Raw genomic sequence first — 71,625 nt, forward strand, 5'->3', positions numbered from 1 at the left:
AGATATCAACATACTAGGCCTAGAGGTAGCATGTTGTGTGTCAGGATAGCCAGCCTAGTCGATGTTAGGGTAGACGATATGTCTGCGGTAGGTAAATGTTGGATATGAAGCTCAATTCCAAGGTTTTACTAGCATAGCACATGATGCGCTTGAGCATATTGAGATGAGGCTAGTGAGGGTCATGCATGTGAAGACAGACTTGTTGCATGGCATAGGAGATATCTAATCGGGTGAAGGTGAGGTATTAACGAGCTCTAGCAAGGTTGAAAAAAATCCGTCAACTCAAAAACCGGTGGTCCATCGGTCAGAGGAGAGTTTAGCACATGCCAACTAAGGTGTTGCATGCCTTGCAATCAGCCATACATGCACACTCAAGGATGTTAATGTTGTACCGCCACTGACTGAGGAGAAGACCATTGGGAGCATGGTGAGACACGACAAACGCATGAACAAAGGTAGTTAGAACATGATGTGTAACAGAGGTTCATGTCATGGCGATGATGTAGGACACGGTGGTGTCAATGTCGAGGCCGAAAGGAGGTTCGAGCGCACCACGGATGACATCGGTGATGGCTGTCATGGTAGTGTCGATAGCGGCATCCTAGGAGCAGGAGGCCACGGTGGAGGGTGAGGTCGCCGAGGGAGAGAACAGTGACACTGTGGCAGGTATTGGAGGACACCAATAGGGAGTTTAGAGATGTAGGAAGCAGAAGCGTAAGATCGGAAGTGTGATACCATGTTAGGAAATGAGATTCAACAGGATGCTTGATTGATCATGGAGCAATACGTATATAGGTCTCATCCTTCCATACTCACTCAACCGATTTATAGAAATAGGGTCAGGAGGATTACGGAAAGAGAGCCATGATTGGTAACATGCCAAATGTAGTCTAACAGAAGATTGCGTTCTTTCGTGTTTGTTAAAATTTTGAGTAAATTGTGTTGACGGTATATATAAGGTGAGATCTTTTATTAAAAAAATTTATAGTAGTCCCAAGCGTAAAGTGGCACAGCATTAGCCCACGCTCTTTGCATTTCTGCACTGTGTTTTACAAGGGTTTTTCATTTCCTCGTATGTCGAAAGTTTTATGTGTTCGATTTGGATTTTGATTTAGATTTGAAACCAAAGTTTCTTATATACAATGTTTTATCAAAAGTCTGCAACTATGAAATTATGTACAAAATTTATTATTTGTATAAAGTTTATAAGCTTTTTCTTTTGTGGTATAGTACTGTCTCATAATGATTAGACATACGTGATCAGGACCGAAAAGGTTTATGTGCATATAAGCACTCATGAATGTTCACTCATTGGACATATGCCCTTAGAGCATTCTCACAAACTCATCCAAATATCATCATCATATGGTTATTTGGATGGCCATATAAAATATTCCCTAATCATATCATGCATCATTCCAATAGAACCTTCTCTCACATTGATATTGCTCTCTACTTTTGTAATTAGATGTTGAGATATGGATGGAGAAGAGATAACATCCAAATACGGATGTTCTCTTTCCAATACATAGGATGCCCTATTTTTGGATAATGGGATAGATGATCTGTTGAAACTATTTTTTCTCTCAGATCATCTATTTTTAGAATGGATGATAGGATAGATGATCTGTTGGGTTTGCTCTTCCAATGCCATGTGGTGCGCATCAATGAGTGAGAACATAGTTTCTTGCATGGTTGACTTTTTGCATGACTGTATTTATTTCATGTAGCGCTCCACCGTGAATTACAAAAAACCTATGCACTTACTCCTACTCTCTATCCCATAATATAATTGATTATGTCCTTTTTGCAAAATAAAACTAAGAAAAATAGAAAAGGTACAAGTCTTTTCGCAAAAGGTGATAATTGAATGAATAAAATAGTATAAAAGTTGGTAAGTAAGGAATCAAGTAGTCTCTTTGTATCAAAATTCAAACATTTCTGACCGTATTCATAATACTATTTTCTTATTAATAACATATCATTCAAAATTTTTCTCATTTTACCCTCTATTGTCCTTTCACACCTATTCATTTCTTATTTATTAAGAACAACATATTCTTTTCTTCTCAACTATAGTTTATGCTAAACACCCTAGAAATGATTATATGTTAGGACGGATACAATATTACAAAAGTTGATAAATGTGTAATAAAATATTATAAATGCTAATAGATGGGAAATAAAGTGTTGCATTAGGATCACAAAATCCTTTGTATTTTGGGATAAAATTTAGAGGCCAAATCTCTTTTATAGGATCGATGGAATAGAGTTTAAAGTTGACTCCACAATAAATCGATTTCTACCTTTTACCTATCCTATGTACACAAACTAGAAATTTGTCCCTTCAATATATCTTACATATGTAAACATTAATACTATTTTCCTATTAATAAGACATACTCTAAACATTTGTTCTGTTTACTAAGTATGCACTAATATTGTATTCGTGCTAACGCTATAGCTTAATTTAGTAATGCAATAGGTATCGTAATTTTTTTCAAATTCAATCATATAAACCAAACATTTGAAGTCGTTTGTCTATTAAGTATTTGTTAATATAATTATTTAAACTAGCTATGACAAAATGTCAATAAACCACCTGTTAACAATGACTATTATAACTTTATATAATTAATTGTAGTCTGGTACACATTATAATTAAAAGTTTTTAAGTTTGGACGATGATTCTACAACTTGTAAGACCAAGTTTATATAGAAACATTGCAACAAAAATAGATACACTAATTCATAATCACTACAATATCACGTTCGCACGTTGCAAGAATGATTTTAATTAAATAATTTATTTACATTATGTAATATTAATATGAATTTTAAACTCAACAAGGCTAAATTTTATAAAAGCTACTTTATTCAAACAAGGTGCATCTGATGTAACTTTCCGTCTTCGTAAAATAAATGAAATTTTTTTGACGTTTGTATATATATATCAAATGAATAAAAGAACTGTGTAAATAGCATGTAATTCAGAGTCTAAATTGTTTATGAGTTTAAAAATAAATTTCGTTGTGTCTTGTTATATTACATAAAAAATATTTAAATAAAATATTAAGTGATCATATATTATCTAGCAAATATTTATCGCACAAGTTCTTTCTAGTTTTTAACAACGTGAATTACTAACTAGGTTAAAAAAAATACGGCCTATGTGGGCATCCAATGACATTGGTTTAGAACCTTGACCGATCTTATATTTAGCATAACTGTGGCATAGTGTTGGACACAAACTTTTGGTATCATTATTTGTGTTCTCACGGTGTTTTATGTCGGCTTGTGTGATTGCGCATGTCGTGTCGATATTATGATTAGACTTTGATTCTAAAGACATACAATGCATGAAATTTTATATTGAAAAATTTATATATTTATCTTTATATAAAATCTCTAGTATATAAAAAGTGTTTGACTCGTTTCTATACTACTGTAAACATTGCTAGTGGTGGTGGCAGTGAACGACCACCAACTCCTTATTTTTTATCTATATTTTTAAAAGAAAAAAATAATTGTGAATTCCATATATCTACTTATTATGACAAGAAACGAATTGAGATTAATAGACTTATATGTCAATAACAGATATATGTAACAATTACAACATATACAAAAAATAATGTTAATAACATGTTATGATATTTTTTAAATTAAATCATGTTGTAACGTACAGGCAATGTGCTAGTATAATTAGAAAGATAATTTCTAACATATGAAAACTTTATGATTGGTAAGATAATTTCTAATTTAAAAATATTTAATATATAAAAAGTCTATATAAGAAGAGACAGAGTCCAATGTTCGATCTTACAGAGGAGTATGATCTATAGCTGTTGAGTAAGTTTGATCTTGCCCAACCTTGCAGCTTCTGTTTTGTGTTTTTATGTTGCAGCACATTGAATTTAACGGCTGATGTTCGTGTTTTCTGTTACAGCACATTGAATTGAACGGCTGAGATCAAACAACTGAATTAGAGGGGGGGGGGGGGGGGGCAGTCTGAAGGAAACATGTTCTTATAGTATCATCAACAGCTCATCTAAATTTAGTCATCAATATCTTCATTTAGATGATTATTTAAACTAGTTTCACCCTTCAAAGCATACTCCACTAGATCGAAGAGATCATCTAAATATAAAGGTTCTCTCTCATAATATAGATGACATCTAAAAATAAATGATAGGATAGTCATTCTGTTGAAACTCAATTTATAGTCTTCATCCTCTATTTTCAAGATAAAGAATAGGATAGATGAACTACTAGAGATGCTCTTAAGTGGGAATGCGAGATTGTTGGCACCTGCCGTGTACTCAAAATATTCAACACATAAAATGTGCTCAGGCCCCAAGCATCAGAAACGATAGAAATAACCACAGCAATTTTACGGTGCCAAACAAAAGAAGCTAGCTGCGAGGCTCAAAGATTTTCCGGCATAGGTAGTTGTGAATTCAGCAGAATGGTACATACAGGAAACCATGACAAATAAAAAGAAAATACAAGTTGGCTATACCCATTATCGAGCACGGAGTAACTAGAATCCAAAACAACAGACTACAGTGAAGGAAGAAAGAAACGTGTCATTTTTACCTCACAAGGTGCAAATATAAACATGATGGTTGAAACCTACATTATAAATTATTGGAAAGTCAACTAAATGGTTTTAGTATCAGAGCCTCGCAGATCTGAATTCCATTCACCCCCTTAATGCTGTCGAGCTAACCACTTGGCCAGGTCATGAAGAAGATGAACGACTCATGCACAGTTGCACACCTGGCAGAGCATTAATATCTTGTGCGCAGAGGTAGCAGACATTTAAAGGTACTAATTCCCTCTTATCAGCAGCAGGGCCCTGAAACAAGCTAAGGTGTGACATAACATCTTATTCTTTGTAATTGTCAGCAAGGTAGCCATAGGAAGTGCATTATGACTCTTACTCCTAATATACCAACAATAGCTGGGTTCAAGTGAGTTTGCCATATGTAAAGATAATTTATGTTATAGTCAATAGGAAATCTTTGGTGCGACAAAAGCTGTGCAAGCTGAAGCAATGCTGTTTTGTGCGGAGCTCCAAGGTGTAAGATTCACCACGTCGGTGCCTTTGACTTCTCCACAAGAATGATCCTACCGTTCCACTCGGTCTCATCACAAGCACGAATTGCTGCATCAGCATCCTCGTCCTTCTCCAAAGATAAGAATCCAAAACCTCGAGAATCCCCAGACCTATAGAAAATATAAACTGGGTTTAAGAAATATTTCATTTGCAAAATGATCTAATAAAGTACTGACCGAAATGGGTTGCTTCGAAAAGGTAATATTATATGCTGACAAACTGCTTCTATCAAGGTAAGTGCCCGAGCTTTACACTGTGTCACATGTTTGGAACATGTTAACAGTACTCAAGAGGAACTCTATCATAGCACTCTTGGTCAAAAATTTGAAGTTCAAACTTTAATTCCGAGCATGAATAATTTCTCAAATTCCTAAGTTACAAACAAAAAATAGTATGCATAGATTTGCCTTGAAAAGTAGTACCATGGTATCAAAAACTTATTAGTTAGGTTTTATAAAGTTATTTTAGTATAAACTTGATGCTCATAATTTCAAAAGTTTAACAAAATTTTGTCCCAAACATCAATTTTCGTTTTAACTGAAGGGAGTGGATAGTAAGATACATATCAGCCTCATCAATCAAAAAGAAGAGTTATCATTGTTAGTCAGTAGAATGGCAAAATGTTCCTAAATTCAAAATTTGATTGTTTTTACTCGGATCGTCGCAAACTTGGCAGGGTGAAATTTAGTAAGTTCTTTCACACCAGGATACACGACAATCACCAAAGCAAGATGACTATACTAAATATAGCACAATTTTGGATAGGTTATAGCCAGCCAAAATTATCCTTCTCTCATTGATATGACTGTGTACAATGTATCAAATTTAGGTTACATGCACATTGCATTCACGCATGTACTATACTAAATATAGCAACAAAAATATGATGCTATGAACTGTGTGGTAACTGTTAAGCTATATACTCAGGAAAATAAATGTGCTCCTCTCAAGCTTCAGCTTTAAATGTTAGCCAGCAGAATATTAAGTTAACATCAACCAGCTGAACATCAGGCTCTAGACTCCTTTGAATGCAACACAGACAGAACTAAAACTAGAGGAACATAATGTATAAATAATGAAACAATTAAAAAAAGGTTATAGTTTCACAACTTGCATTCTTCTAACATGGCATTGTCCATATTTGGTTGGCTTTGGACAAGGTGCAACAGAAACTTGATAAGAAATGTCATGCAAATGTAGTTGCAGCAGAGAAGAGTATCATCCAATGATAACGAGCTTCAATAGAATGAAAATAATTTAACCTGGCATCGAGCTGTTTGTCAAATGTATGTATTACTCCCTCCAATTCCAATGTAACTGATATAGCATTATCATCTCTTTTCTAGATGCAAGCCATTTAGAAACTTCTAGACACCATTACATCTTTTATTTCCTGTTTGCTGTAGCTAAACAAATGCTGTCCCATTCACAAATAAATATCTATCTTTTCCAATGCAGTATAAATGAAGGGCAACAAGGTCACTTGAGCTATTCTGGCAATTCTTGTGCACAAGTCTAAAAATTATTTATATTTGGAATCAGAGGGAGTATCAGATTAAAATTTATAACAAGAATAACTACCCTCAAATTTAAAAATTGTAAACCTGTAGCACATGTCCAAGGAAGACAACATTTTCAGAAAGATCTTGCAAACCACATGTCAAAAGATATTTTGTGCTTGGGGGATGGACTACCTTTAAAGAATAATAAATATGCACTGAAACCAAAATATAATGCCAAAAAGATGTCTATGCATTTGGAGGGAAAAAAAATAAGTGAGGTATGAATAACTCCATATGGAAGTATTACCTTTTATCCCGAACAACACGTGCACTTGTCACACGGCCATACTTAGAGAATTTCTTTTCCAAATCTCGCTCAGTGGTGGCATAGCTAAAACCTGCAACAAATAGATTCCGTCCAGGCTTACCCAATCCAGTCTTCCTGTTGGCAGGTGGTGACCAAGGCCTTCTAGGTGAATGATGACGATGACTGGATGGAGATGATCTGCGCCGGGGTGAATGCCTTCTACAATGTCAAAACAAACAGAAGATTGAACTAGCAGAGCATAGAAATGAATATCCATGGAAGGAAAATGAGACTATTGGAAGCTGCATCAGTAGCTGATATTACTACTAAAGATCAATGCCTTCAACATTTTAAAACATGTCCATGAAAAAGCTTGGTCTTGGAAGTTACTCATGGAAAGAAAAATTACCTTGGAGATCGTCTATGGTGACTCCTTGAGTGAGGAGACCTTGACCGAGATCTACCATGTTCCCTTCTATGTCTAGAGCCATCAGTTTTCCTCGAGGGTGACCTTGATTTTGACCTATGCCTCCTTCGTGGGGAGTCCCTCCTCCTTGATGGGGAGTCCCTCCTTGGTGAGTCCCTTCTCCTTGATGGGGAGGCCCTCCTTGGTGAGTCCCTTCGCCTTGATGGGGAGTCCCTCCTTGGTGAGTCCCTTCTCCTTGATGGGGAGTCCCTCCTTGGTGAATCCCTTCTCCTTGATGGGGATGCCCTCCTTGGTGAGTCCCTTCTCCTTGATGGTGAGTCTCTTCTCCTTGATGGGGAATCCCTCCTTGGCGAGTCCCTTCTTCTTGATGGGGAGTCTTTCCTCCTTGGTGAGTCCCTTCTCCTTGATGGTGAATCCCTCCTTGGTGAGTCCCTCCTCTTGGGCAAACCCCTTCTAGGGGACACAGATCTTCGCCGTGGTGACCCATCTCCATGTCGATGCTCCCTTCGTGCTTTCTTTTCTGGAGGAGATGGAGAGTTTTGACGAACATGCGGAGATAACTCACGTGAAGAAGTCCTTCTGTGGTTGGAATCATGCTTTTCAAGAGACCGGGAACGGCGTCTAGCTGGTGAGTTTTGAGGACTGGCAAATTTACCAACATCATTTTCAACACGTGGTGACTCCAGTTCCTTAGGTGAATGAGTATGAGACCTCTCAGCTGGAAGCGAAACCATCCTATCTGGTGATGGTGTTCCCTTTTCATGTCTTGCAGAACTTTCAGGAGGAGAATCCCATTGATTGCTTGGTGTTAATATGCCATTTTTGGAACCAGGATTTTCCTTGTCCATTGCTTCCAAATAAGATGGCTCAATCACAGAGTTGCAGTTCTCATCACGTTCATCACTAGGACTAGAATTCCTACCATTCATTTGATCATCCTCTGACTCATACTTTTCACTGCGAGAAGTCTCATGTAACCCTCTGCTGTCCATATTTTCCATTTGAAGCGCAGAAGAATTTGGAATTTCATCATCATCCACACCACTATTGTTAAGTTGGTAATCCCTACTGCTATTTTCATTTAACATAGCGTCACCAAGATAGGTATCACAATGTGTAGTTTCTTCTTGGAAGTTTGATGCATTATTACCACTACTTTCATGAAGTTCTGTCGCCTGCTCAGCATCAACCACTGCTGTGGCCCGATTTGTGTTGTAGCCCAGAGAAGTAGCTTGTTCCTCAGAGTAACTATTGTGCAGATTCTGTTCAGCTGCATCATTTTCCATATCAGAATCTATATGCACATGATGGTCATCTGCTTGCTTCAGGGGAGATGCTGGACTAGTCGAGGCAGACTTCATTGTATTGCATGGGATTTGATCATTCATAAAGGGAAGAGAATCAGCACCCAAATATGAAATTTGGTCAGTTGGATCAACTAAAAGCCCTTCATTTAGCTGTGGAGATACATGCTGTGGATCCCCATGGAAACCCATGTGATCCAATAAGCTCCCATCATGATCTCCAAATAAAGGTCCAGGATCTCCACAAGCCCCTTCCAGACTTCTATCAGGGGAGATGTAATCCATCTGAGTACTAAGAGAAACAGAATAGTATAAGATCAGATAATAAGTAAAAACCCATAGCACATTATACAATAGAGTAGTAGGTAATCTGTTTCCAAACTATTCAGCTGAGCCACTGATAAAACCGTAAATTAACAAGACAAGATAATAGACAGCAAAAAGTTAAGACTTGTGCAGAATAACCTCATATCCACAAAGATAACCAAACTAAGGATTGCTTTCTATTGAAAAGTTTACAAATAAGAAATAACAACTTCAGCAATTACACTATTATATTACACTAATAATAAAGGATAGTGTTCAAGCCACTGAACCATTAGAATGTGTTGTGCAGTAACCTGAAATCTTACTGCCTTCAAAGTAAGTTTTATATCAGCTCCTGGAATAGAAACTTGTGGCTTGCATTAAATTAGAAGGGAAGGGCATGACTTGTATGAAAATCTAAAAAGGATAGCGGTCAGACCCAGCCTTTTGGCTGCATTATAAAGCATTGAGGAAACATTACCAACAGCTAAGTAAACCAAACGGTGAGATGGCATCCAAATTTTGTGCTTTATACAGACAATTGAGCCAAATGTATTTCAGAAAAAAAAAATTGCCTAACTCAGTGAAAACAGCAAAACAGAACCACCATGTCCCACTCTGGCAGTATTATCACATTGGCAGTGATTTTTTTTTTCAATTTGGATTTCCATGGGCACGCTTCGCAAACTCCTAAACAGTGCATAAATTTTCTATATAAAGGCTCCTTGTCTGGTCTTTGTAAAGTAATATTTTCACTTTATAGTAGTTAATTCCATCATTTATACCGTCAAATAGCTGTCACAAATATCAGATAATCACTCAATCCTACTATTGAGCATGCTAGAAGATGCATAATGTGCTTAAGTTGAGTAGATAGCCAGCGTTGCATGCACAGCCATAGGTTGTATGTTCAATTTAGATATCCAATATTCACTTTGTTTTTTGTTTAGTTTGGGGTTTTCTTTTTATTTTAGTTTCTAAGGCTGCATGTAAACAATAGACAATCCCCAAGTCGGTATATTTGCCTATGTGAATAGCCAATTTATTAAAAGTTGAATACACTTTGTCCAAAGCGACATGCATCCTTACGCATGATGTATTAATAAAAGCAATCGCACAACGACGAACAGTTTTAAGCATAGCAATTCTTTCTCTGGAAACATTTGGAGTCAATTACCAATTTGAGTGCCTAGACACAATGTCATTTCCACTACAGTTTCATCGAGCTGGCAAGTTGCCCCGTCTAGATCTTCGACATATGTATGAACAAAACCTTTGGTATTCTTCTCCTTTATCCACACAACGTGGACACATTATCCAAAAAAAAACTGCGGATTCCACGCGCCCACTGACTACTCAATTGGAATTTGCTACAACGAGCCGTATGAATGACACAGTTGGCTCACACACGAGCAAACCTCCCCCAAAAATTCAAGAGCACCACAACCAAAACAGAACCAACCCCAATTCCAGATCCAGAGAGAGAGAGAGAGAGGAAACACACCACCATGATTTCACCTCACCTTATCCTCTCAGTTCAGGTCAGGTCAGGTCGGCGCGGCGGCGGGCCACTGGATCTGGGGCCGGGTCCGGGTCCGGCGGCGTCCGGATCTGGGCCGGGCGCGGCGCCGTCCCTGCCGGCGCGAGCGGGGGGGGGGGAGAACAGAGAGGTGGGAGGCGGAGGCGGAGGAGGCCCGCGGGGGGGTGGAAACCCTAGTCGCCCATGGGAGGCAGGGGGTGGGGGTGGGGATGTGGCGCAGGAAGATGGGAGCCCCGCAAAATCGAGAGAAGCGGCCGGGAGAGGGGGGATGACGGGTTCTTCTCTCTGAGGCGCGCTCTCTCTCTCTCGCTCTCGCCTCTTCTCTTCTCCTTCTCTTCTCTTCGGCACGGATCCAGCCATCCAGGCTTGGCCTTATTCTTTTTGTTGTTTTTTTTTTTGTTTATTGTAGGAAATTCTGCTCAAAAATATCTTTGGAAATATCGGCCTCTCTCACGCTATGATATATCCATGTGAGGAGGATCCATTTCAGCGTGAATATTCAATGTTTACGTTAAATTGACGTCAAGTTTTTTGAAATTTTGATCGTTTGTTAAGGTTTGGGGAGAAAATAGCAGTGGTGTTGAATGTACCACCCTGCTCGGTGAAATTCACACCAAATCTAAATAGCCGCTTACGAAATCAAATTAAGGATAACAGTACGATACGATGCACGAGTATGTTTTCTTTTACGTGTAAAAGTGCATGCTCATTCGACTAGTTATATTAAAATTATATTATGAAGTATAATAAATTTATGATACTAGGATAGTTTATGCATACTTTGTAACAAGTATTCGAAAATTTACGGGTAATTATAGTTTTGAATTTTTTACAAAATATTATCAAATATAAAATATTTTGGAACAGAATAAGCATGTTTTTCATGGGATAATAGATGTTACTAATGTGAATATAACACGGGAATCCTGCCACTTTGCTATACTTTTATTAAACCAACGTGGAATGTGTAGTTAATAGAAGTGTACATTTGATGGAGTTGCAGGTCATTTCTTCCATGCCCATCTAGCTACTGCAACAACGTTGGCCACGGTCTATAGGCAGGGGCAAATTTATCACCGGGGCTAGGGGGCTTCAGCCCCCCACCTGATATGTACCATTAAATCTCCCTTAGCCTCTCGAACAAAATTTGTTGTATTACTAAAGAGAAGGAAGGGCTACAAGTAGTTCTCTTTCGTTCAGCCCCTCATAATATTTTTTCTGGAACTGCCTGTCTATAGAACCGTGTGGTTAACTGGTTACCACAGATACCGTGCTACCGTTAGCGACTAGTAATGGTAAACCGCGGTCCCACTCTAAATTTAAATAAAATGAAATGTTGGTAAAATTTAGTGTGGCTTTTGCATTGTTCAACCACGGTTAACGTGGTAATCACGCGGTTTTCGCCGGCATCATCGGGGCGACAAAGGTTCTCCACGGTTTTATAAACTCTCACGTCATGTAGTTGTGTTTATCTTGTACTAACTGATTGTACTACGTGTCAATCATATATTATGTCATACTACATCCGTCCCGTAATAACCTCATTTTTCGTTTTTCCGTGTCCAACGTTTGACCATTCGTCTTATTTGAATTTTTTTGCGATTAATATTTTTATTGTTACTAGATGATAAAATATAAATAGTACTTTATACGTGACTAATTTTTTTAAGTTTTTATACAAATTTTTCAAATAAGACGAATGGTCAAACGTTGGACACGGAAAAACAAAAAATGAGGTTATTATGGGACGGATGTAGTATATTAATGGGATGGTAGTAGTTAATTCTCAAGGGAAAATACAAATGATGTGGCCAAAAGTTCCACGATTAAAAGCAGTTACATTTTAGGATCAAGATCGTGTGACAAACAATATCATGTTTGAGCTTCATGGAATTAACAACAAAGGCAATATGCCTCGAGATGTACCAGCGAGTGCATACTATTCGGAATACGGAGATTATTAAGAAACCAAGTCATCTAGTAGAAAGTTAGCATTTAGACATTAACACTATATCTAAAATATATTTTACCACTAATTTCTATTGCAATAGCCAGTGATGCAGTGTAGTGTCATGGGGTTCATCGTACGACACATCAGGGTCCAGATCCTAACACCATGAATATTATGTGCATGGCTTTCTTTTAATATGATTTTAAGGAGGTCATGGATTTACCGCTAGTCTTCGCCTCTTTAAGTGTGTGTGAATATTATGCATGCTTTTAATACAATTTTATTAAGGTTAGGAATCTACCACTAGTCTTCATTTTTTTTTCATTGTGTTCTAGGAACATAGCCATAGATACATGTATAGAGTCATGTGTATACGTATATGTCTTCCGTATAATTGAGAAAAGATTTAACATTGTTGTAACCCAAATCCAGACAAATATGCGCCAATGCATGATTTCCATGCGGCCAATCTAAACATTTTCAACCATTTGAAGGTTGACTCAAAGAATGGTACAAAATAGCATATTTTTACCGATTGGACCAGAGGACATGGACTATTTGTATTAAAATTCGTACAAAATTCTTTTTATTTCAAATATGTACTTAGATGTACGTGAGATGCCAAGTTTGTAGTCCTTTTTGCAACTAAAGTTCTCCTAATTAAGATGCCTTATCCTAATCTTTGACTCTGCACCATAAATTCGGTTACCCGTAGTGCTCTCACATGACCACTACTCAGTCACGGTCTTAGCCACTGGCGCCACACTAATACACGTTTCAGTCCGCTTCTCCTTATGCTTATAAGCTAAAATTTAAATTTTTAATTTTTAATTTTGAGTTGGATTTAGGGATTTTTTTATTATAGTTTATTTTCAGTATTTACTTTTAGATCGTCAAGAACGCATATATAAAAAATTATTCACAAATTATTTTTATTTGTAAATATACTATTCCGATAACCTCTTTGCCTTTGAGCTCACTGGTTCACCCATCTCGCTGGTTCACCATAATTGCACACAATTCTAGCTGTGCCAAATATGACTTGATTCTACGTGGAAGGTCTACTTTGACTCATAGTATAAAAAGCTGCAGCGGAGGTGGATCCGCTTCGGTGGTGGTCGGTTCATTGGTTCACCGATTAAATCACGTGTTTTTTATTTATTAATATTTAATTTGATAATATTATTTTTAATATACAACTATCACAAATAGTAAAAGAGGTATAAATAAACAATATATATTTTATTACATGGCCCTAATATTAAAATAATAGTTATAGTACGGTAATCTAATAAATTCATAACACAATAATGCTATAGGACAAATTAAGAAAAACAGTTCAATTCTTAAAAAACTGGCCGGTTCAAAAAAAAGGTCAATTCACATTTTTTTACCGGTTCAATTACAAGGACGGCCTTTAAGCAAAACCAAACCACCGAGGTTGTCGGTTTCGGTTTTTTCCAGTTACACTGTAAGTTCTGGTTTTTTCCGGTTCAACCACCGTTTTGTTTCGGTTCTTTTATTATGTTTCAACTGTGTGAGTAGTTGTCTATATTCCTGCATTTTGTGGAGAATAGATTGTTTGGATTTTTCATGGAAAAAACCAAACGACATATTTATAAATAAAAAATAATTTATGAATAAAACTTTTATATATGTATTCTTAGTGATCCAAAAGTTAAAACTGAAAAATAAATTTAAGGTTTAAATTTCAGATTTTGACATGTAAGCATAAGTATAAGAAAAAAGATAGCGTGTTGAATTCCTTTTGATGCAAATGTCTACTCCCTCCGTCCCAAAATAAACCATTTTTTTCACTTTTTACCTATATTTTTTTTACTATTCGTCTTATCCAAATTTTTTTTGCGATTGATATTTTTGTTTTTGTTAGATGATAATCATAAATAGTACTTTACGTGTGACTAATTTTTTGAAAATTTTTTGAAAATTTTTTAAATAAGACAGATGGTTAAATATTGGACACGAAAACTGAAGAATTGATTTTTTTTTTTGACAGAGTGAGTATAGTTTATCTTAAATGGGTCTAGACATGGTAAATGAACCAAGGCCCCTATGGGCCCCTGTGAGCGGCTAGGTGGTTGCAGCTACAAACCTGCCATGCCGTGACACAAAACACATGATTAGTCCGATGATGACGATGAATTGATGATGATGTGTGCGTGTGTGGTAAATGGATGGGCCAAACCCCAACTCCCTAGGAATATAAGGTCGTTTCCACATTTGCATCGCATTGATGTAATCCTGTCCTCTCCGTGTGAGGCGAAGGCAGATGAATGCATTCAAGGGAACGCCCGATTTGGCAAGACGGTCAGTTCCCTGAGCTAGGATTATGTACATGATTGTAAACAGCTAGATTAATAAAAGAGTAAAGTAAATAGCATGTGCTTAAACTTTGATTAGGGTGTCTTTTAATCATGAATTTGTAACATGCTAATTTTAATCATTATATTGTTTTAGTATCATCTAAGGTCCAAAGTACGTATATGTAGCTAGGGTGTTGGTGTACATGTACATGCTGGCGAGAATTTTACATTTATATACCCTTTTGCTACAATTTATTCTAAAATCTACTCCAAGCACTGCCGAATCACTCCACCACGGCCCTAATCATCTTTGTCTCCAATCTAATTTAAAAGTGGTGGAACTCAATTTAGGGAAATACTTTAGCAGAGAGACCTAATACAAAACTCTTACCATATTAGACAATCATGTCGGTGCCCGAGTTACATCATGTATACTTTAGACTAGATGATATATTAAAGTAAGATTAGAGATCTAGATGTGTATTTTATAAGTTCAAAGACATAAGAGAACATCTCAATCCAACCGACCATGCATTTTACTCATTAATATAGGCATAGCCAAAGATATTCTAGGTAGGCATGTGACTACCCCTATTTTGGCACGATGAACCCTCTATATTATTTTTATATTGTATTATCTTTTAATTAAAATTATACTTGTTTTAATGATTTGTAGTGTACATATTTTTATATGTGACGTTACTTAGAGCATGTTCAACAGTAGAGCCCATTGTGGGTTTTATCTCAAGCCACGTCAGTAATAAGAGTCTATTTTAAAATGATACGTATAAGGGTAGAGTCAGGTGTGATCTCTTCATTAATACAATAAAATATTTTTATTAAGCTAGTTTTCTTTTTATATATTTCCATGCAAGAATGTTTCCTTTAATAAATGCTAACAGTCGACTCTAAGCCGTTGTCATGCATGACAACAGCTTTTCTCTCTCCTTCCTTTTCTTTCCTCTAAATCACCAAATTTGCTTAGGTAACGATTGAGAGAGTCAGCTAATAGACACCTTTATACGTGTCTTTATGGGTTATGGCACAGGACTATGAAAGGAAACATTTTAGCTACAACACTTCTTATTAATGAATATCAATGTATCGTATACATCACAAATCAACACATGCCTCTTTCATATCATACCGGCCGAGAACAGCTGAAAGAACATACAACAGTAAGAGAATCATATTCACATCAATATTGCATTAGTCTGAGTTGTATACTTATACTAATTGCACATTTTCTGTAAGCTTCTACATTAATTGGAAAGATCTGGTCGTTGATTAGGTTGGTCTTATTATCACAATTCGTAGATCGTGCAAAACAATTATATTAAAGAAACTAGGCAGATTTGATCTAGATTTATAAGAGGCCCCTCATTTTTTTTTCGGACCATAACTAGCGGCGTCTATAAAAATCGAGGGTCATTTTCTTATACGGCTGATTAAGTGGCCTGTATGGAATTCTTTTTAGGGCCGCATATAAAAATAAGCTCATTTTTACATGCGGCTCATTTAAGTGTCCGTAAAGGAAAATCGATTTTTTTCATACGGGTCACTTAAGATGCCGTATGCGAAAATAAAATTTAAAAATTTTTAAACTAATGTATCTCACTCATATGAACTCTAAATTGGATGATTTTTTTCTAAAATATTTCTAAAATCATGCTCTATCACGTTGTTGTGTTCTTGCTGGTATTATTTTTGCTATTTTTTCTTGTGACTTTGTTTTTATCAATTAAAAATTTGAATTTCAAAACTTCAAATAATATTTTGAAGTAGTAAATAATTTCATCTGAAAAAGTTATCAATAATAAAATTGTATAACTCATCAAGATTTATAACTTGTTATTTCTTTATCCGACAAAGTGATTTGCAAGATTGTTTACAAAATGTACATCTCTTATATAGTTATATAAAAACTATATAAAAGATATACATTTTATAAACAATATTGCAAATCAGTTTATCGGATGAAGAAATGACTAAAATAGAAGTTATAAATCTTGATGAGTTATACAATTTGTTATTAATGACTTTTTTAGTTGAATCCATTTAGTATTTGAAAATATTGTTTAAAAATTGTCATAATTTGAAATTTATATTCAAACTATTCAAACAAAGTTATATAAAAAATGACCAATACAAAAGTTATACATCTTGATAAGTTATACAACTTTCCTTTTGACAATTTGTTTCATTTCAAATCATTTACTATCCAAAAAATTATTTGAATTTCTTATATTTTAAAATTTAAATTTTGTATAATTCAATCAAACTCGGATAGCAAAATGATAAAAAAAATGGTAGATCTCAATTAGTTCTACAATTTTCTTTTGACAACTTTTTCACATGAGTTCATTTAGCATTTTAAAATTCGACTCAAAGTTTATTTAATACAAAATTAATATTTTAATAATTATTTTTGGATACGATCTTCTTAAATAGCCACACGTAAAAATCTATTTTGACAAACTGTTCGGTGGTCCGCATGTAAACCATCTCAAAATTTTTCAACCCCATTTCTCGCCCATCCTCTCTCACTCTCCTCTCCTCTCCCACGATGTCTCTCTCTCTCCCCGTCTCCCACACCGTCAAACACATCCAGATCTGAACTCCCTGCCTGTTCGGCGACTGGCGGCTCCATCCATCTCGGCGACGCGCGGGCCTCCGGCGGTGGCGCTCCTCCATTCGTCGTCGGGGCACGTGGCAAGGAGGCGGAGTCCCCGGCGGCGCACTCCATCCTCTCGGCGTCCGCACGCGTGGAAAGGAGGCGGGGACCCCGGCGGCAGCGCTCCTCCATTCGTCGTCGGTGCATGTGGAAGGAGGCGGGGTCACCGGCAGCACGCTCCATCCTCTCGGCGTCGGCGTGCGCGGCAAGGAGGCGGGGACCCCGGCAACGGCGCTCAGCAAGGAAGCGGGGTTCCCGGCAGCACTGCTCCGTCCAGTCGTCGTCGGCGCGCACGGCAAGGAGGCGGGGGCCCCGGCGGGAGGCGACGGCGCTCGGCAAGGAGGCGGGGGCCCCGACGGCGCTGCTCCATCCAGTCGTGGACCCGCGCGCCAAAGAAGGCGGGGGCGGCTGTTGAGGGAGCAGTAGGCGGTGGCAACGGCAGGGGAATTTTTGATCCGATGTCACTTAATCGTACGTTGGAAGGGGTTTTAGACACAAATAAAAAAACGAGAAACGAATCTCTTGAGTCTAAATAATCCGTCATTAGTACATATTGGTTACTGTAGCACTTATGGCTAATCATGGGCTAATTAGGCTCAAAAGATTCGTCTCAAGATTTCTACAATTAGTTTTTTTGGTTCATCTATGTTTAATATTTTATTTAGATATCCAAAAATTTGATATAATATTTTTAGAAAAAAATTTTGGAAACTAAACAGGGGCAAAGTCAGTGCACGAATACTCATACGTTGGAAGAAGTTACATGAATATTCATACGTCTTGGAAAATGCATTAAATACATGAATATTCATACGTCTTGAAAAATGCATTAAATACATGAATATAAAGATGCATGCTTGACGAAGGGGAAATAGCCAGAGAACCAGGGATGACAACGGGTAAATACCCATCGGGTATTACTATCCCATACACATATCCACTAGTAAAATTTCGTACTATTAAAATACCTATATCCATCACGGGTAAGAAAAATTCCCCATACCCATACCCGCTTGGGTAAACTTATCCATTGGGTCACCCATATACCCGTAAAAGTTCAAAACAATCTAAATATCACAGTTTCTATTTAGTATATGCATAAATATCACAGTTTCCATATAGTATATGCATAGACGCTAGATACTTAGGACATCACACATTCATATAGTGTAGTAGAAAAGGTATGGATGGATTAAATACCTATGGTTTTGGTTAATTAGGCTAGGCTAATATGATATAAGGTCATGACATGCATTTAAACTTGCGGTTATTTATTACCCATGAGTAAACGGGTATGAGTATCATAAGAACATTTTCATACCCGTGTACCTATCGGGTGGAAGTATTTACCCAATTACTTACCCACAGGTAATATATTTAGCTTATACCCATACTCTAATAGAGTAGATACCCATCGGGTTTCGGATCCCCGTTGCCATCTCTACAGTGAACTAGAGTAGCTCGGTACAGCCGTAGAGGTAGTTTATTACACCCGAAATTGTTAATATGTCGTAACTTATAATCTTATATAGTCTTTTATTTAAACATCTAGGCCTTTGTATGATTTAAAAAATAGCCAACATTTTCAATATATGAATATAATTTGTAATATATAATAACATTAATCCATAATTTGTAATATATAATAACATTAATCCACACAATGCACAGGTTCAACTTAACGGCCAGTATGATCTAATTGCTGAAGGAATTCTGCGAAGCTTGGATAATTGGGTTGCCACCCAATCTGAGCACGAGTTTTGGAGTTTTCCATACTCTTCCCCAATGGACCATAGGTACCTGCATTTACAGGCAGATCACTATCATTTAAATCATTTTCATGAGTCTAATTAACTGAATCTTACTAGAATACTAGCCAAATGTTCTTATAGCTAGCTGGCCAAAGAAATTAACTATCCATATTTCTCATCTACTTCAAGAGGATAGCGAAATCCTACTCTACATGATTTGTATCTTTTGGTGGACCCCAATAACAAATGAGTGAAGGTCGAGAATGGCTAGCTAAAATTGGCAAGGGAATGGCTAACCGAGCCAAAATGCTAGTTTTTTGGAGTGTGTTTTTTTACTCTACTATCTAAAATCTTATGTAGCCGCATGATGATTAGTTTCTTGATAGACAAGAAGTATCCCCACAATATTACATCATAACAGCAGCTAAAGGGACTACCTGTGAAACCTTGAAACTTCGTGTCAAATTTCGCACTTCTGTTAACAAGGTCCATTATTTCTTGCCTGCAAAGCAGAACATCATATAAATGCAAGCTAGGCATAGAAAAACTTTTCTTAAATGAATAGAAAGAAGGTCGCTTCGACAGGATGAAGTTTGGTAGTGACCTAGACAGAGGCTGATTGTCACAGCCAACAAAAACACGAGCACGTGGTCTCTTTTTCATAATGGCAATTGCAAGGGAAGCAGCATCCTGCAAATAATAACAATTGCAAACCACATACTTTCAAATACTTGGAATATGCAGACGCATGCAACAATCTTTAGCCGGACTACAGTACTATATTACAGATCTCCAAGATTTTCTTGTCAATCCTCTCTGTTATTTGCATCATTGACTGTCCACATGGATAGAAATACTGCAACAAGTGGCTTAGTTCTAACTGGATAATGAGACTTTCTTTTGATCCCACAGAATCCAAATTAATTCTAAACTACTGCATCCAGTCACAGAGGTTGTCATTTTAGGATTTGAAGGCAGTAAGACATAACTTTGGCCACTTAAATATTCTCTAAAAATAGCTACACAAGTTTAATATAATGACATATTTGGCTATAACAAACTTTGCTATGTATTTTTTTTCAAATGTCCAGATCCTACATTATAAACAAGTTAGCTGGTGTTGGCTGAACAGATTATAAAACGACATTCTTTTGTGACTCAATTATGCTATTATCCAAACATAGACAAGTAGTCTTACTTCATAGTGTATCAGATTGAGTATGTGATCTGGACGTGAATCAAGAGTTCCCTTCGATAACCAAAAAACATGAGGACCTTTATCCCTCTTGTGTGGTATGTCAAGGAGATATAACAGTCATGTCCGTTCTATTATAGAAATGTATTTGTACATATGCATTTACTAATACGTTTTGTATTAGGTTTTGGAATGAAGTTGCCTCGTAGTAAGGATATATAAAGTCCTACAAGCCGTAGAACACAGCCTCCTGCCTCAAGGACGACATTTTCAGCTTTTAGGAGGACGTCAGTACGAGGGCTCCTACCAATTGGCACACAAGGAGAATCCTACACAACAGAAAAGGAATATTAAGGTTAAACGAAATCAAGAAAGTTGGATGTGATACTAGAACACTGCCACAAAACAAGAGCTTTCGAAACACCAAAATATTTTCTATACGATTTTTTTCTCTGCGTATACAGGCATATTTCTTACAGAATACAAAAGAAACAAATTGTGGGCAGAATTTTGATCTTGTGTGTTGTGCAGTTTAGGTTAACTATACCTCCCTACACAATCCATTGTCACTGCATTCATACACAGCAGTGCTCGATGTAAATAGGAAAGAGCCTTCTCCATTCCAGTTTGATGCTGCCACCCTGCACATGTTTTTTCAATAAGAATTTGGATGTCCTTGATATGCTATACTTGCTTAGAGCATAAAATAGCTACATGAAAATTTTCTTAGCAAAGATACTTGTCTAATTGAAATCTGTATTTTCTTTAATGCAAATAATCTACTTGATTATAGCCCAATCCTCCAAGTGGTGTTCAAACCGTTGTTGTTGGCTCCTGCTTACAATGTTGGTCCCGAAGTTATTTTTTTAATGAAAAAGATTGCCATTTTATTAAATTAGCGAGGAAGTAAACGTTCCAAAATTACAAACAAAACGCCCAGGGGGCTATCTCGTCTCTAAACATGATGGACCAGGCTATGATCCTGGCTTGCACACATTTGTAGTAAATTATGTCTTTTGAGTAGGCAGGGGCGAATCTACATATAACCTATATATGTGATACACAGGACAGGGGGTAATTTTTGAAATCCCACTAGTAGTAACTAGTGCATGATAAGACATAAATGGAGTGATGTATCAAAGAATGATAGGTAGAGGACACAGGGTAATTTTTTTTTCTAGATTCATCCTTGCGAGTAGGATTATACAAATGGAAAAATCCTCATTTTTTATACAAAATACTCAAATGTATATTATCACTAAGAGTTTTTTTACCATCCTTAAGATGATACCTTAAGTTACTACATTTTCTACTTGGTGCCTACAGAAACTAGGTACATTGAGGCACCAAATTTTCACACTAAAAGTTCACGTCTCAAGAAGGGTAAAATTTATAATTCTGTAATGGTGAACTACGTGTACACGTAAATCTGAAATAAACAAAGTACGATGCATCGCCATGCAGTCAACGTCACTAATTCTGACCATGCATGTAGCATATTATATACTGTCCCGAGTCAGAGCTCTATACTTACAATATTGTGAAGATGATGGTCAGCATTTAACCGACGTTTGGTAAGAGGACAAATGGCATTTCTTTTTTTATAGTGGAAATAGTTTTATATGGTTCCCAAGCTTATCAAGAAACTGATGTGTCCACTCCCCAAACAGACATCGTTTTCCCAGGTTACCACAAGACCAAAGTACAATTATATGACTGCTATCAGTAAATATTAACATACCATTAATTGATCTATTTTGATATCAGTTAGTCCATTCTAGAAGTTGAAAGATAACGCCCAGAGATCATTCTTGGATAACTATTGAAAGAACTTGTGGTTTGTTATATAAAATGCAACAGAGTGCTACATACAGGACCTAGGGGATCATCGTTTGAATAGTACAGTTTGTTACCTCAGATCCTCTTGGTAATCATCTGTCCGGTATGGAGGGGCACAGAAAATAACGTATGGAACTTTCTGAACAACTGGCCCCTTCAAGGAGGGAATGATCCCAAGTTGAGTCAATTCACTGTGATGATCTGTAGTTGCAGTATGACCAAAAATTCTGCAACCTGGATGCTCCTGTAAAATATGCACGGTTATCAGACATAATCTACATCTTTACTTGAAAAAGGAACACAGAATACATCATCAGCCCCACGCACATTGGGAGCAAAAGTTAAAAAAGGGAAATTCCATTCAGAAACCATCGTTAAGCAAGGGAAAGAAAGCCATAATTGTAGTTTCTCGTTTACTAATTTGTTCTACACCATGAAGCTTCCATTTCATTAGCTGCATTCCATCATCATCAAGTCAGCGAAGGTACGACTCAAGCTGGTTGACATCCAGAAACACAAGAGAGAAGCAGAGTAAAGGTACGAGTGGTTAATCAAGTACGATCAGCAGTAATTAACCTGTTGCCATCTCTCGGCCACAATCCGGCCAAGCACGCCAGGCCCAACAATCAGCAAATCGCACCGGCCAACGCTCTCCAGCGCCTTCTGAGATGCGCCTGCGCGCAACGGGAAGAAAGAGGAAGTGAACAGAACAGCCAAAGCAGTCGGTTTCAGTCGGACAGGGCCAGATCAACCATGCATCCCCATAGGGCCTCGCTGATCGAGACCTGCGGAATCAATCAACCAGGAGAAAAAAAAAAGGAAATCGAGGCAGGAGTAGAACCAATCGAAACCGGAGGAACTCTCTCTGTCAGTCAGACTGGGCATGTACGGTACGTACCGAGGGGAGAGGAAGAGACGGCGGCCATGGCGGCGGGGGCACGGGAGGGCAGCGCCAGCGAGCGGGAGGCGGCGGGCGAGAATGTGGTGCGGCGCGGCGGCGGCGGCCGGAGCACGGATGAGAGGAGTTGGGGTCGGGTCGCGGCGGAGTGCAGGCGGAAGGAGCGGGTCCGGCACATGAGGATAACGTGGTTGCGCGCCCCTACGGCATGCAACGCGTCGCGGTCGTAGGTCTCCGACTGCACGCCAGAAAGGACGTATGGGCAACTGAAAACGAACACTTGGCTGGCTTGTGCTTGTTAGGTCAACTGGTCTATATCTATCTGGGGCAGGAGGGGTGAAAACGGGATGAATATTATCCGTCCGTCCACTTGACAAAATTAATCCGGGATAAATTCGGGTCACCAAATCGGGTATCCGGAAGATAATACGGATTTCAAGTCGGCTCGGGTTTTTTTCTCTTGGATACAAATACGGGTTTGGGAACGTGGTATCCGACGGATACGAGTTACCCAAAAAAAAATAGATATTACCCGGTTACGTGACCCGGATAGTTATAGCCCATCAAAAAACCATGTTGCATTCACATACTATTAAAACCTAGTAACAAAAAAATATTATTTTAAGTGTTCCATATACATGTACATTGACTTTATGTATACTTCTTGTTTATATATACTAACATACTAATGATATAATTTAATAAATCAATTATGTTTCCTTGCAAGCTTTGCTAATGCTAGCTGTAACTTCCATGACATAGTTGTATTTAAGATTTATGGAATAGTTAAATAGCTATTATATATGTGGTATATATAGTTGTTGTTTTGATTTGATATTCGAATAAGTATTCGTAACCGAGATCATTCGTATCCTTTAACATATATCCGTTCGGTATTTGTGCCCGGTATTATCCGTCTTCGTATTTGTATTCGACAATATCCGTAATCAACCCAATCCTGAAAAGAAAATATGGGTTAGGATACCGGAAGGATGCTATCCGACCGTACCCGACCCGGTTTCACCCCTACTGACCAGCCATGTCGAAGCTCGCTTGCTCAAATATCTCTACTATTGTATATAATAATAATATCTATACCATATATAAAAAAGAACATAGTGGTGGTGGCAGCCACTACCGTGGATGACACGTGGGCCCCGCGTAGGCTCGGAAAAGGCTGGGAGGAGAACTGACTACCGACTACCGTTGGAGAGGGAACGGCGAGGACGCCGTCGCCGCACGGGACGCCCTCGTGCCGCGCCGCTCTGCCGCTGCGTGGGTCTCCGTCGCTGCGCGCCCGACGTGCCGTCGCCACCATAAGCCCACTGCACCGCCGCCGGCCGCCCTCCTCGCCGTCGCCCCCGCATGTGTGCCTGCCGCCGCCGCCGCTGCCAAAACAGAGAGGGAGTGAGTGAGTGAGGGGAGAGAGAGTGAGAATAGGGTTAGGGTTTTTAAATGAGTTTTGTGGGCTTTTATTTTTTACTGGGCTTTTAAAATTTATAATGCCTGCTCTTTTTTATTTGTATTATGTTTGTTAGAAAAAATAACCAAGCATTATATGTGTCAACTACTCTCACTTAATGATATTTTAAAAATATGAAATCTCGTTGCAACGCATGGACAATTTGCTAGTGGTATAAAAAGGAATAGGATTTTTGCCTAGTTTTTCATCAATCGGCCGTGATGGCATGTACAACGGTAGAGATAGTTGTTGTCTGTTTGAAATAGCTAAACAGACAAATTATACAATGGATAGCCTACTTGTTTGTCTGTATAATATTTAATACACTATTTTTTATGTCTTGTATTTGTTGCATGCAACCAAGGTATGAAGTTTTTCTCTAGAAAATAGAGCATGCAACTTGGGAGTAGGGATGAAAGTGGTACGGATAGTTTCCGAGTTCCGGAACTGTTTTCGAATTCAGATGGCTTCGGTTCGGATTTTTTCGGATTCGGATATTTTTGATCGGATACGGTAGCGCTGTTATCCAGCAGATAGCGGAAACGGTTAGAAACTATCCGGAACTTTTTACCGGATATCCGCAGCTCTCATATGCTATAGGCCAGCCCACAGCCCAAAATTCATTAAAGCCCACAGCCCATAACCAGTTAACGCTGTGATGTGCTATTCGTGCGTGCATGCAGCTGTGCTGTGCGGGCTGCTTGCGTGCGGAGAGAACGAGAGACCGAGAGAACGAGAGAACGCGTGAATTGTACGGCTATTGTTTTAGATAAATAATGAGCTTGGTTCGAGGGATTTTTTATATTGTGGTAATTATTCGTTACCGTATTCGTTCCGTTTCGAATTCGCTCCGTATTTGTATTCAACAATATTCGATTCCGTTTTCGTATCCGGAGTTTCCAATTCCGATTCTGATTCCGAAAAAATATGAAAAAGAATATGATAAAGCTCGTTTCCTTCCGTATCCGATCCATTTTTATCCCTACTTGGGAGCATGTGCTCAAACAGTAGGTGAACGAAGAGACAGCATTCAAGTTTTTTGTTAAGTTAATGATGGTACATAGAATAAATCTGACATGGATGTATATATATATACGACCATTGTCTCACTGTTGTACATGCCCTGAGTGGGCTAGGCCCTCCGTAACGTGGATAACGTCGCTTTGGCCGAGTAGGCTACATGTCTGTGCCAGCCATAAGCAGGGTTCCATTACCGCGGTTTCCGCCATGGTAACCGCGATAACCGGGCCGTCCGCCGAGGGGCGGTAACGGCATGGTCACGGTTTCGACTTTAAATTTGAGGGAATTTAACCAAAAAAATATATGTCGTAGATGTTGATATATAGCGCTATTAAAGAAATTCATGAAAAAGTATATTTTCGACGTAATTAAAAATCATAACCGCAAATTTTGGGAAAAATTAAAAAATTGCACTATTCATTCAAAGGCCCATTAGGGCCCAACATGAATGGGGAACTAAAATATCTTTCCTCCACCCACCGGCAGCGGACTAGAATCTTCCAGTCGCTTTGTCCAAGGAGAGGAGGCTGACCGTGCATTGCTGATGGTGACCGGAGCGGGCAGTTACTGCCGACGCAAGGCGGCTCACGGTTCCCACGGTGGGATCAGCGGTAACCGAGGCTTTGGCGGTTCATCCCCCGCAGCTTTGCAAGGTAATCTCTGTTCTCTGTTTTTGCATAACAGTGTTGTATACCACGGTAACTGTGGGTTCTGGCGGGGTTTGTCGACAAAAACTAGGGGGTTTGTATTAGTATGACGTTTGTAAACAAATTTTGTTGGGTTATAGCCTATTGCAAATAATATTTTGTAAGAAGATGGTTAAGAATTTATTTTTGTCGTTAGTCATTATTAATTTGTAGTAGGCAAATGTCGTACATAATATTGAAATACAAATTTACAATGATGAATATAGGGAAGTATGTATGTAGAAAAATTATATGTGCATGTTAGTAAATACGTCATAGTTTTGTTCGTAATAATAGACAGTAAGTATAGTTGTGACGCAATAGTTGGAATAAAGTTGATGTTGCTTGTTAGTGATGTGAATTATTTTGGTGAATGATGATGTGAAGGTTTATGTTTATATGTTACAATGTCAAGAATTCAGAATAGGTCATACCAAAATTTTCTTTTTTTCTGTGGGGATGTACCTGAAATAAACAGGAATCCCACACGCGCAACTGTCCATGATTCAGTTGCGCACAGAAAAGGTATAAAAGCACAAACTCAGCGAAGAATACTTACTTAGCGGCGAAAATATGACACGTCGGCCTAGCTTTTCAAAAAGACCAACCAGAAAGCAAGCAGAAAATCCAATAACTCCACAAGCGAGCCTAAGCAAAGAGAGCAACCCTAACACGAGCAATCTTGACGAAGACATGCTCTTCTGAACCACATTATATGCAAGAGATGAGTACAAACGTACCCAGCAAACCACGATCCAAGAAATACAAGTAGAATACATGCAAGTAGTACAAGGATATAGGGTTCATCAAGAGGGGTTGATAACAAGCCTATTATAAATAGTTTTTTCCTACTTTGATAAAACAATTTATTTGTAAACATTTATAAATCGATATTTTAAAACGTAGCAATATTAATCACATCATTCTCATCTTATTCCAATCCAAATTTTAATTATAAAATCTACTCATACCATAAGAAATAGGAATTACCCAATGACACATCTCCATTTACCGCGAGCACGGCGTACTAGAATACAGTACGACTCTGCAGCATCTACCCACACGATACCACGACTAGATCAGAGTCGAGATAACAGAACCGTTCATTGGTCCCACTTACTACTAGTACTGCCCAGTGGGATATCTTTCGTCCTAGCAGTCGGGCACTCGCTTAGCCACAAGCAAGGCATAGTCAAGGCATAGTAGATCGCTGCTTTCATGAGTGCCACCGTTGATCATGTCAACTTGGATGATATGAACTCGACGCTCTAAATGGTATCGAATTATATGTGATTTGGTGTATAAGAACAAAAGAAGTTAGGAATCAAACAAATTCGGGTCGAAATGGATGATATGAATTCGACGCTCTAAATGGTATCGATATTTTAGGGTGAGCTCTAGATCTGAGTATTATAATTTAGATAGATGAGGACAGTTCGCCAAAAGAGTTTATCAGATCAAGGGTTTGACTGAAATTCGAAGAATAGAATCAAAGTACTAAATGAATAGTAAACCCTAAGATCAAAATTAAGGTTTTGACTTTGGAGTCTTGGATGGCGACGAAATCGATGCCGTTGATTCTGGAATAATTCAAGGAGTTACTTTTTAGGAATATTTGGATAAATAGTAATCCTAAATAGAAGTTTGGGCTATATTTTTGAAATTTTAGATGGTGACAAAACTATCGCCATTGAATTTGGAATAACTCTAAGAGTCGGACGATGGTTTCGGATTTTAAATCCGAGATTCGAAGGTCAAAGAATTATTTGAATCGAAGAAAAGAATAATTTTTGGATTTATTTTGATGGGAAAAAGAAATTAGGATGGGCTTTAATTATTTTATTTTCTTCTTCTCCTTCTATTATTATTTTTCTCTTTTTCCTTTTTTTTTATTTTCTTTCCTTTCTTTTCTTATTTTTCTTTTGTTTTCTTTTGTTTTCTTTTCTTCTCCTACTTTCTCTTTCCTCCCTTCTTCCTGCGTTCTTTTCTTTTCTTCTCCCTTCGTTCTCTTCCAGCGCAGGTGACAGGGAAGGGCACCGGCGGCTAGGTGGGCGGCGGACCGGAGAGGGGAGACCGGTTCCGGGACCAGGGAGCCGAGGGGGTTCCATTCCCCTCGGTGACAACGCCCAGGACGGCGCCGGGAAGGCTCGCGGCGGTGGCCGATCTAGGCCGGCGGCGGCTGCCATGGGGGCGCCGGCTCCGGCGAGCTCCGGTGAGAGCGGCAGCCGGGGAGGCTACAGGGGAGCAGGGCGGAGGCTGCTGCACGCCCAGGTGAGGCCAAGACACTTGGAGGTGGCGGCGCGGTGTGCGGCTAGCGTGGGCTGAACAGGGGAGATGGTCGGGCGGCGGGCCGGTGGGTTCCGGCGGCGATCTCGCCCGGCAAGGAGAGGGGAAAGAGGCGCACGAGTGCGGCGAAGGTGATTGCTACCTTGAATTTGGAGGATGGCGATGGCAGCAGCGGATTTCGTGAAGAACGGCGTCGATGACCGGTTGAGTCCGGCAGCGTCCCGGTGTTGACGATGGCAGCTCCGGTGTCGACGGTTTTCGTGGGTTCAGGGAAGGATTAGAAGTGGTCGGGGGCTTCGATTTCTCTGTGGGTGGTGACTTGAGAGGAAGAACGGAGAGGGAGATGGGAGGGAGACAGGGACGGTGGCAAGGAGAGGCGGCGGCGAGATGATGACGACGAGCTCGGCTTCGAGTCGGTTCGAGGCGGGCTGCGTATGCGACGGCGACGCGTGGGCGCTGGCGTGGCGAGCGACACCGACGGCAGCAGCTGCGTGGCAAGGCTGGCAAAACAGCGGGCAGCGTCGCCGGTGTGAGAGGACACAGAAAGAGGCTGATAGGGAGAGAAAACAGTGACGGTGAGAGAGAGAGAGAGAGAATTGGATGGATGGATAGATAGATTTTGTCCAAAATAAATTAGGTAATGTTTTAGAAGTTTGGGAGAAATTTAGATGGCGATCAAAACGATGGTTCGCGCAACGAAATTCTGAAATGGATGAACTTAGGACTTTTAATTTAATATTGGTGTGGAATATTTGAGATATTTGGATAGAAATATGAACACGAGAGTTGGGGTTTAATTTTTTTGGGTGGTGCCGGTTTGGTATCGAATAATTGTGAAAGAAAAAGAATTTGGTGGTAGATATTTAGGTAGACGGCGATGAACGAAAAGATAAAAGAAAATAAAAAAAGAGCTTAGAAACTCTAACTCAATGAACGAAGAAGAATGAAACTTTTAAAAACACTTTCGCAAAAATTTTACCCTAAAATTTCTAATATATTACATTTTCCTTATAACATGTCCTAAATGTCATAAATATAGTCACAAAATATTTTCCTATTTTTCCTGTAATTTTTTCAGTTTTTTTACATTTAACATCTCACATATTGAACTATCCGTAGTTTTTGACTGAAACCGCACTATTTGAATTCATTTTTTTAAATTTGAATTTGTCATGCTTTCGACGGTATACGCAGTAACTGCATGACAACCGTGGGTTCACCATCCCACGGCATGGACGGCTCGGACAGGAACGTGAACCGTGCGTGGGCCGTGAGGACGTCCTTCAAGTCTCCGGTTCTGTCACAAGTCACAAACCCATGCGCACACACATTATTTGCGTTGTTGCCACCACAACAATTATCAGTTGCTTATCCTCCCTCTGTCGGTAAGAGGAAGGCTAATAATATTGCCAGCAACCTAGCTATAAGACTCCTTTAGTCTTCTTTTAGGATAGTCCTAATGGAAGAAACTGACACGGTTGCCATAGTATAAGAAATCATCTATAGAAACCATTTTTCATAATGAAAGTGTTTTCGACAGCGGACCCACGTGTCGTAGACAGTGAGTGGTAAATCTGTTATAATCTATTTTTAACAGTGACAAAAAGTTAAATGCCCCTCCTCTAACCGCATATCTTTTTTAGCAGTTCGCTCTAGAGGCAACATGGCAAATATAGGGGGAGATAGGCGGTGCCTAAGGGCATACACAGTGCACCATGCTGGCAAGCAGCTCAAGCCATCCACGTAGGAGAATCTCCACTGTGAAGGAGAGAGGGAAAAAAACGGGTGGTTTGAGAGAGAGTATGTGGACTGAACAAAGAAAATAGGAAGAGGTCCGGAGAAGGGAAGGAGAAACGGCGGTCCTCGTGGTGAGGAGAGAGTGGAGCCGAAGAAGGGAAGGAGGGGCAGCCGTGCCGGTGAACTGATGGAGGGAAGGAGGGGAGCGGCGCTAGTGAGAGGAGAGCAGATCTGGCGGAGGGAAAGAGGGGGATGTCGGGCGGCGGTGTCCGGGTGCTCCCCACGGTGGTCGCGGCGGTGAGCCGATGGAGGGAAGGAGGGGCATGATGCCGACGAGGGGAGAGCGGATCTGGCGAAGGGATGAAGGGGATGTCGGGCGACGGTGTCCGGGTGTTCCCGGCGGCGGCCGTTCGTGTGGCTGGCCAGTATAGAGACCGCAAAGAATGGGTGCCGCCGTGCTGGAAGGGGTCGACGTCACTATCGGACATCCAGATCTTGGGCGGCCGCGGCGCCGTCGGCGCAGAGTGGCGGCTTGACCGACGCGCTTCTAGAGACATGCAATGTGAGGTTGGGGATAGCGGTCTATATGATATGGATCTCTCATGTGATTCTTTTCCAAGAAATAGGGTCCTTTCTGTCAAATTTTCAACCACTAAACAAATATACAAAGAACAGGGATCAAAATAAAAAATCAAAGGGCTGAAATGTAAAATATTTGTGGGCCCTATAGAAGGATGCTGCGTTGTGCACATGGGAGCTTTGTGGGTGGCTCAGTAGGCTTTTGCAAGACGTGGCTAATGAGACTCCAGCTAGGGCTATGCCGCACTGTGCATGCTCTAATAGGCTACTCGTGTTACCTAATGTAGGAGATGACGTGGAGCACACGTCACCCGATGTAGGAGCTGTTGTGGGAGATGGGCGGTGCCTAAGGTGCCACTCGCTTCAACAACACTGCTAATTAATCCATAGTTAATCAACTTAGTTAGTACTCTCAAATAATTTTAAAAAGATCATTTAGCTATAATTATTTGAGAAAAAAAAGGGCTAGCTTCCTAACCCCATATCCATATATCGTAACCCATGACTCAAACCTATCGTAACCTGTAGACTTAAAAGCCTACCGTATAATTTGGACTTTTTTTGGAGGAAAGGTTTTCAGAGAGAAAAAGGAAATACTATGGTTTTTCGAGGTGTTTAGAATGGTAGATAAAGAGTTGTGTTTAGAATCCTCTCATAAGTTTTCATATATTGTTACTGCTCCCTCGGTATTTTAATATATACCGTCAACGACTTTTTGACATATATTTAATCATTCATTTTATCGAAACAAAACTTAGATAATTATTATTTATTTTATTGTATTTTAATTTATTATTAAAATGTTTTACTCATAATCATATTGCATATATTCAAATGAAAATTTGAATAGAATAAACGACAGTAACATCAGTTAGAATACAGAGCATGGTTCACGTTACCACGGTTACCGCCGCGATAACCACGGTAACCGCGTCCTCCGCCGAGGCACGGCTTCGGTAAGTCACGGTAACGTTTAAATTTGAGGAGAAATTAAAAAATTTGAGAAAATTTAGTGAAAAAAATATATGTTGTATATGTTGATATATAGTGTAGTTTTGTCAAAGAAATTAATGAAAAAAATGTATTCCCGGCGTAATTAAAAATCATAAACGAGTATTTCGGGAAACAAAATTAAAAAATAGCCTATTGCAAGTAATATTTTATAGGAAGATGGTCAAGAATATATTGTGTTGAGTCATTATTAATTTACACTAGACACTTGGGTACATAATGTTGAAATACAAATATACAACGATAGATATATGAAAAATATATATAGAGAAAAATTATACGTGCATCTTATTGCATACATAATAGTTTTATTTGTAATAATTAGTAGTAGGTATAGTTGTGACGCAGTAATCAAAATGAAGTTGTCGTTAAGGATGATATGCCGGTGTATGTTTGTATGTTGCAATATCAAGAATTTAGAAAATGTCATATGAAATTTTCTTGTTTTCCCTATAACATGTCCTATTGTCATAAATATAGTCACAAAATATTTTCCTATTTTTCATGTATTTTTTTAGATTTTTAAAGTTTTTTTTGCATTTGGCATCACATCCGCGGTTTCCTCGCGGTAACCGCGGTAACCACGGTTTTGGCTACAAAAACCGCGCGGTAAGCTGCGGTAACCGCTGTTCTCATGTGTTGTTCCAGCATGTAGTTATTGCGGTTTTCGCGGCTTACCGCGTGGTAACCGCGGCAAACCGCGCGGTAAGCCATGAAAATCGCACGAGTTTAAATTCAAACTTTTTGGATTCAAATTCATGACGGTTTTTACGGTTTTTGCGGATACCTTACGGGATCCGCGGGAGCACGGTACCGCGGTTTTGGCGGCTTGCGCAGTAAGAGGAACCCTGATACGGAGTAGCGTGGAGCGATCAAGCAAAGGCAAAAGGGCACTCTATGTGTGGGCCCTGTTCCTCATCCACGCTTATGCCAGCGCACACGCCTCGCCGAGTCGCCGTGCAACTAGCACCGCCCCGCTGGCGTGCACGCTGTGCTCGTACAAAAAATTTCCGTTACGTGTGGCGCCGTGCGTAGCGGGCCCGACCCAGCCCAACACTACACCAACACGCAGCGGACACGGCCCATTTACGAGGAGGGACGACCCAGTCACCGGGAACCCCAAAAAAAAATAAGTTCACTAGAGGTCTCTCAACTTAACGTCGAGTTTGTCCGAGGTCCTTAAACTTAAAACCAGAAATGTGTACTCCTAAACTCACATAAACCGTTCATAAAAGGTCCCTCAGCAGTATTAGCCTAACTTTTACTGATGTGGCATACGGTGGGTCCCACATGTTAGAGTTTTTTCTTTTTCTTTTTTTTTTTCCTTATCAGGTTCTCCCTCGTCCCTCTCTCTTCTTCCTCTCGTCTCTCTCGGACTGGAGGGTGCGCGGCGGCAGGCTAGAGGGCGGAGCGCGTCTGGCGGCCTACGCGGGCTTGCAGCGGCTAGGGCGCTGGTTGCGGTGGAACCGCGTGGGGGAGATGACGGACAGGAGGTGTGGAATGTGTGTGGCGGCCGGCGCAGGCTTGCGGCGGCCGAGGTAGACTAGAGGGTGGGAGACGATGGCGTGCGGCGGCCAAGGCAGGCGCGAGCGACGGCAGAACTGCGCGGGGGCGGTGGCACGCCCCCCCTTTTTTTGCTCCGGGCCGGCGAGGAAGGCGCTGTGCGCGCTGAGAGGGCTCGTGTGTTAGCAAATAAAATTAACTTGTGCACGTTTAGTTGTTCACTGGATTTTGTCTTAGTTCTATTTTCTTGCTTTCGTTATTCAGTTAGAGCACATGGTTGTTCCTTTGGACTGCTGTGTGTGTTGTGGCTTGACGTATGCATGACTGCATGTTCGCACGGAGTGCATCATGCGGCATGATCCCAACGTTTGGGATGGCACTCGCACTAGTGGGCTCATGGCCGCGCATGTCGGAGGGCACATTGCCCACGATCTTACATTCTGTAAATAATAAAAGGAAGAGGAAAGACCTAGAAAACGTTGCAACGTTCTACGCAGCAACCAAGTATTTTGTGTTCGTTTGCTCCAACTTGTGTTCATGCTCGACTGAATTTGTGTTTGCAGCTATCATCGTGAAGCTGCAGGCGCTGGTGCGCGGCCACCTCGTGCGGCGGCAGGCCAGCAACACGCTGCGCTGCATGCAGGCGCTCGTCGCCGCCCAGCACCGGGCGCGCGCGGCGCTGCTCCGCCTCCTCGGGGACCTCGACGACGACAAGGAGAAGCCCCTCCACACTCCAAGGATGACACCACCCGTCGCTCGCCACACCACCCACGCTTCTGCCAGCAACAACTGGTACGACACGAAGCTCTGTGTGTTCGGGACATAGTTAAAGCTTGGACGGGGCTAACCATGGCATGCGAAATGCATGGACGTGAAGATCGTGGAGTGGACACTGGGTATGGCGGCGAGGTGCACTACACACCGAGGACGTCGCGACGGAGTCGCACGTCACCGCCGCCGCAAGTCCATGCAGACCGCCCTCCAGCGCGCGCCCAGCCCGAGAGAGGAGAGGAGAGCCTCGTAGAAAAAAAGAAAAGAGGAAAAAAAACTCTGACACGGTGACTCATCATATGCCACATCAGTAAAACGTTTTTTTTAATGGTTTATATAAGTTTAGGATATATAGTTTTAGTTTTAGGGTTAAAAGATCTCAAAGATGTTAAGTAACGTTTTTTTTAATGGTTTATATAAGTTTAGGATATATAGTTTTAGTTTTAGGGTTAAAAGATCTCAAAGATGTTAAGTAACATACAGTGAACTTATTAAAAAAAAGCCGAACCGCAACACGACTAAAAAAACCTTTTCTACCACCCCGATGGGGTCCCCCTGACAGGTGGGCCCCACGCCGCTAATAATTCCGCCCTCCCCCCTCCCCCCTCCTCCTCTGCCGCGCTGTTGGGCCCCACCGGTCAGCCCCCACCGCCACGTGACGTGAGGGACGGTGAGGGAGTATTCAATGCTCATCCTCCCCTCCCCTCCGCCGATTCATTGATTGCTTCCCCGCCCCCCCCCCCCCCTCCTCGCTCGATTCCCTCGCCGCAGCCTCACTCCGCCGCCGCCGCCGCCGCCGCCGACGACGACGGCTCGCCCGCGGGGCCACCAGTGGTGCCCTAGATGCTGCTGCTGCTAGGCTTGTAGTAGTAGTAGTAGTAGGGTAGTAGGGTGTGTGTAGTAGACTAGAGTGGAAGGAGGGAACTAGTAGGGTGGGGAGAGATGGGGTGCGTCTTCGGCCGCGCCTCGCGGTCGCCGGCAGACGCGAACGGGAAGGTGGGGAGGAGGAAGAAGAAGAGGGCGTCCCCGCAGCCGGCAGCCTCGACGGGCTCCCCCGCGGCGGCGGCGGCCGGAGGGGAGCAGCGGTCCCCGCCGGGGAGGCCGCGCCGGAGGCTGGGCCGCAAGCCGGGGCCCAGGCAGGGGTGCGTCCCGGCCCCCGCCGCCGCCGAGCAGCTCGCCGCGGGGTGGCCGCCGTGGCTCGTCGCCGTCGCCGGGGAGGCGCTCCGCGGGTGGACACCCCGCCGCGCCGACACCTTCGAGAAGCTCAACAAGGTATACGCGGAAAGAGCACCCGAAATCTGCTGAATTCGACGCCGTGCTGCCGTTGCTTACCTTGCGAGTACTGATTTCGCCGTTTCATGGTTGTCGCCTTCCTGTCCGGCAATTCACTCTTAGATAGGGTCGGGCACCTACAGCAACGTGTACCGGGCGAGGGACACCGTCTCCGGGCGTATCGTGGCGCTGAAGAAGGTCAGGTTCGACAACCTCGAGCCTGAGAGCGTCAAATTCATGGCCAGGGAGATCCTCATCCTGAGAAAGCTCAACCATCCCAATGTTGTCAAGTTGGAGGGCTTGGTCACCTCGAGGATGTCTTGCAGCCTGTACCTGGTGTTCGAGTACATGGAACATGACCTTGCTGGCCTGGCAGCGAGCCCTGACGTCAAGTTTACTCTGCCGCAGGTGTTTAAGGATTGCTTGCTATCTTGTTTTATAGGCAAGCATCTGCTGGAAATATGTTCATTTGATGCTATTTACTTGTCGCAGATAAAATGCTATGTGCAGCAGCTATTGTCAGGGCTTGAGCATTGCCACAATAATAATGTATTGCATCGGGATATTAAGGGGTCAAACTTGTTGTTGGATAATAATGGGATTCTCAAGATCGCAGATTTTGGCCTAGCAACATTCTTTGACCCACGACATAAGCGACCAATGACAAGCCGCGTGGTCACGCTGTGGTACCGGCCACCCGAATTGTTATTGGGGGCGACGGACTATGGCGTTGGTGTGGATTTATGGAGTGCTGGGTGCATTCTGGCAGAGCTCTTGCATGGGAAGCCCATCATGCCAGGGCGTACTGAGGTGAGTCATAGGACAATTACTGACTCTTCATTATATGCTATACTTTTGTTAATCTTGGGACCATACTGCTTCTATTAATCCATACTAAAAGCTCAATTGGTACCAAAAGTCAACCTCTACTCTTTATAAAAACTCCACGGTGGCTGTTGTCTACTGAAAATGTTTGACTTTGTATACTAGGTTTGCTCCAATTGATTCTAGTATTTCTAGATTGCTCAATCTTTTACGTTTGTTCTTTTTTTATTGTTTTGGTGATAGTGATTGATGACCGCATTGTCATTTATTGAAAGAGTTGAATGATCTGTTGACTCTGCTGTATATGCCTAACCATTATTTCTGTAAAGGTTCTCATCAATGGTTAATTGGTCACCAACATGAGTACATGACTTCAATTGAAGCTTCCTTGAAAAACATACATGTCTGGAATTAAAATATGATGTCCATGCAATTATGCTTGCTATTTAAAATCCCTCACTATAGTATAGTATTCTCAACTATCATGAGTACATGTTTTAGACCTCAACTTAGACCCCAAAACACATCTTTGGCACTCAATTTTTTATATTAAGCATGAAAAAAAATCCTATATTATGGAAGTAATTTTCCAAGGCAAATCAGTACATATGATTTTTCATGTTTTCATTTTATTCATTTACTAGTTGAACACCCATGCTTTGCTACCATAAAACAAAATTTCATAATATTGTCTAAAATAAATAAATATATATACCCATCATTTTGCTATAGGGAATATTCACCTTAATTTGATTCTATATGTGGCTATCTATTTATATTTTATTTTAAAAAAAAATTAAGAAGCTCTAGGGGTCATTTGCAAAATTTAAATGGGAGTAGGTGGGGTTGACAGCTTCGTTGCCATCACTACTGCCTTCTTTTAAACGAGTACAAATAAATATGTTGATAGTTGATACTCACAAATTCCAAAGGTTGTCTGCATTTGTGTCCAAAGCAGCATCTATTTGTGAACTGAGGTAGTAGATGTTCTGAATATTGAGTCAGATAACTAGCACTTTCTCCATCTTCAAATATAAGCTTCTCTGTACGTTGATAGTTTTCAAGATGCTACTTTGGCAGTTTGACCACAGATTTCTACATATTGGTTGTTACATTACATAACATGATTTACCCTATAAAAGCATATTTTTTGATTAATTTATAGATAACAAGTGTTCGATGCAGAAATTTTTATATAATTGGTATAAATATTTTTCTTTTTTGGAGGACAGTTCAGTGATTTTTTTATAAGCATCATTATATATATCGGAAGAATTGGAATTCTGTAAATGTAAAACATAGTCATTAGTTGGGATCTTGTTCCGTTCTGTGATTTCAGATTGACATTGCCATCTGTAATATAGGGTGATTAGCTGAACCTTACATTATCGGTGATTCATAATAGGGGTGGTGATGGGTCAAAGTCCTTGGGTCCTTTCACAACCCTACTTAACCCTTAAAAAAATTATCTCAAAAATCTATAAAATTTTAGCCCACCCCATTTTGGACCCAACCCTTAAATTTTGTAGGCAAAAAAGTTGGGCCCATTACCACCCCTAATTCATAAGCTGACCAGTTGCCCTTATAGCTCATAGCGGAAACCAATTTATAAGGCCTGGTAAACATGTTCATTCTATATAATCCTACTATGAGGTTCTCACTTGAAGGAACACATTGCTTCTTAAATATGTCCAGAAAACAAAGTGGTTGCGATGCTAAATATTTGGTCATGGTCTTAGATTAAAACTCTATACTACCATAAATTACTCATTTTAATCAAAGTTCTGTTCTGTTTGCCAGCAATATATGCTATCAATGTTATAGACAAGTTTGTATTTAACCATTTCAAGTTTCTAAGACTAGCTGAATACCCACACATTATTAGGGGTTTAAAAAAAGAATCAAATATTATGGAGTAGATATTGTTGACATACAGCACTGTATTTTCTCTCTTGTCGCACCTCATAGACATTAGAGATTCACTATGCACCACTACAACTTGCTTCTTTTAAAGGAGTATAGATAATATGAATATGGACCTGCCTGATGTGTTGAGGATTATTTGGAATCTATTTATTTGTTAGCTTCAATTTTTTTGGATCATGATACAATTAGGGTTGTCAAGCTATCATGATCATGAATGTAGGATTTTCTTCTTCAGGTGATCACTCCCATAAATTTTGTTTAACTGCTTCTAATCTATATGGCTGAATCCATGCATCTACCTTTTATTAATTTTATTGTTCTTATTTTGTGTTACTATGTATACTTAGTTTCTTAGATAAAAATGACTACCATTTTCTAATTTTAACATGTGTAATATAAACTGAACAGGTAGAACAGTTGCACAAGATTTTCAAGCTATGTGGCTCCCCCTCAGAGGGGTATTGGAAGAAGTCCAAGCTGCCACATGCTACAATATTCAAACCGCAGCAACCCTATAAGCGTTGCATCAGAGAAGCATTTAAAGATTTTCCTCCATCATCCTTGCCATTGGTTGAAACACTGCTTGCAATTGATCCAGCTGAGCGTCAAACCGCTACAGCTGCATTGCAAAGTGAGGTATGTCCATATCTTTTCTTCCATAGTTAGCGTGAAGCAGTGTAATTGACCTGTGATTTGTGTGGTACTTTGATACATATTATCATCTGTGTGGAGTTGGAGTCACTTCTATATGCTTTAGAACATAACAAGAAATGTGTAGCATGTTAATATGTTATTGTTTCAGTCCTTCAGAGAGCTTTTTTACGATTGAAGTGTTCATGAATCTTTTAGAAACAGCAATCCATCTTGTTATTGTTTCAGTCCTTTAGAGAGCTTTTATAGATTCTAAACTACTGGTTTAATTATATGTTATCTTTATAGAAAACTAATATTGACTAAGTTGAGTCTAGATATCGTACATGAGCACTGCTATCACATAATGAAAAAGCAAGAACAACACTAATAAGATGATTTTTTGCATATGCAAGTACCAAAAAATGACTGTTATTCAGATATGTGGTGTACTGTAACTATAAGGATCAGGAAAATCTTTTTTGGTTCTAGATCTTTAGATTTGGGTGGTACTAAGGACCTCAACTTTACGGAAGTCCAAGATTAGTGTGACCTCCATTGTAGGTTCCAAAAGGTTCTCTGTTTAAAATTGTTAGGTTTAATATCTGGCATTTCATGCACATGTGGTATCTGGAAATCTAGGCTCACTTTTAGCACCATCAGAATTTTCTTCATTGTGTGTCTGCTTCAATATATAGCACGTTCTTGGTATTGTTCACCCTCAACTTTCAATATGTTGGAAATCTCTTATTGGACTGTTATTTCTTTAATTAAAAATAGCAGCACCATCCTTAGTATATGGTCCGATACGCCTTTCAGTTATTTTTTATTTTGACAAGAGATATCAGGCTATCACTATGTAGTAAGGTTTTTATTCTATGAGCATTGCAGTTCTTTGCAACTGAGCCTTGCGCGTGTGATCCATCAAGCTTGCCAACATATCCACCAAGTAAGGAGATGGATGCTAAGATGAGAGATGAGGAAGCTAGAAGGTTTGTTGGGCTTACACGTAGTTCTATAAATCGTATTTGTTTTGTATTGGTTATCAACTTGCTCTATGTAGTCTAAGGTAATGTTCTAAAGTGATGAAACACAGATGAAATGAAAAAAATGGATGATCTACTTAATTAACATAATAAATTAGGAACAAGCTTTGCAAATAACCTAGGGCAGGTGGTCTAAACAACACAGTAAAAGAAGGCTTTTTGAGAAATTGTATTTTCAGCAGCATGGAGCAAATCCCCAATAATATGATTCACAATGAATTTGCAGACCACTTTGTTTTTGCGTCATGCTTTTCCTAGACCATACTGTTCTTTAGTTCTTTAGAGAAAAGGGGAAGGAATCACTTAACAAGTCACAGTGTTTTGAGGCAAACTAATACTATATTATCTACTGCTATTCTTTATCTGGCGTTACTTTGGGCTTAATCTTCTACTGCTATGATCGCTAGTTAGAAAGTCTAGATTTCTACATCATTTGGTATGTCTACATCCATGCTACCTCACATACACATGCAATCATGGTATATTAGCTGATTTTCTTTCGCTTTTCCAAGGTCCACTTGGGATGGACCAAAGCCCTGCCTATCCAAACGAGCCCTAATTGTTTTGCTACTGTATCATACATGGTGTCATATGCCTTTGCTGTGTATTCTTATTCCAGGTTACGAGCAGCTGCAAAGGCCAAAGCAGAGGGGGTAAAAAGGACTCGAACACGGGATCGATCTCAAAGGGCAGGACCAGCACCAGAGGCTAATGCAGAGCTTCAAGCAAACCTAGATGTAAGCCAACTATTTATGTTTGAAGATTTCCTGTTTAATTTGCTGCCCTATTAACTGTAGATGTGTTACCCGTATGACTAATTGGGTTGTCTATGAGTGATATTTAGTACTAACCATATCTTCCAGACCATTTGTATTTCTTTGTCGGGAAGATACATAAATTCAATAAAAAATCATTATTTTTCTGAGGGTTATGTGCTAACATAGTATCATGTGATAAACCTAATAGCATCAGTCAGTTCTGCAAAAACAAGATTACTCACTGGTCAGCCTCTTGAATTTTCCTTGTTTTGGTTCAGCTGGTTCAACCTTCTAAGCTCCCAAACCCCTATTAATATTGAATTCAATTTTCAGCCTTCAAATTACATCAAATTTATATTCTTAATTTGGAAGTCTTTCAACAATGTTTTCTGAAGCCCTGTGTGCACAATTATTCTTGCTTGTCTAGTACTCATTTTTTATACATGGATACACGTCCCTGTAGAAGTATTAACTTGTGTCCATGGAATTAGTAAGAATTGCAGAAGGTTATGTGGTACAGTGGTAGAAGTATAGTAAAATAGCGTCCAGTGCTTTTCTCTGATCACACTTCACTATTTTTAACCATTCAATGACAAATATGTACGTTGAACTTCTCAAATTCTCATTAACAGCAGAGGCGACGCATGATAACCCATGCCAATGCCAAGAGCAAAAGTGAGAAGTTCCCCCCACCTCATCAGGATGGAGCTATGGGTAACCCATTGGGATCCAGTCGTCATATGGAGCCGATGTATGAGCACCAGGATGCTTCCTTCAGTACAGTAGTTCCCATACAGAAGGGGTCCTCACAAACGTGGTCTGGACCATTGGTTGATCCAGCAGCTCTAGGGCAATCGAGGCGGAAGAAGCAAACTGCCCTAGATGCAAAGGCTGCAGCTTATTCAAAGCAGTTCCAGAAGGACAAGGGAGGGACAAGAGCACGATAAGAGAAACTCAATCCGGTGTTTCTTTTACATGTTTTTTGGTCAAAGTTTGAGGCGAAGTTTTTTCCATGGTCAGTCTGTAGTTGAATTATTTCCTTCTGTTTTGTTCCTTTGGTGCGGAAAGAAAGCAGTAGTGTTTTGCTTCGGTAGGAAGAAATTCATCCAGCTTATGTATATGTGGTAGTGTTTTCTGTTCATCTCAGGTACTTCTGAACAAATTGGTGTCCATGACCAAAAGACATTGTGGGTTTTCCACTCTTGTATTTAAAGCTCAACGAGACAATTCGGTTGCCCTTGTGTATATACGGAGAATTCTTTCTTCTGTAAATAAACGAATGGTTCATGCATCTCGGTGGAATTTCTGGCTTGTTCTTGCTTTTTGGTGCATCGTACATTTGTCCTGGCTTCTCATGTTGCGTGATGTTGCTTGCTTAAGGCCCCGTCTAGTTTGCGAAAATATTTTTTTTTCACATCAAACGATTAACTGGACGATGAAAATGGTTTTTGGACATAAATAGAAAATAAACTTCATAGCTTGTCTAGAAACGCGAGATGCGAGATGAATTTTTTAAGCTTAATTAATTTGTCATTAGTATATATGGATTACCGTAGCATTTATAGCTAATCATGGACTAATTAGGTTCAAAAGATTTGTCTCACAATTTCATTCCTCCTAACTGTGCAATTAGTTTTTATTTATTTATGTTTAATGCTTTATCTAGGTGTAAAAAAAAAATCTGATGTGATGTATGTTTTTAGGAAAAAGTGAGAACTAAACATGCCTTAAATGTCGTAGGTTATATTATACTCCTCGTTTTCTTTTGCTGTTGACTTGTTTGACTTAAGTTTTTTAAATATGTAAGTTATAAGCCATTCTTAGAGTTTTTTAATAATAAATCAAATCATAACAAAGTGATTAATAATTATATGCTCCCTTCAATCTCAAATAATTGACACTAGTTACTATTTATCTAAAAATATGTTATATTAGTGATAGTTACTATTTATCTAAAAATATGTTATATTAGTGATATGTGATGTAGAAATATACAACCATACGACACTAATCGTTCAAGTACTATTAATGGTTAAAGTTAAAACAATAATAGTCAACAATGACGACTAAATGAAAACGGAGCAAGTAATTTTTAATAAAATAAATGGTCAATGTAAATCTAAAAATCTCCGGCATCAAATAGGAGTATATAATTTGGGGCTGTGGTTAGTGACCACAGCTACTATCCATTATCCATTCCAATATTAGTGTGTTTTCTTCTTTGAAAAACATTTAAGATAGTAATTTTCAAACCAAAACACTATGATAACTTAGAGCAACTCTAACAGTTACCTAAATTCCGTTTCTCAAATCCTGTGTTCTCCAACCCGAAACAGAGCCGTCGCCATCCACGCGCCATCCGCGTTCTCCCGTGACGCAACTCCAGCGACGCCTGCGCCACCATCCCGCGCCCTCTGCACCGTCCGCGACGTCGCGCCGTCCGCGTCCTCCCGCGCCGGCGGCCGACGCCACGCCGTCCGCGACGTCCCGCCATTATATTTATGCGTGCGCAAAATAATTTCATATTGGTCAATGCAAGAACTGAAACGTCAGCAATAGTACTTTGACCTTCACACGCATGAAAACCATGAAAAATTAATTAAGCCAGGTGCATGACACCGATGTGTAAAGCTAATTAATCATGACATGCCAAAAAGAATATTCTTTGCATGACATTAAAAGCAGGAGAAAAGGTTGGTTCAATGCGTACCACCACCACCACCGGTGTTGCATGCGGTCGGGGCCGACGGTACGGTGAACGGGAACGGATGGACGAGGGGCCTGTGGAGCACGGGCAGAGACGGCGGGCGACGGAAGAGCTCTGCTGCTTCTGCTTCCGGCGCTGGCGTGCCTTGCGGTTCTGTAACCAGTAGAAGACGTTCTTCCCCTTGATGTGGCCGTGCTCCCGCAGCCTCGCCGTGATTGCTGTTTTTGGCGGTACGGGGGCATCGCCGGCGGTACGCGGGCGACCGAACGCCGGAGCACGGCGGTGATGTGCTTGCGTCGGTGAAAAAAAAAAAGAACGCTGAAAATTTCAGGTCGAGACGCAAGCGTCGCACTTTCTTTCTTAGGTACCAAGTGAAACGCCCACTCTCATATATGCGCACAAACAGGATGTAACAATTTGCTAAAATTTGACAACCTGGATGATGAATTGCAATTACCCATCTAGTTCGATAATTTTTATTGTTTTCAACAAGGCTAAGGTACCAATAACTTTTAAAATATTTAGTTTAGTATATATTAGACTTAAGAAGTACATAATAAAACCAAATATTGATATATTATTTTTATATATTATATTAAAAAATCATACTCAAAGATGAATTTTAAAAATCATATCATTATCTAAAACACTAGATGAATACCCCGCACGTTGCTGCGGGAGAACCGTGTGATAATATAGTAGATATGAGTTCTAAATTTTTTCTTACCTACTAAATATTTTTTTCATGTGTTTATACATTTTTATGTCTTTATCAATTATCTATAAGTTATAAATGATTGGGTTATATGGTGTGCTTTTTGGAAGAAGAGATGTAATTTACACTCTTGATGTATCATCCTAAAGCTAAAAAACAACTGAGGTGATATGACTTCACGAGAGAAGAGAGAATTAACATTAACTACACTTAGTAGGCATGAACTTTATAGTAAAAAAGGAATTAGGAATTGTTAAACCGAAGGGTGAAGTGAGCATGTTTTAAGTCATTCCCAACCTAATGACTAGGATGGTATTCATTACATTAAATAAGTTGTCACCAAGAATGAAAAATAATGTGGCAAGTGAATAAATGAGGAAAGAGAATAAAACCATATCTTGCATGAGACATGATTTCTACACAACATCCAAGATACTATGTTGAGATAAGTAGCATTAAATTTAAGTATGGAATAGTAGTGTTTGCATTGGAAAAGTAGTGTCTAGTACTAGTTTCTTGATGATGGGGAGTTTATGGAAACTATGGGGTGTTTGTTTCCCAGTGACTTTTTTTAGTTTCTGTCACATCGAATGTTTGGACACTAATTAAAAATATTAAATATATATACTATTAATAAAACCCACCCCACACTTTGGACTATTTCGCGAGACGAATCTATTGAGCCTAATTAGTCCATAGTTAGCGAATGTGATGATACAGTAAACATCTGCTAATCGTGGATTAATTAGGCTTAAAAATTTTGTCTAATGAAATAGCCTTTATTTATGCAATTAGTTTTGTTGTCAATCTATATTTAATACTTCTAATTAATGTCTAAATATCTAATGTGACAAGGGACTTAAAAAAAGTCCATGTGACAAGGGACTTAAAAAAAGTCCATGGATCCAAATACTATATCTGTTATGGGTTAGGAATAGCCTTATTTGTTTGATTTAGCTCATAGAATCATAGGGGTGATTGATTGTTTTTTCGGGAAAAAGACAAATGACATATTTTTGAACGAAGAATAATTTATGAATAGAAATTTTGGTATATTTTTATAGTAATCTAAAAGCAGACAACGAAATAAACTACAATAAAAAGAAAACTTAATATTTAACTTTTAAATCACTAAGAATACACATATAAAAGTTTTATCAATAAATTATTTTTTATTTACAAATATACTGTTTAGCTTTTTCAACTATCACTCTACGGGTACCTGTTTACTCTGCATTAAAGCTCTGTATAGTCCACATGTCATCACCACACTACCTTGGCCATGTCATGACCACATGTCATGAGTTACCTGGAGTTGGCTAATGTATCAGAATCGCATCGCTTAAATGGCCTAATAATCACCATGACTCCCTGAAGCCCCAGGGTGTGGGAGGGGGGGGGGTGCATTTGATCCATTCTTCATAGACAGAATACCCGGTTTAGAAACAGATTTCTGCCAATAAGTGTACGAGTATGCTGGTACACAAACTCAGCTTGGCAAAAGCTTTAGCAACTTAAACAGGTTGGCTTCCAAGAGTATAACCTCTCCAAAAGTCGATAATCGACAGTACATCTGATTCCTAATACATAGGCTAGCCTGGGCGGCCATGAAATCACCGCGGATAAAACATATATTATATACCACTACACTATCAAAGTCAGGCCTCAGAGTTTGAGTGGAGTGCGCCTTGATGCATTAAACATCAGTCTTCCGACAAGTTTGGCACGGAGAAGCAGGCAAAGTTCGATCAACCTCGCTTACGCCTTCCCTGAAAATATTCCGGAAGTACCATGTAAAAATCCTGCAGAACGTGCATGATTTGTCATTTTACAATGCAATATTTGATAGCTTACCGAGCCCACATAGTCGTCCATAAGGGACTGCCGTCGTCTCTTTGATGAATTCAATGGAGTAGTGTCACCTTCTGAAACCCTTAATGCAGATCGCTTTGTCGGTGTCATGTTCTGCAACAAGAGAATGAATTAGGAGAACATGATAGAATGATAGAAATTGGCATCTCTACAAGCCACATAGATATCCATTTGCAGGAAATTAGGGGGACTGTCTTGATGCTTGTGGTGGTTTGGTGCGACAAGTTGCCACACATTAGTCTGCAATGCTGACTCTATTAGGCTAGCATTTGGTTCTCTGCCAAACGTGTGGCATGCTTCCTTGCTCCGCATCACATTGTTTTGCTAAATGTTGCCATACTCATGAGCCATGGTCAATTGTTTAAGTAGCACATGCCACACTTCAGGTATACATTGTGGCAAATCAAAGCAACCAAAACATTTCATAAGAAATATAGTACTCAAAACAATTTGTGAATCATCAAACAATGAGAATAGTGAGTTCAGCCTTTAAACCATTAAAACCACAAGGAAAAGATGTATCTACCTTGGCAAGCCTTTTGTCTTTCCTTGCCTGCCTTTCTTGCTCATCATATTCCTGATTCTCTTTCTCAACTAGACGGATAAGGGTATCACATCTCCTGGCCAACTCCTGCGTGGTTCTAGACTTGACAAACCAATCAAATCGGAACAAAGGCGACATGCGAAAGGCAGCTTTCAGTTCATCCCAGTTTCCATAACCAAGCTTATGCACCATGCAAAGCTGAAATGTGACAGCAAATTAGACACATCACATTTGAAAAAAAGAGAATTGTGCAGAAAGTAAGATTATATGCTAAGCATACCATAAAACGGTCACATTCCTCATTATAGAACTTCCCTTTGTTCTGTCCATACTGAATTTTCAATTCTAACCATGGATTCTTATAGCGGTCTAATTTCTTCCCAATGGCTCTCATAATTTCATCCTTCCGTGATATTCTTGCCTCTCCCCTTTCAATATTCTTGATGATTCTATCAAAATCTGCTCAGACATGGTCAATAAAATTATCAGCCAGCAGTCCTTAGTTCCCAACTCACCCACATAAGCAATTGGCTGGTTGACAAAGAGTTATATAACAATAATATATTAATCATGTATACTCAATTGAATTAATTGCTTACCAGTCAGTTCCTTGTATCTCTCCTTGAAAACTTTAGCATATCGTTGAACTTCCTCCTCTGTCTTCCCCTCCATTTCAGAGGCAATACTCTTAATATCATTGCGACCATACTTCTCACATGCACGAATAAATGTGTTGAAGTCTCTCCTCGTCCATGATGCAAAACCCTGAGATTTACAAACAATAAAAAAACAAAATCAAAGTTAGATAGGTATGCAACAAAAAGGCAGATAAGGAAATCCACAACAGTGCATGGTGTCTAACCTCTTCTAACAACTGTTCCTTCTCTTCCTGCTCCTCTGCAGTCAAAGGCTCCAGCTGATCTGAGTATTGCACAAGAATTATATACATTAGCATGATTAATATGGATGATGTAACGTACAGTTGCAACTTAAAAGGCAAGAACCAGCCTACCTTCATCTTCACCATCAATGGTATCTTTTTTCTGGTTTGCTTGCTGGAGTAAATTTTCTCAAGTTAGCATTGTGATTATCAATGATAAGTAAAAAATAACTGAGTACAGAAAAATTATCAATGATAGTAAAAAATAACTGAGTACAGAAAAAAAATGCTATTTAATCAAATTAGCATATCAGGCGCAACACGGAGCTGAGCTAGTTTCTCAACATATAGGAAAACATTAAAAAAACATTCTAGCTAGGGAATTACCATAAGGTACCGGACTTCCTTTTCATACAATTCATTAAGCCTTTGATTGTTGAAGAACTGGAAATCATGCCTGACAAACAAAAACAGGATGAGTGATAGTAATTCCAGAAGGAAGCAACAAAGTTATCATAACTTCTTCAACAAATGAAAGAGGCAACAAGAGAGCTTACAGGTGTGGCATTCTTGGAATTCGTGGTTCCCTAGGTTTTGCTGGTGCACCTTGGCGAAGTGCTTGCTTAAAGTATTCAGATTCAGAGTAGCTGCAGCAATAGATTAAATTATGTCAGTGAGTACCACACACATAGCACATGAGAGAGAGAGAGAGAGAGAGAGAGGCTTACTTCCTCTTCCTTTCTCTTCTAGGTGGTTCTATCCAGTTATCACTGACCAATTTCTTAAAATCAAGCTTGTTTTCCTCCTTCAAGAAATCAAGAAAAGTGGATTCAGTTCATAATGTACATGTGATAAAATAAAATTTCAAACAGCAAACAAAAAGATTGATCATTACCTTATCATCATCAAAATCATACAATTCAGCAGCTGCACAAAAAGCTTAAGTTAGACCTTAGTGACAGAGGGAGAGAGATGGAAGGAGAGGGGGTACATACTGTCATCCATTTTAAATTTAATGGCATCCTCTGTGAACTTTTTCATTTTTGCATCAAGCTCCGCTGTTGTCTCTTCTCCTTTAGCTATAATACGATCAATATCCTCGTCTGTAATTGTGCTGTCCTTGGAACTGAACACCATTTCAGCACCAAATCTTACCATCTGCAACAGGTCATCCTTATTGACAGCTGAAAGAAAAACAAGACCAGGTAAATCCATATCTTACTGCTGCATGAATGCCCTCGTTAATTATAAAATACATGAAGTAAAAACATACTCTTCTGCTCTGCCAGTCGGCCTTGTTGAATGACCAAAGCATCCAACGCAAGCTTCTTGTATGCCCTCTCAATCACTTTCTCCTCAATGGTATACTGAAATTTAGTTTTCATCGTTCTATCTTATATATCAGCACAAAAAATGCTATGTAATATTCCAAAGAAAAAACCGACGAACCTCGGTGCAGAAACGGAAAACTTGAACTTCTTTCTTCTGACCTATCCTATGTGCACGGTCCTGAGCTTGCAGGTCAGCTTGTGGGTTCCTGAAGACAACATACTAAATATTTAACATTCATATTCATAGGCTAAGAAGAAACCAATTTGCAAAGAGCACCATACCAATCACTGTCATAAAGAACCACCACATCAGCAGTAGCAAGGTTGATACCAAGGCCACCAGCCCTCGTTGAAAGCAAGAAAACAAACTTTTCACTGCCTGGTTTGTTGAAAGCTTCAATGGATGCATCACGATCCTCTCCACCGGTATTTCCATCTATCCGACAATATTGATAACCTCTGTACATAAGATAATCTTCCAAGATATCCAAAAGCCTGGTCATCTGTAGTATGAACATAACTGTCACAAACTATTCGTAGAAACAAAATTGTGTTTGAGGCTAACATGCTTATGAACACTAGTGAACTCAGACCATATTCACATAGATGAATTACATACATGTAGAAATATAGAGCTAAGCATGTCACTGAAGAAATGATAATATCATAAAATATAATGCATGTAGTAAAAAACCATTTGAATATGCATGGAATGGAGTATAATCACCTGTGAGAAAATGAGGACTCTAGAATCACGCTCCTTAAGTTTGGGCAGCAACTTATCTAACAGAACCATTTTTCCTACAGATTGTCAGGAGGAAAGATTAAATATTGAAGTGTACAATAGCAATGGAAAAATGTCATTCACGATACAAACATACCTGCACTCTCAATTAAATGATCACCAGTAGTGTAAGGAGGACCAGGTTCTGCACCTTGAAATAAATATGGATGGTTGCAGCACTTGCGCAACTGCATGGCTATGTTAAGCAATCTTTTCCGTTCACCACCAGCATTAATAACCTCCAAATCTTTCTGAAGCAGAGCACGATAGTACTGTTTTTGCATCTGAGACATGCCAACCTTAAGTATGGTTTCCTTTTTGGGGGGCAAACCCTTTTCAACATCAGATTTAAGCCTCCGAAGAAGAAATGGGCGAAGAACCTTCATAAAAGAATTCATGTTCATGATTTATGCATGTTGTCCCAAATAAGCAAATAAATGATCTCAATGAGCATGGGATCTATATTACTCACCTTATGAAGCTGCTGAACAACTTCCTGTTGATCATTTTCACCAGAAATTTGAAACCATTCATCAAATGTCTCAGCAGAGCTAAATATTTCGGGCAACAAGAAATTGAGCAGAGACCAAAGCTCATGGAGATTATTCTGCATACATCAATCATAGCATCAACGAATGGTCAGAGTGAAAACCAAAACAAATGCTTGAGGAATGTAAAGCAACAAAATTACTTTGATGGTTATGATCCTAACAAAAAGCACGGCCACATGAAACCTACCTGCAGTGGAGTGCCCGTGATAAGGAGACGATAATTTGTATTATAAATCCTCATTGTCTTAGACAGAAGAGAGTTCTCATTTTTGATGCGATGTGCTTCATCAATAATAATGTAACGCCAGCTGAAACGCTTCAGTGTAGTTTTTTCTTTGATTGCCATTTCAAAACTAGTCACACAAATATCAAATTTTCCTGGCTGCAACAGGTTCTCCCTTATATGGTTCTGATAAAACAGAATATAAAATGCTCAGCAAAACATCAGGAGGTGTTTCGTATCAAAAATTAGAACAGAGGCCATAAAACTAACCCTCTCTTCTGGATTTCCTAAGAACTTCACAGCACGTAGAATAGGACAAAAACGTTGGATTTCCTTTATCCAGTTGCCAAGAGTAGATTTTGGTGCAACAACCATGTGTGGACCAGTTATTCCCCTGAATTCATGCAGATAGCCCAGCAGAGAAATAGTTTGAAGAGTTTTCCCGAGACCCTGAATAATAAATATAAGTATAAGCACAGTATTACAATACTACAAAAAGGTATTGGGGAAGCTTCATTGGCTGTGGCATATTACAATGATTATACAACTAAAGTACCATTTCATCAGCCAATATGCCATTAATTCCATTCTCATACAACCGTATGAGCCAATTAAGCCCAGCTAGTTGGTAGTCCCGCATCTTCCCCTTTATGCCTGCAAAGCAAACAGAAATTACAATCAAACATTCATTATTTACCTTGACTTATGATTGACTTGTTTTGGTGTGAACAGTGTGTTCTATTTTCTTGAAGCGAATGGAGGCCAGCCTAACTGGCAAGAAGTAAAACAATAATCCCATTTACTAAGGCATACTAGCAATTTAGGTAAGCAGAGCCAAAAAAACCGAGACACTACACATTGATGATAATTGAAAAAATCAAAACAGAAAACAAGGCTATTAGCAATTAACAGGGGGATAATGCTGGTTCAGTTCTCACCTAAGAAGTTATGTGGAAATTGCCACCATCCCTATGAGCAGGAATAGGAGTAACACTAATTTAATAAGAACAGAACCCACACAAAGCATGAAAGAAGATTGCCTTCATATCGTCTTATATTAATGGAATGGTGGCAGCATACACACGATACAGTTACAAATAATTACCAAGGGAAAGGGCTTACATGATGGTTGTGAAAGCAAGCGTGTTCCCCCTGAACCAGCAAGAGCATCTTCCTCTTCTTTGAGGTATTCTTCGTCTTCCTCCTCTTCTGTCATCTTTGATGCATGACGTCCCCTGCAGTCTACCAGTGTTAGAACTTAGAAATAACTGAATCATGGAACATCGAACAAGAAGCACAACATTAAAATTGATAACATGTTACGACCCTGCACATAACTAACAGGTGATGTCCTAAAACCATAAGAACTATTACTATGCAAGGTAAATTGCTTGGATAAACAAATTTATTCAGAACTTCATTAATCCCAACAAATAATAATATGGTTACAATGTAACATTGAGTGTGTAATTAAAATCGTTAGCCCACAATTTCACAATACTAACCAGAGGAAGAGACCGATGATTACTGACATCTATATCAAACAGAAACATTATAACATGACCTAATACTTCTTTCAGCATTAAAGTATGTATTTTAATTTACATTCCAGTCCCATCAGCATGGTCAACAATAGCAAAGATCTATGACATTTCCAGGGAGACAAACTCTCAAGTACTATATGCACAAACAAATATATTTTTACCTTCCCCGTGGTTTCTTCTCTTTTGATTCGTTCCCTTTGGCAAAATGTGCAAATATTTCAGTCTGCTGCAGTAAGTACTTCAACCGTCCTTTGCCTTTATTGTTCTGTTAAAAAGCAGGTGGAAGTAAATTATGTGCACATGGTAGCATATCATGAGCCGAAGGACATTTGTATTTATTGAAGGATTTTTAAAGTATACCATGTCAGCATCAACTGCAGCATTCTGTGTATCTAATATTGCTTGTATTTTCTGCTTCTTTAATTTTTGTAGCTCCTTGAGCCTGGCTTTCTCGCGCTTCCCTACCACTGCACTTCCCGCATGATCTTCAGTCTGTAAGGGACAAAGTTAGGCAGGAGCATGATACCATTCAAACATTATCCTAATTAATATTCTTCACATTATTGTACAACAATACATAGCTTGATAAAATGCAAATGACAACTACATGTCTACATTGCAGGACATAATGCGAGTAACACGACCACAGTTACACCCAGAAAAGCGGCAACGCAAAACCAGAATTTTCCCCGAGAATAAAGTAGTTTGCAAAAAAAATGCGAGCATCAGCAATGATCCCCCAAACCCACAAAATTTAGGAAAGCAGCAAGTGCATTACCAAAACATACTGAATCTACTCGAAACCCTCTAAAAACCCGATCCGAGCACCCAAACCCTAGACCCCAGCTCACCTCATCCCCGTCGTCGTTCTCCCCGCCGACGGCCTCATCGTCCTCGGTGGACTGCGACTCCTCCTCGCCCTCCCCGGCGGCGCCGGCGGCACCGCCGTCCTCCTCTTCCTCCTCGGCGCCGGCACCGGTGGTGACGGCCTCGATCTCCTCCTCGTCCACCTCCTCCTCCTCCTCCCCACCCGCCGCGCCGCCGGCCGCCGCCGGGGCCTCCTCGTCGTCCTCCTCCTCCTCGTCGCCAGATCCGGACGCGGCGCCGTCCGACTCCTCCTCCTCCTCAGCGGATGACGAGATCTCCTCCTCCTCGTCGTACTTCACCGGCTTCGCCATTGGGGAGGCGGTGGCGCGCTAGGGTTTCGGGGGATTCGATTCGAGCGCGCAAATGCGTCGAGAGAGAGGCGGCGGGGGATTCGAAGGACCGAGCGATTTGGGGAAAAAAAAAAAGACAGAGCAGCTCATTTATACGAGTGGCCTTGTGTTTAGGTGCATTTTGGCCTTTTTGCATTTCCCTCCCTTTCCTATCTCAGTATTGCATACAGAGTATCATTTCTCTTTACATTAACCAATAATATTTCGGTTTATTGCAATATGCGTAGAGTATCCCCAACAGCTCATCTATCTTATCTTTCATCCTAGAAATAGAGAATGAAAAGTAAAAGTTGAGTTTCAGCAGAACATCTATCTCATCATCTATTTTTGAATATCATCCATTGATCCATATTAAGAGAGAAACTTTATATTTAGATGTTCTCCCTCCAACCTCCAAATAGATATAGATGATGTCATATATAGATGATCTGCTGGAGTAAAAAAGATATGAAGAATGAAAGTGTTTTAGATGATCATCCAAATGAAAATATAGATAACCAAATTTAAATAAGCCATTGGGGATGCTCTTATATACTACATCTGTCCCATTATATATAGGAATTCAGTTATAATTTTTAACCATCCATCTTATTTAAAAATTTAGTGCAAATATAAAATTTATAAGTAATACTTAAAGTATGTTTAATAATAAAGAAAATAATAAACAAAATAAATAATACTTTTAATTTTTTTAATAAGACTAATAGTCAAATATTATAAAGAGAAAGTTAAAATCTCTTATAATCTAGGACACGGAGGGAGTAATTAATAAGGGACTATACACATACCACCCATACCCATAGTGAGACATCCAAATTTTATGATCGCTTAGCATTGAAACTAGGTGCGATGTGTGCACAACGGCGGCTACGCTAGCCAACCGAGTAACACTCGGTTCCATTTAACGGATAATGATGGTTTTGGCTACTATAGTACGTTAAAAAATGAAAGGTATTATCTATTAAGCTGGATAGGCACTAAAATTTACTCCATTTATCGAAAATATAATGTGTATTTGTTTTATCATAAAGTCAATATTAAAATATTACTAAGTAGCAAATAAATGAGCTAACAGTGTGTGTTGTAACATATATAACGTGTAGATTTGTATTTTAAAATATTGTCAAACTACATTGATTTTATAGTAGTTGTTGACAATATATATTACGAAAGAAGATAATAGTCAAATAAAATATATTAGAGACCGTGTAAAAATAATATATGTTATTTATTCAAATGGAGGGAGAGAATAATCAAAGCTATTTATAAATCAAATGCAAACTGCTACAGAGTATATCACTTTCTAAGAGCATCCATAACAACTTATCTACATTTAGTCATCCATATCTTCATTTGAATGATCATCTAAACTAATTTCGTCCTTCATATCTCTTTGTACTCTACTAGATTATCCATATATGACATCCTCTATATCTCTTTGGAGGATGAATATGAAGGTTCTCTTTTCAAATATGGATGACACCTAAAAATAGATGATAGAATGACTGTTTTATTAGAGCTCAATTTATAGTCTTCATCCTCTATTTTCAGCATAGATGAGCTGTTGGGGATGTTCTAAAACTGCGTTCGAAGGTGGTTGTTGCATGAGCTGATTAGCCGCACGTAAAATGATAAACGTAATTAGTATATGACTAATTAAGTATTACTTATTTAAAATTTAAAAAATAGATTTATTTGATCTTCTAAAATAATTTTTATATAGAAAATTTATGCACGAAATACGCTATTTAGTAGTTTGAAAAGTAGTTTAGCCGGAAGCTGAAAAGAACGCATCCTAAAGCAGTCCCCACTCTTTTTACAATAACGTTGGTAGGGAGTATTAGCTACCTAATTCACTCTAAATAAATCTAGTGCAAATAAACCTGATCGATCACTAGTCATAGAAACTAACCAAGTGTACTAGAGTGGCAGAGAAAAATATCAGAAATGACTGTTTGACAAACAAACAAAAAATAATGTTGATAGCAATTATCCAAGTTATCGGGGCTTGGCTAAGAAATCCTCAAGGACAGAGCAGCAAAAAGCAAATACTCCAACAAAATAAAATAGCTGCAAAAGCGAAAAATATACGTTCATGGCCGTCCACGAGGGTATGAAACCAAATACTGACGTGTCAGGGTTGTACGTGCGAAAGTGCTGCAGGAAAACAAAATTCTCGGAGCAGGGAGCGCGTGGAGAAATGCCTCGGTGAACGTGGTGTACGGCGAGCATGCTGCGTGGGTCCCGGAGTCAGGGTGGCGGGTTCGGGTGGCTCACAGAAGACCACGCGTAGGAAGGTCATTTGGCGGCGGGGGCTCCGTTCCCGCCAAGGACGAGGCGGGGATTGGGTTTTTGAGGCCTCCCGCCGCGCGTCCCGCCCGCCCGCCGACCTTGGTCCTTTGGGTTTTGGATCCGCCCGGACCGGACGCGGGCGGTTGGGTTCGACCGGTGCGACCCACGGCCCGGGTCCACGACTGGTAAGGTTGCTGGGACCTACTACGTGTCTTCTTGACCTGCAAGGATTGTGTTACCTCAGTTGGGCTGGCCTTCGTTAGCAGAAACAAGTTTATTACTCCGTCATTTTGTTATCAAGTTTATTACTCTCTCATTTTGTTATCGTTGACTTTTGAATCTAAGTTTGATCAGTCATCTTATTTAAAAATTACATAATTATTAATTAGTTTGTTATCGTTTGATTTATTATTAAAGTAACTTTAAGTACTAGTAATATGCTCGTGCTAACGCTACGGTGCCACATTGTTTGATAATGCACTATAAATAACAACGTCCAAAATATCATTTTTAAATATAAAATCATACTACATCAGACAACTAAAATGCATCATTATAATTAGCATGAGTAACTTGTAGAGCAGTACATAAGCGATTATTAATAGGAGTGACATGAAGAGCAATCGTAGACGTGATAATGAAAAATATGATTGCCATCCTCTAATAACGAAGAGCGATTATATGATCATAAATCATATAAGCCAAGGTGACTGAATATAAATCCAAATACTAACAAAATCCTTCGGGGTTAAAAGAAACATAAGTACGTAGATACTGGCAATTAGAGTTCAATTCTTCTTTAATTCATATAGTTTACATCACACTGCTTTCCAACAATTAGCCTACTATAGATCTTAATGTTCTTAGTTATCCTGACAACACGCACAAGTTAACCATTTTTCTTTCATCCTAAACTTTTAAATACCGCTTCTCATAATCGCATTATACCGGAATAGCTAAATATGTTGAAGATGAGGTGGGAAGCTTGAGTATATAAAATTGTGCATCATGTAGGTATTCCGTTCATACATGTTTATGCAGGATGGGTACAATTTCTTACTACCGGAAGCCACTAAATAAAATGGAATATGCTATCCTTTTGAACCAAATAGAACCAGTAAAACAAACACCATGCAACCGAAGATTTGAACACTGCCACTTTCTATTTGCACAGAAGAATTGAGCACTGTATTAAAAGCCGAATTGAGCACTTTCTATTTGTACAGAAGAATGGAGCACTGCATTAGAAACCACCTATTTTTTTCAGGTGAAAATAACTCAAGCAAAATATGAGAACCAAACTTTGGTGCATTTTCCTGGTTCACCCATGAGACCATGACTATATTATAAGGATAAAAGTACATCCAAATTGAGCCCAAAATGATCAGCCCAAGGAAGACATATTTAGGACAATAATTTTGTTGGCTTCGGAGCTGAGTTTTCAATGTATTTTGATGCCATATCCGGACAAAATATGCTTATAATTGCTTATATTTGTTGCCATGGACGCTGTCGGGAATTTCTTGACAATATTTTATGCCACTTGCTAGCTTTGCTACGATGCTTTAAGCAAGCAGTTATATTCAGCTCGTAGTAATACTATTGAATCTATAATCTAAGAGCAGCTCCAATAAAATGACCAAATGGATGGCCAAGCTAAATTTTGGCAAATATGGAAGAAAACTAGTCTTCAACAACCTCTCCATCTAGTTGGCCAATGTATTTAAATGGTCAAATCTCATCCCTCACTTGTTAAACTTGGAGAGTCTCTTTGGCTGGCTATTTGTGGGCCCCACCACTCCTCCTTCCACCCCATCTCGACCTGCCTCTGCCGATGCCCGATGACGACGACCTCAACACGACGCCGCTTGGCGCCGCCGATGCCCTGGCCTCCTCCGCGCGACGTCGCCGACGCCCCGACCGACGACGACCGGCCTACATCCGGGGGAAGTGCTCGGGGACAACACCGTAGAGGTAGTTGGAGCTGAGGTTGAGCACTTGCAGCCCCTGGAGGCGGTGGAGCTTGGCACTGGGGAGCTTTCCCCTAGACGCCGATCGTGACGAGCGAGAGTCGCGACAGCTCCGGGAGCCTAGTGAAAGTGGTGAAGAGCGCGTTGGCGGAGAAGTTTGCAGGCAGCGCGTGCGCCATGCCGCGTCGGGCTGCCGGCCACCGCGGACGGATAGCTCGGTGACCTGGCCACCCGCGCATGCCACGGTGAGCGATGCCGTGGGCGGCAACGCGCAGAGGTCCGGCGCCCCGGCATCGCGTCGAGCGCCGGCGGGAACCCCAGCAGGCGGCACACCCAGAGTAGTGTCTTGGCCTGCGATGACATGAGCGGCTGCGCTGCTGCCAGCATGGAGGCACATAGCAGCATGACGAGCACCAAGGCAACACGCCCACTGTAAGACGAACGGGAAGCCATTTTCGCCGCAGTAACGGCGTACGATGACCCAACAATCAAGCAAAAAAAAAAAACAAACAAAGAAAGCTTGCAACTCTGTTCAGCAATGGCGAGCACACAGACTACTGGATGGAAAGAGACCCAAGAGAAAGAGAAAGAGAAAGAAAAATGGTATAGAGGTTAACATATGGGTCCCGCTGACATAGACTCAAATTATATTAGAGAGCATAAATGGAGAGGTTGTTGGAGTAAAAACAAATTTGACTTGACAAATAAAATAAAGAGTTAGCCAAATAGACATTTGGAGAGTCAAATTTGGAGAGACCGTTGGAGGTGCTCTAAAAAAGTAATGCTATTTGAATGCTTGGTAGAAAGAACCACTATATCTCATGCTTTGGTGAGATATGAGGATTCAGTGGGTTCCAATTCATGATAAGAAGATGATGAGTAGGAATAATTCATCAATTGGTTTTACCAAGAATCACCATGCAGGGTTGTAGGTGTTGATGTACCTATGTTCTCAATCAGGTCAAGCAAGGACCTTGGTGTTGGAGAATTCCTTGATCTTAAACTTCATGTTGACTGGGCAGTCAATTCAGGATTTCATCTTGTTCAACTTCTTCCTATCAATGATACTTCAGTTCATGGAATGATATTCATACAGGTACCAGTAATATGGACTAATTCCCTGTACTTTGGTTTCAAATAAAAAGAACAATACCTCAATAGAAATAATGCCCTACAATAATTCATGCCACAATTGTCCCTAACCTAACCCCATCGTTCTTAATCCATATACAAAATATGATTTCAAATTCTGAACACTTTTTTAAATCATTAAAAATATATTGTTTTAATTATGTAGAATATAGTCCTCATTAGAGATCGTGTGGACAATGCGAAACCTAAGGTATAAATTCCTGTGGTTTTGAATACAATACTTAATTTATTCAATGAACAAGTCCTGATTTAATCTATTTGTCAAGCTCTAAATTCAGTACTAAAATCCTATAGTACTGAAGAAAAAAAACAAGTTCTAAAATTTAATAAATACAATGCTCAAATCCCAAGCTCTAAATTCAGTACTAAAATGCTGTAGTACTGAAGTTTTTTATATGAACTCAAGTCCTACCTTTAAGCTCAAATTCTGAATTTAGTGGTTTAATAATACTTTGCTATATACTGCTCCTTTATGTCCTCAGAAGCTGAAATGTGAACATGTTATATCTCGCAGGTTTTAAATTTAAATCAACAGAGTAAGAATAAAAATAATAAATTGAGTTAACCAAACATAAAAGTACAAGATGAAATCGGATATATTATGAGGTAATGCATACAAGTAACCAAGAGCATGTTATGAGGTAATGCAATCAGCTATATTCTCTTTTCATAATAGTTGTATAGTTCAAAGAGGACTGCATACAAAGAAAAAGGATGCAGGACTTGAGCAGGTTGAGGCGGTTCAGGAGGTTGCCCTTCACTTGCCACTGCTGCAACGCCGACAGCAGTGACTTGGTGTGCCGGTGGCGCGCCCCGGGCGCGCAGCGGACGACATGATGGTCGCCAGCGGTAGCGGAGTCGTAGTCACAGTCGCGGTCGTCGTCGACTGGCCTGCACCTCAGTGACTGGCACCCCTCCGCGCCGTTGCTCCTCCAGCTGCCGTAACTGACGCACGCACGCACAAACAACAAATACCAAGATCAACACAACGACATGGATCGCCGATCACCTGACGAACCGATCGATCAGGACACGCCGCCACTAACCCGCAGGTCGATCTGGTCGAGGCGGACGAGGAGGCTCTCCGGCGGCGGCAGAGCCAGGAGTGGAGATAGCATCGGCCGCAGAGGTGGTTGAGTTGGAGGCGGGCTCCGGAGCAGAGGCGGCGGCCGAAGTGAAGGCGGGGGCATGAGGAAGGCTTTGAGTCGGGAGCAACACGTCGATAAGAGGAAACCGCAGATTGGGGGCGGATGGATGGAAGGCAAAATCTAACGGGAAAGCGGATTCGTCCGAGCATTGGATTAAACCCGAGAGATGTAGGCCGTTGGATCTGAGAGGTGAGGATCGTAGAAGTGAGGACTCATATTGATGCACTATAAGGTAGATGATTTATAATTTTGCATATTTGGACAAAAATTTTGAATAAGACTAAGGATCAAACGTAAATCCAAAAGTCAACGTTACCAATATTAAAAAATCAGAGGGAGTATCTGTCTATCCACATGGTATTGTTAACAACAAAAGTTGGTATTTATGAATTTTAATACGTCTTTGCTAGATTGGATGAATTAACGTCAATACAACTGACTGGGAGAGCAATCGGATAAGATAAAGGAGAAAGAGTCGATGGAGGCCGAATCGGACATGAGTTGGAAGCCAAATCAGACAAGAGCTGGACACCGGATCGGACAAAAAGTTGGAGCCGAATCGGACAAGGAGATGGAATCCGATCGGATAGAATGATAAGAAATAGAGTCGGATTTGGGTTAAGATTCGAAAACCAGAAAAAGAATCCAACGGATATTAGATTCATTTCTTTTGTTAACAAAGTTGAGTTAGAGTATGTAAAAATTAGTTAGTACATGTCTGTATATATCTAATAAGGTTAGTTAAGTCTTGGGAGTATAAATAATGACGTTTTAGTGGTCACCGGTTGGCATAGGCTATCTTAGAAATATGAGCCTTTATCATTTGGTTTTTTTCCATGGAATAGTTGCAAATGAAAAATAATTTATAAATAAAACTTTTATATGCATGTTTTTAATGTTGAAGATTTAAAATTTGGTTTATAAGCATAAACACAAGCCGACAGAGGGTAAACTCCTTAAGCGGGAAGCCGTGGGCCCCCCTTTGGGTTCGGATCGGGGGTGCGAGTGAGAGCGTGAGGATCAAGAGGGAAATGACAGAGATGGAGGGGGTCGGGCCCCTCGAGAGCGATGCAGGCATAGTCGAGTTATACATGTTTGGGCCGTTGGGAAGTGTAAAACCCTACTCCTTTGTGTGGTTGCTTGGAGCGCAAGAAATTATAGATGGCTTGGCTAGTAGCAAAACTTACTAAGCACATATTGGTTGCCTACCAAACAAGTCCCCCCCTTTCATCCTCTTACACTTCAAGGGGCTACCACCGGTGCTAGGACCCATCCCTCCAAGGAAAGGAAAACATTCTTTTATGGGTAATTGATGCCTGTCAAATCTACTTACGTGCATAATGCCTCACACCTCACCGTGGCATGGGTCATGTCTCGTTGCGATATGGGCGGAAAGACCCACATCATTCTTCATTAAATGCCAAAGACTTCTAGCTGCTTGGTCCCACCGGGCAACGGCGAGAGAGAGGTCTGAAAGTGCATCTAGCCCCTAAACGAAATTTTGGATGATTAATGACAATGCTAGCTAAGCATGTGTGCGCTAATGAGCTGTGATTGCAGAGAAGTTTAAAGGATCAATTCGATTGAAGGATTACGCGACTTACTTGATGCATGTGTGACCCGGAGCGACCGTTTTATGAAGACGAAGGAGATCGAAGGAGATTTTATTTTTTGTTTTGAGTCATAGAAACTCCGTACTATTAAGAGGGGTCACCAGAAGCTAAGCATGCATCCAAGAGTGGTCAGAGTTGAGTCAAAGTCAAGGGGAGTCTCAGTGCTGTTGGTCCGGCCCCTGCTCTGAGTGAGTGAGTTAAGTGTCGGCCGGATGGTCCGGCCCCCTAGCCGGACAGTCCGGTTAGGTTACTTTTTCAATGGTTAAGTGATGTCTGCCAGCCTATAAAATGGGCTTTTGAGATCTAGTCGTTGGTGAGGCTTTTTTGTTCGAGTTTTTTGGTTGCTAGAGCAAGTTTAGCACCTCTCAAGCCACCCCACTAACCCAAAACACCTCCTAGAGAGATTAATTGTTGGATCATGTCTTAGAGAGAGTGTTAAGGTTAGTGAGTGATAGAGTGTTCATTCTCGGGCGTTGATGGATGCATGTGGATCGAGTCAAGGGGGCCTATTACTCTTGGAGATTGATCTCCTAGACGGATCGCCCGCGAGCTTTCGATTCGTGTGGATCGCTCGGGAGCAAGTTGTGAAGGTTGTTGCCTAACCTCCGCAAGGAAATATGTAAGATTGATAGTGGATTTTTGTGCTTTCTTATAGAAGGCTGCATGGTAGAGCGGATTGCAACCTAGGGCTAGGCAAGCCGCTTGATCTTGACCTTGGTGGTCGATCGAAGGGGTTGCTAGTCCTTAGGTGTGAATTCAGAGACCCGTGTTGGCCTTGTGGAGGAAGCCAAGAGAGGAAAGGATCGAGAGAGATCCCGCTCGTAGGAGCGCCTCAACGGAGAGTAGGATTGAAAGATCCGAACTTCGGGATAAATTTCTTGTGTCTTTGTTCTTGTGATTTCGTGTTCTGTTTGTTCCTGCGATCTTTCTGCTATTTTATTCCACACACAATCACATCACGTTCCTAGGAACATCACCGAAAAAGTAGACTGTCAAGTCTACAATTTTCACTGACCGGACGGTTCGGTATTCTAACAGGGACGGTCCGGCCAAAGCTCTCGGCCCAACCCGAGAGTGCCAACCGGACGGTACGGCCATGGGCCCGGACGGTTTGGCCCCTGAACTGACCGCTGCGATTTGAAAGAATTGTCAGGACACCTATTGACCCTCCTCTAGGTTGTCTCTCTGGGACTTCAATTGGTATCAGAGCCTATTCTTCTGAAAAGGCTTAAAAGCTTGAAGTGATCCAAGATGGGAGACAAGACTTGCGACGTTTCCAACAACAACCGTAAAGATGAAGATGGTGGAGAAGGCTCTACCAAAAAGGGAGCCTCTATTGAGTTTGATTACTCTAAACTCAATACTTACTCATATAACATTTCTATCTCTTCCGGCCGTGCACCTTCCTTTGATGGTACTCACTATGGGGCATGGAAACATAAAATGAGACTTCATCTAATCTCCTTTCATCCAAGTGTTTGGAAAGTTGTGTGCACATGTGTGAAGGATATGCCGGAAGATGAAGAAGATCTCACTCCGGCGCAAGAGCTCCACCGCAATGCTCAAGCGGCAAGCGTGATTCTCAACTCCTTGAGTCCGGAGGAATTCAACAAGGTTGATCAACTTGATGAAGCCAAGGAGATTTGGGACACACTCCGCATTACTCATGAAGGATCAAGAGGTGTTCGAGAATCCAAGATTGAACTTCTTGAAAGGAAGCTAGGGAGGTTCGTGATGGAAGATGACGAAACACCTCAAAAGATGTATGACCGGATGATGGTCATAGTGAACAAGATCCATAGCCTTGGGAGTGAAGACATGACGGATCATGTGGTTGTGAAGCGCTTGCTCCGAGCAATTTCACCAAGGAATCCTACCTTAGTGACTTTGATCTGTGAGTCAAGCGGTTTCAAGAGAATGACTCCAAGTGACGTGCTCTCAAGGATCATCTCGCATGAACTCTTGGAGAAAGAAGCCAAGAAAGTTAAGAAATACGCCACCAATGCCGCCCAAGCCAAGAACAAGGAGATTGCATTCAAGGCAAAGAAGAATAGCTCCAAGCTTCAAGAAGAGAGCTCAAGTGACTCGGAGAGTGAGGATGAAGAACTCGCTCTCTTGGTCCACAAATTCAAGAAATTCCTCCGCATGAAGAGCTATGGGAGAAAGGATGAGGATCAGTACAAGAGGCAATCCAAGAAAACATGCTATGAGTGCAAGGAGTTTGGACACTTTATAGCGGTTTGCCCCAAGCTCGCTAAGAACAGGGAGGGCAAGGGTAAGACCAAGTATTTCAAGAAAAGGCCCGGGAGAGTTCACATTGGTGAAGAGTGGTTCTCAAGCAACAATGAGAGCGACAAAGAGGAGGAGCCCAAGTCAAGCAACACCAAGAGCAAAGGCGTCGCTACCATGGCCATATCGTCATCAAGCACGGAGCGGCTCTTCTCCAACTTGAGCGACGACGATGGTGATCATACGCCATTGTGCCTCATGGCGCAAGGGCGCAAGGTATATCTAGCTCCTAAGCATCATGTTGACTCTAGTGACGATAATGATATAGACCATGATAATGATGATGCTTTGCTTAAAAATTTTAGCAAACCCGCTCTCATTCATATCGCCAAACTCATGAAAGTGTTAGAAGAAAAGGAAGGATCTCTCGAGAGGCAAGAGAATCTCCTTATTCAAGAGAGGATGAAAAATGACTCTCTTGAAAAGGTCCTTGCCGGAAATGATGAAAAGTTGGTTGATTTGTCTAAGGAGCTCACGCTAGCAAATCAAACCATAACCAATCTTAAGGAAGTTAATGAAATTCTTGAGGAAACTATTGTGTCCATGAATGTGAGGCACAATGGTCTTGAGAATGAAATTGACAATCTTAAGCACAACCTCTCCAACTCTAAGGACAACACAATAGTCAATATCATTCTTGATTGTGAGAAATGCAAAACTATTGACTTAAGTGTTGTTGAGACTAACAATACATCTCTCAAGGAGTTAAAGAAGGAGAATGAGAGGTTGGAGACCTTGGTAAAGTTTGGATGCATTTGAACTTACCAATCCAAGGATGCTCTCTTTAAGACAATCACCTCTTATAACAACAAGGATAAGAGGGGTCTTGGCTATTCCCCCGACTCAAATGTAAGCCCAAAAAGAGTAATAATCAATGGTAAACCATGTGTTGCATTTTTGAAGGAAGGAGAGTCAACTGCTGAAGAGGACGCAAAAATCAGCCCTGAAGACAGACAGTCCGACCCCAGCAGGGCAGAAAGACTGACTCTAAGCTCTCCTCAATTCATGAGGATCTAGCTCGAATCAGGCTTATCTATGGCTCTCATGTGATCATGAAGAACAACCATGGACGTGTGGTTGCTGTCTTCATTGGATCAAATCAAGAGAAGTGAAGGCCAAACATATGGATCCCAAAAGAGTTGATCACTATTGTTAATGGACCCAAACTTGAACAAGTTTGGGTACCAAAATTGCATGCTTGACCTGTTTCTTGTAGGCATACTCCTCCGGTGGCTCAAGTTGGGTGATCGATAGCGGATGCACTAATCATATGACCGGAGAAAGGAGTATGTTTACCTCACTCGACGAGAATGGAGGAAATTGTGACGACATTATCTGTGGAGATGACAACAAAGGAAAGGTAATGGGCTTAGGTAAAATTGCTATCTCCAAAGACAACTCTCTCTCAAATGTCCTTCTCGTTGAGTCCCTTAGCTACAATCTACTCTCGATTTCTCAATTATGTAAGCTTGGATTTAATTGCCTCTTCACCGATATAGATGTTACCGTCTTTAGGAGAGATGACAAATCAGAGGTGTTTAAGGGAAGATTAAAGGGGATCTCTATCTTGTCGACTTTGACAATGATAGAGTTAGCTCCGAATCTTGCTTAATCGCCAAATTGACTCTTGGATGGCTTTGGCATCGACGCCTTGGTCACTCCGAGATGAGAAATTTGTCAAATCTTCTAAAGGGGGAGCACATTCTTGGCTTATCTAATGTCATTTTTGAGAAAGACCGAGTTTGTAGTGCTTGTCAAGCGAGGAAGCAAGTTGGAACCTTTCACCCCACAAAGAACATCGTGACGACTACAAGACCGTTGAAGTTATTGCATATGGACCTCTTCGGACCAATAGCTTATCTAAGCTTAGGAGGTAACAAACACGGTTTAGTAATTGTTGATGATTTTTCTTGCTTCACTTGGGTTTTCTTTCTCTATGACAAGAGCGAAACTCAAGAAATCTTCAAGAAATTTGCAAAGAGAGCACAAAATGAGTTTGAAGTGAAGATAAAAAGAGTTCGGAGTGATAACAGAGGAGAATTCAAGAATACCCAAGTTGACGAGTTTCTTGATGAAGAGGGAATCAAACACGAGTTCTCCGCTCCATATGATCCTCCTCAAAATGGGATTGTGGAGAGGAAGAATCGGACACTTATCGAGATGGCTCGGACAATGCTTGATGAGTACAAGACTCCGGATGTCTTTTGGGCCAAAGCCGTCAACACCGCCTGCCACTCCCTCAACCGTTTATACCTCCACAAGCTTCTCAAGAAAACTGCATATGAACTTCTAATCGGTAAAAAGCCAAACGTATCCTACTTTCGTGTCTTTGGTTGCAAATGTTTCATTCTTAGCAAAAGGCGTAGATCATCTAAGTTTGCATCCAAAGTAGATGAAGGTTTTCTATTAGGATATGAGGCAAACGCACATGCCTATCGGGTCTTCAACAAAACCACCAGTATTGTTGAAGTCTCAAGGGATGTGACGTTTGATGAAACTAATGGCTCTCAAGTAGAGCAAGTTGAAGTAAATGATGCGGGAATTGGAATTTCACAAGAGGATATAGACAACAAGGCTGTTGGTGATGTAAGACCCCGGGAGGTTGAGGGGGAGCAAGAGCAAGAACGAGACGTTTAACAAGAATCCTCAACCGAAGATGATCCCGTACTAGTTGATGATGATGGTGGCAATAAAAACCTTGGGATGGGATTGATGCCGTGGGCGCATGTGAGCAAGAATCGGCTCCGGCCCCCATGGTGCACTATCCTCAAATTCATCAAACAGTACAAAGAGATCACCCGGTGGATAAAATCCTTGGTGATATGAGAAAAGGGGTAACGACTCGATCCCGAATTGCAAGTTTTTGTGAAAATTACTCGTTTGTCTCATCTTTGGAACCAGTGAAAGTGGAAGACGTGCTTGGAGACCCGGATTGGGTAATGGCCATGCAAGAAGAGCTCAACAACTTCAAAAGAAATGAAGTGTGGTCTCTAGTGGAAAGACCCAAGCAAAATATCATCGGGACCAAGTGGGTCTTCCGGAACAAGCAAGATGAGCATGGGGTCCTCACAAGAAATAAAGCACGGTTAGTGGCCCAAGGTTTCACTCAAGTCGAAGGACTTGACTTCGGTGAAACCTTTGCGCCGGTTGCTCGCCTTGAGTCCATTCGCATTCTATTAGCTTATGTCGCAAACCATGATTTTAAGTTATACCAAATGGATGTCAAGGGCGCCTTTCTCAATGGACTAATCTCTGAATTGGTATACATGGAGCAACCGTCGGGCTTCGAGGATCCAAAGCACCCCTACCACGTCTACAAGCTACACAAGGCTTTGTATAGGCTCAAGCAAGCACCAAGGGCATGGTATGAGTGTCTTTGCGATTTCCTAACCGAGAACGGTTTCGAAATCAGGAAGGCCGACACTACTCTCTTCACCAAGAAACTTAAGAATGATTTGTTTGTGTGGGAAATTTATGTCGACGACATAATATTTGGCTCAACTAATGTTTCATTTAGTGAAGAGTTTAGTAAGATCATGACCGAAAGTTTTGAGATGTCCATGATGGGAGAATTGAAGTTCTTCTTCGGCTTGCAAGTAAGGCAACTCAAGGATGACACGTTCATTTCGCAAACAAAGTACCTGAAAGATATCCTCAAGAAGTTTGACATGGACGGCGCCAAACCCATCAAGACGCAATGCCTATAAATGGACACCTCGACCTTGATGTAAATGGTAAGGAGGTCGATATCAAGGTATATCGCTCAATCATCGGCTCCCTCCTTTACCTGTGCGCATCTAGGCCCGACATAATGCTTAGTGTATGCATGTGTGCTCGCTTTCAAGCTGCTCCAAAAGAGTGTCATTTAGTGGCCGTTAAGAGAATCTTGAGGTATTTGGTTCACACTCCAAACCTAGGGTTTTGGTATCCAAAAGGGTGCAATTTTGAGTTGGTAGGCTACTCCGACTCGGATTACGCCGGGTGTAAGGTTGATAGAAAAAGTACCACAGGGACTTGCCAATTCCTTGGGCAGGCTCTAGTCTCATGGTCATCCAAGAAACAAAATTCCATAGCCTTATCCACCGCCGAAGCCGAATACATAGCCGCCGGTGCGTGTTGTGCCCAACTCCTATGGATGAAACAAACCCTCCAAGATTTTGTATATACCATGACTAGGATCCCCCTCCTTTGTGACAATGAGAGCTATCAAAATAGTCAACAACCCAGTCCAACACTCGAGAACCAAACATATCAATATACGACACCATTTCTTGAGGGACCATGAAACTAAAGGAGACATTTCTATAACCCATGTGAGAACCGAACAACAACTAGCCGACATCTTCACCAAGCCCTTAGATGAGAAAGAGTTTTGTGAGTTGAGAAGTGAACTAAATATCTTGGATTCTCGCAACATTGCATGAAAAATGGCTTGACTTTTCAAATAGTTAAAGTCAATTTCATACACATGTTAGAACAACATGAGTCTTCGTATTTCTAGAGGTCAATTCTTAAATAGAATTGGTCTTAAATACCAGGAGTAAGGCTCAAACATTCCCAAACAAAATTTCAAAATTATTGTTTTTCAAACTTGGTTACGAAAATTGTTGAGTGCTTTGCGAAAACTTGATTTCTAGATTGCGAAAATGGTTGTTGACTTGAGAATCATAGTTTTGTACTAATTGCCTGATCTGATTCTCAAGTTGAATAGCCAAATCTTCTTAGAGTCAGTTTCGCTTCAGCCTCTTTTACTTTCACCAGAGTCCAGTCTGGACTGGATAGTCCGCTCCCAGCCGGACTGTCCGGCCAGCCCCCTCGGCCTGCTTCGCAAAGTTCCAGCCGGACGGTCCGTCCCCTACCCAGAAGTTTGGCCGGTGACTCCCTTAACTGCCCCCAGGCCGAGCAGAGAGAGGAAATCTCCCTCATTTCATCTCTCCCTCAAACCCTAACTCCCTCTCACCCCATAGAGGTGATTTTGGGTTTGCACTGTCGAAAAGGCTTCGGATTCCACATATTTCACTGCATTGGTGGTGAGGAACTCGCCCTCGAACGTGGATTCGACGTTCCCCAACTCCAGGTATTGGTTTCAATCTTTTTCTAGGGTTTTCACCTTGTTTTAGCCTGATCTCTAAATCTGTTAGGTTCTAGTGTCTTTCGACCATAGAAAACCACTTAGTTAGATGTCTAGTTTACCGATCTACTGGCTAAAATCACATGCACAACCATCTGTTCTTACCCGGACAGTTCGTTGTTTTCAGCCGGACTGTCCGGCCGGCCCTCTCGGTCAGGCAGAGAACCTGGACCAGACGGTTCGCCCCCCTGGCCGGACGGTCCGGGTCAGCTTCTTTGGCCCGACAGTGAGCTCCGACCGGACTCTCCTGTGTATGACCGGACTGTCCGACCCATAGCCAGTCAGTATCATTCTTTGGCTCCATCTTCCACCATTCTTCAATTCTTTCATGCTTCTTAATTCTTGCACTTTATGTCCTCAGTCATGACTTCAGAAAAGTGTCAGAAGGCTCTTCAGGAGATCTCTATAGAGACAGACAGTGAGGAATCCCCTCCGGTTGAGTTGCCACAAGGGAAAATGACTAGGGGCAAGAAAGTGGCAACCAAAGGGGGAGGCAAGCGAGCTGCTATCCGTAAGCGCTCCATGGGGATTGTGATTGAGTCTCCTCCGTATCCCCGTACTCGCAGTCAGACAGGGCGAGAGACCGCTTCACCTGTCTCTCCCTCATCCCCTCCTGCCAAGAGCAAGAAAGCCAAGAAAGCTAAAAAGTCCAAGAAATCCAAGAAGCAGAAGGGGAAGGAACTAGTTGGCCGCCCTCTTGAGCTAAGAAAAAGAAGGGTTGTGGTGCGATGCAGCCAATTCGAGACCCCTAGGAAGAGTGTGGGCTACATGAGGTGCATGGGGAGGACTAGAATTGATCGGTTGAAGGCTCCCGAACAACAGTATCTCTGTGAAGCCGATTATAGGTTCAAGACCCAAGTTCAAGTGGACTGGTATAATTCAGTATTTCTTGGCAGGACCAATTCCTTGACTGAGATGAAGTGGATAGACTGGGACTATCTGCAGGCATCTAGCAATCCAGTGGCGAGGCAAGTGATCAAGATGTGCGTCGACAAGGATGTCGGCGACATCATGTGCTTGGAAAAGGATTGGAATGAGGAGCTAATTGGGCAGTTCTTTGCGACTGTATTCTTTGAGGAGATGGAGGATGGCACTGAACAACAGATGCGGTGGCCGACTGAAGGGGAAGAGTATACTGTGACCATGTCACAATTTGCCACCATCTTGGGACTCGATGCACTCGATCTGAACAAGCCAAGCATTCATGCCGAGTCCCTAATGTCTTCAGAGGTAGTCCGCACTTTGTATGCGGATCGGATGCCGGTTGGGGCACTTGGCTCGACCAAGGGGCTCCTTCCACATTACGATATGCTACTTAAGTTGCTGAAGACTACTATTTCGCCCAAGAGCGGTGACAAAACAACACTTAGCTCCAGACACCATACCTTGTTGTTACGCATGAGGGAGAATGCGGCCCCCTTCAGCATCATGAAGTATATTTGGTATGAGTTGCAGCAGATCATCTTGGATGCTTCTCGTGGCTTGGCTTATGCTCCTTTTCTGCATCTGATGATTGAGACTGTTACTGGACTGAGGTTTGTGGCTGACTGTGCTCATCAGAGATATAAGCCCATTCTCCCCAAAGTCAGCAAAGCGAAAGGAAAGTCCACTGCCTCAGCTCGCCCATCCACCTCGCAGATTCCCGAGTGCCCATCTTCAGGATCGCTTTCTCCTTTCAAGAAAGCGCTCTCTGCCATCTTTGGGATCTGCATGAAGACAACAGTGAAAGTAAAATCCAACGAAAGAAAGATCAATCAGCTTCTGCGTGAGTCTGGACATGAGATCCCCTCTGAGTCCGAGGATGAGGTCTATGAAGATCCTTTTGCTGCCTATCAGGCTGCTCGCACCATAGTCGGAGACGCCGACGCATCCTCCTCTCGCTCTGCTCCTGTTGACGTTGAGGAGGGCGACGAGGAGTCCGAGGTGCCTGCAGCGGAGTCATCAGATGAGGCAGAGTCTGATGACGAAGAGGCAGAAGCAGATGAGGAGGTAGAAGCTCAGGCAGAGGGGGAGCCAGCGCAGCAGGCAGAGTAGCAGCCAGAGCAGCCGCCAGAGCAAGAGGCCCCAGAGCCTCAAGTTTTAGGTGGCCACTCTACTCAGTAGGAGTTCGTGTTTGGTGCGCCTCAAGTAGAAGAACCAGCACAGCCCAAGGTTGCTGCAGAGGCAGAGGTCACTGAGAGTGACGGCGTCCAAACAGAGGACAAGACTACGAGCGTCAATTCCGGTGCCACTGAGATTATCGTGTCAGATGATGATTGATCATCTCATTCCCCTGCTTGCTCCCTTTTCTAGTGTATTAATGCCAAAGGGGGAGAAGTTGCAGAATTGAGAGGGGTCAAATTGTTTCTGAGTCTGTGTCGGCTAGACCGTCTGCCCTAAAGCCAGACAGTCCGGCCCGTTTATCCTGTTTCCTGAACTTTTGTGTCACTGGGATATTCTGATTATAGGATAGATCGTACTTTTAATCCCCTACCTGTGATGTGTGATGATTGCACGAACTTTGTTGCTTTATGTTGTTTTTGGCTTCAGTTTCATGTATATTTATATATTGATGTTGGCATATATCTAGGGGGAGTTAGATTTATTCTATCTCCGCATATATTTTGTTTTATTGTAATGTGTTGACTAGTATTGTCATCAATCACCAAAAAGGGAGAGATTGAAAGTGCATCTAGTCCCTAAACGAAGTTTTGGATGATTAATGACAATGCTAGCTAAGCCTGTGTGCGCTAATGAGCTGTGATTGTAGAGAAGTTTAAAGGATCAATTCGATTGAAGGATTACGCGACTTATTTGATGCATGTGTGACCCAGAGCGACCGTTCTATGAAGACGAAGGAGATCGAAGGAGATTTTATTTTTTGTTTTGAGTCATAGGAACTTCGTACTATTAAGAGGGGTCACCAGAAACTAAGCATGCATCCAAGAGTGGTCAGAGTTGAGTCAAAGTCGAGGGGAGTCTCGGTGCTATTTTTCCAAGCTACAGGGACCGGACGGTCCGGCCCCCTGGC

General features: G+C 40.8%; 4 protein-coding genes across 5 annotated transcripts; 1 reads left to right on the top strand and 3 right to left on the bottom strand.

Moving 5' to 3' along the window:
- Positions 1 to 4,386: 4,386 nt before the first annotated feature.
- On the bottom strand, positions 4,387 to 10,860 carry LOC102720644 (serine/arginine repetitive matrix protein 5-like). Its single transcript, XM_006644108.3, has 4 exons — positions 10,492 to 10,860; positions 7,341 to 8,954; positions 6,932 to 7,150; positions 4,387 to 5,232 (listed from the first exon to the last, which is right to left on the bottom strand). Exons 2-4 carry the CDS (start codon positions 8,945 to 8,947, stop codon positions 5,094 to 5,096), a joined length of 1,965 nt encoding a protein of 654 aa, XP_006644171.2. The 5' UTR covers positions 8,948 to 8,954; positions 10,492 to 10,860; the 3' UTR covers positions 4,387 to 5,093.
- An 8,175-nt stretch (positions 10,861 to 19,035) lies between these two features.
- On the bottom strand, positions 19,036 to 23,405 carry LOC102703541. The gene is made up of 9 exons (XM_006645831.3): positions 23,141 to 23,405; positions 22,819 to 22,916; positions 22,317 to 22,486; positions 20,951 to 21,044; positions 20,622 to 20,732; positions 20,407 to 20,496; positions 19,813 to 19,898; positions 19,646 to 19,710; positions 19,036 to 19,257 (listed from the first exon to the last, which is right to left on the bottom strand). The coding sequence occupies exons 1-9, from the start codon at positions 23,316 to 23,318 to the stop codon at positions 19,136 to 19,138; spliced, it is 1,014 nt and encodes a 337-aa protein (XP_006645894.1). The 5' UTR covers positions 23,319 to 23,405; the 3' UTR covers positions 19,036 to 19,135.
- Positions 23,406 to 34,948: 11,543 nt separating this feature from the next.
- Positions 34,949 to 41,984, top strand: LOC102703827 (probable serine/threonine-protein kinase At1g54610). Of its 2 annotated transcripts, none has more exons than XM_015843857.2 (7): positions 34,949 to 35,467; positions 35,591 to 35,875; positions 35,960 to 36,277; positions 38,627 to 38,854; positions 39,740 to 39,840; positions 40,514 to 40,631; positions 41,288 to 41,984. In XM_015843857.2, exons 1-7 carry the CDS (start codon positions 35,138 to 35,140, stop codon positions 41,597 to 41,599), a joined length of 1,692 nt encoding a protein of 563 aa, XP_015699343.2. In that variant the 5' UTR covers positions 34,949 to 35,137; the 3' UTR covers positions 41,600 to 41,984. The 2 variants fall into 2 exon arrangements, with proteins under 2 accessions (XP_015699343.2, XP_015699342.2); XM_015843856.2 differs by having other exon boundaries at positions 34,952 to 35,467; positions 41,285 to 41,984.
- A 3,567-nt stretch (positions 41,985 to 45,551) lies between these two features.
- LOC102704109 (probable chromatin-remodeling complex ATPase chain) lies at positions 45,552 to 53,075 on the bottom strand. Its single transcript, XM_040523078.1, has 25 exons — positions 52,655 to 53,075; positions 52,164 to 52,295; positions 51,965 to 52,068; positions 51,382 to 51,494; positions 50,816 to 50,913; positions 50,530 to 50,709; positions 50,224 to 50,445; positions 49,958 to 50,092; positions 49,583 to 49,865; positions 49,429 to 49,502; positions 48,984 to 49,204; positions 48,820 to 48,907; positions 48,644 to 48,737; positions 48,366 to 48,554; positions 48,266 to 48,297; positions 48,099 to 48,175; positions 47,928 to 48,017; positions 47,758 to 47,827; positions 47,503 to 47,545; positions 47,353 to 47,411; positions 47,090 to 47,255; positions 46,771 to 46,949; positions 46,473 to 46,688; positions 45,929 to 46,039; positions 45,552 to 45,843 (listed from the first exon to the last, which is right to left on the bottom strand). Exons 1-25 carry the CDS (start codon positions 52,979 to 52,981, stop codon positions 45,823 to 45,825), a joined length of 3,324 nt encoding a protein of 1,107 aa, XP_040379012.1. The 5' UTR covers positions 52,982 to 53,075; the 3' UTR covers positions 45,552 to 45,822.
- Positions 53,076 to 71,625: the final 18,550 nt, after the last annotated feature.

This window comes from Oryza brachyantha, chromosome 1 (genome assembly GCF_000231095.2).
Source record: "Oryza brachyantha chromosome 1, ObraRS2, whole genome shotgun sequence".
NCBI lineage: Eukaryota > Viridiplantae > Streptophyta > Magnoliopsida > Poales > Poaceae > Oryza > Oryza brachyantha.

Excerpts from the sequence above, each read along its gene's own strand:
- LOC102720644 (XM_006644108.3), bottom strand. The coding sequence starts at position 8,947 with ATGGATTACATCTCCCCTGATAGAAGTCTGGAAGGGGCTTGTGGAGAT. Across the intron at positions 7,151-7,340 it reads CACCATAGACGATCTCCAAG|AAGGCATTCACCCCGGCGCA; the intron begins GTAATTTTTCTT and ends TTGACATTGTAG. Across the intron at positions 5,233-6,931 it reads CGTGTTGTTCGGGATAAAAG|GTCTGGGGATTCTCGAGGTT; the intron begins GTAATACTTCCA and ends TATTTTCTATAG.
- LOC102703541 (XM_006645831.3), bottom strand. The coding sequence starts at position 23,318 with ATGTGCCGGACCCGCTCCTTCCGCCTGCACTCCGCCGCGACCCGACCC. Across the intron at positions 21,045-22,316 it reads GATTACCAAGAGGATCTGAG|GGTGGCAGCATCAAACTGGA; the intron begins GTAACAAACTGT and ends AAACATGTGCAG. Across the intron at positions 20,497-20,621 it reads TACGGCTTGTAGGACTTTAT|AAGAGGGATAAAGGTCCTCA; the intron begins ATATCCTTACTA and ends GACATACCACAC.
- LOC102703827 (XM_015843856.2), top strand. The coding sequence starts at position 35,138 with ATGGGGTGCGTCTTCGGCCGCGCCTCGCGGTCGCCGGCAGACGCGAAC. Across the intron at positions 35,876-35,959 it reads TCAAGTTTACTCTGCCGCAG|ATAAAATGCTATGTGCAGCA; the intron begins GTGTTTAAGGAT and ends TACTTGTCGCAG. Across the intron at positions 39,841-40,513 it reads AGAGATGAGGAAGCTAGAAG|GTTACGAGCAGCTGCAAAGG; the intron begins GTTTGTTGGGCT and ends TTCTTATTCCAG.
- LOC102704109 (XM_040523078.1), bottom strand. The coding sequence starts at position 52,981 with ATGGCGAAGCCGGTGAAGTACGACGAGGAGGAGGAGATCTCGTCATCC. Across the intron at positions 51,495-51,964 it reads GAGAAGAAACCACGGGGAAG|GGGACGTCATGCATCAAAGA; the intron begins GTAAAAATATAT and ends GGTAGACTGCAG. Across the intron at positions 50,446-50,529 it reads TAGGAAATCCAGAAGAGAGG|AACCATATAAGGGAGAACCT; the intron begins GTTAGTTTTATG and ends CTGTTTTATCAG.